Source organism: Mustela putorius, unplaced genomic scaffold, assembly GCF_011764305.1.
Source record: "Mustela putorius furo isolate JIRA1106 unplaced genomic scaffold, ASM1176430v1.1 tig00537227_pilon_pilon_pilon, whole genome shotgun sequence".
Taxonomy (NCBI): Eukaryota; Metazoa; Chordata; class Mammalia; order Carnivora; family Mustelidae; genus Mustela; species Mustela putorius.
In genome coordinates, this window is record NW_025422368.1 from 35025682 (window position 1) to 35097360 (window position 71679).

Sequence of the window (71679 nt, forward strand, 5' to 3'; positions counted from 1 at the left end):
GAAGCTAAACTTCTCTGAATATACTTTGTGGTATAGCTTCTTACTTAGAAACCAAGTAAATGGTTTATATAATTACTAAACAAAATTAAATCAAGATGGGAAAATATCAATCCTGGAAAATTAAAAGCCAAAATATTGAATATATCAAGTTGATACCTTAGCTATATAGAAAATATTTATTTTTTTTATTTTTTTAAAGATTTTATTTATTTACTTGACAGACAGAGATTACAAGTAGGCAGAGAGGCAGGCAGAGAGAGAGGGAGGAAGCAGGCTCCCTGCCAAGCAGAGAGCCTGATGTGGGAATCGATCCCAGGACCCCAGGATCACAACCTGAGCCGAAGGCAGAGGCTTTAACCCACTAGCCACCCAGGTGCCCCAGAGAATATTTAATCCAGTAATTTCAAAATACAGCAATTTGCCTGTATTTTCTCAGTGGGATGTATTCTAAAGGAAAATAAAGTTGCAAAGAAATCTTAAATTGTATTCAGGGGTCATACTGCTAATAACAATAGTATGAAACTATTATGCTCATGTTTATAATAGTAGAAAGCTAATATGTAATTTGCTAATGATGTTTGAAACTATTATACATACATATGGAATAAGCTAAAGTAAATTAAGTAATCATGTTAATGAGTAAGAGTAAAGAGGTACAAATATAAAATAAAATAAGTAAAAAAACTCATGTTTTATTCGAATTGGAAGTATGGATATTAACTGATGAGGTATTTTTCTCTTTGATACAAGAGTACGTTTCTAGTTCTGTCCAAGGAAAAGACGTGGAAGTGATGGCCAACCCAAGGAGGACCCCTAGTGCCCAGACTGAAAGCAAACAGGCTCCTGGGAAAAACAGTTGAGTTTCTATTGGGAGCAGGAATGAGCCTGGAATACCTAGTCTTGCTAGAAAACAAAGAACCTGTTAAAGTCCATTCCACTTATGTAAAGGTCACAGAAATCAATCTGAAGGACCTTCCAATGGTCAAAACTGAAACAATTTGAAGGACTCCCAGTAGCCAAAAATGGAACGTTACCGTTAAGAATTATGATTGTAATAGAGTGAAGCATAAAAAATATGTTGAAATCCATAAGTTTATAAGGACATTCTTTAAAAAATCCTTTATTGATCACTTTCAGAAAATACAAAAGGATGAAATAATTTTTCTAGAAATGCAAGAGAAGTTAATAACTCCTGGGGCAATCCTCATAGAAGGAGTCAGTGATCAATATTTCCTTTCTTCATGTTCAAACAGATGATTCTTACACACACTCTTCCCTAACAGGATTAACCTCTAATTCCTCACAGTGAATCAACTCAGTGAGGAGATCTTAGGTTATCTGTTCCTCCTTTCCTGTTTTGTTCTTCCTTCTTCTGTTCCTTGGAGGATCCTTTTCCAAAATAATGACCATGATGCAAGTCCTTGTCTCGGGCTCTGCATTTTTTTAAAAATATTTTTATTTTTATTTATTTGACAGACAGAGATCACAAGTAGGCAGACAGGCAGGCAGAGAGAGGGGCGGGGGAGAAGCAGACTCCCTGCTGAGCAGAGAGCCTGATGCGGGGCTCGACCCTGGGATCATGACCTGAGCCAAAGGCAGAGGCTTTAACCCACTGAGCCAACCAGGCGCCCCTCAGGCTCTGCATTTTTGAAGAACACAAGCTAAAACAATTGGTAGAAGAAGTAGCTGGAAAGCAGACTCTCAGAATGAGATTCTGGAATGGGGCTACTTACAGGTCAGCCCCTGGTAAGGACTCTGTTACTGATGATAAGTAAGAAGGAAATAATTATAAAGACTGTGGAGTTGCCTGGCTTTTGTTCATGGCCCAAGAAGTCTTGAAGAAAAAAAAAAAAAATGAAATGAAAATGAAATCCGGGGACGAGTGGGTGTCTCAGTTAAGCATCTGCCTTCAGCTCAGGTCATGATTCCAGGGTCCCACATCTGGCTCCTTGCTCAGCAGGGATCCTTCTTCTCCCTTTGCCTGCCACTCCTGCCCCCCCCCCGACAAATAAATAAATTTTTAAATTAAATTAAATTTAAATTTTAAAAAAGATGGTTTCAGGTTAACCAGACAACTCAAGATATCCTGTGAAAATGAGAATCCATGGCAGTGTTTAAAGTGGTGCTTACACTTTGTTGCCACAGGGGGCAGACTCTGCAGACAATCAAATCCAGAATGTCATTACAAGGCTAGCAGAGCTCCAAGGATTCTGAACAATAGCCTAAACAGGTCTCATAGGAAGGTCAAGGAGCTGATATGAGGAAGTGAGAATCAGAGGCCTAAGATGGGGGTATCTGGGTGCATGAGCCTAACAACCTTGAGCCCTCCTAGCTCTTAATCCTCCCGGTTGTATGAGCTCCCTCCACCTTGCTAAAAGACGACAGCCTCCATTCACTTGGAAGCTCCCAAAAGACCCCAGATGAGAGAGGTACTTCACAAAATGGGGCTTATCCCTCTCAGGAGCTGGCTCCATCTTTTCTAACTTCCTTCCAACCAATGACTAGGGGAAGTCACAGCACAGCCCAAAGGGGTAATTCCCTTCTGGAAACATGTTGTATACACACCCAGTGAATTTGAACTCCTGGCTAACATACTCTGACAGAACTGGGGCATGTATGGGAGTGGAGCTCAAAGATGTGAGATGGAGAGGGAAGAATTTAAGGCAGGATAAGAAGCAATTACAAGGGAGCACTCTTTTATGAACTGGGGCTTCTGCTCTGATAAGGACTCCTGAAGTCAGTCCTCAAATGCTGTTGGGATGACTCCTTGAAGCTTAGACACAATGTTGGCCTGATATGAGATAGAAATGCTGAAATTGTGCTGATGGAGTATTGAGGCAAGTGTTAGGAAGCTCAGGAAAGTATAGATATTGGAATGATTGGTATATGAATCTGAGAACCTGCTGCCTAATTAGGTTCCCCAGAAAAGCCCAGAGGGCACTGCCATTGCAAGAGCAGTAAGAGAGAACACTTGTGATGGGGCACTAGGATCTTTGAGAAGTTCAGCAGTAACCGTCCTCTGTACATCTCAGTTGACTACAGGAGATTCTGCCATGCAACTGGGCTCTCCATTATCAACTAGGGTGAGAGGATTCCAGAATAGCAAGGGCCAGATGGCGGCACCCAATCTTAAGACTCAAGGTGAAGATAATTATTGTCATACAGACCAAGGCTGGAATGATAGTCGAGGTCCCTTGATATGCCAGGACCTGCAGCAATGGTTAATAGACCATGATGTGACCAAGAACAATACAGATTAGTAATGGATCAGAATATTATTTGGTTTACAGAACCACACAGAAGTTGAAAGCTTGTGAGTAGAGCAGATATTACTCACCACAATGGGTCTTTGCAATCTCATTTTCCAGATCTAGGGCAATTCTGAGACCCAGAGCCTACTAATGAAGAGGAACCTAAGCAACCTGCAGCCATTCTCTAGAAATAGTAGGAAGAGGGGAATACCCAGATATTTTGAAGGCTACAAGACACACAGTCTGGCCTGATACTGATGCTAAGGCACCTGAAATGCCACCATAATGTCTAGGGCACAGGAGAAGCTTATGAAAGCCAGGAGACAATGGGGTCCCAGTCCAAGTCCATCTCACAGTGGTTACAATGGGTGCATGAACCTACCAGTGGCTGTCCGACCCCTAAGTACATCCTTGGCATGACTATACTTAAAAACTGGATATATCCTCAATTTTTTTCCTTAACCTGTTGAGTAAAAGTCGTTATGGTAGAAATAGCCAAGGGCGCCTGGGAGGCTCAGTGGGTTAAAGCCTCTGCCTTCGGCTCGGGTCATGATCCCAAGGTCCTGGGATCGAGCCCCGCATCGGGCTCTCTGCTTAGCAGGGAGCCTGCTTCCTCCTCTCTCTCTCTTTGTCTGCCTCTCTGCCTACTTGTGATCTCTGTCCGTCAAATAAATAAAATTTTAAAATCTTAAAAAAAAAGAAAAAAGAAATGGCCAAGAAGAAGCCTCTGAAATCACACGCCTCCTCTGTCAGCCATGACAGTATGTCATAAGAAGTACCACACACTATGAAGGATTACAGAAATCAGTACCACCCTCAAAGAATTAAAAAGAGGCAGTGATAGTGGTCCCTATCCTATCCCAGTTTAATTTACCTTTCTAAAACTGAAAAAAAAAGAAAGCAGTTATAAACACAGTTGATATTCATCTAAATATATTCATAAATACACCAGTTAAAAGACAGAGACTGTCAGAGTAGATAAAAAAACAAAACCCAACCATGTACTATTTACAAGACAAGAAACTCACTTTAGTTATAAAGACACAGTTAGATTAAAAGTAAAGTGATGGAGAAAGATTGATATAGATAATGCCAACATTAAGGAAAAGAATGTTTGAGGAGCCATATTAATTTTAGAGAAACAGACTTCAGAACAAGGAAAATTTTTAGGAAGAAAGAGGAGCACTATATGATGACCATGGGGCTGATTCTCTAGGAAGATATACTAATGCTAACCATGTTCACATCCAAGCTGAATGGAGAAACAAACAAATCCACTGTTACTGTTGGACACGTCAACACTTTCCTTTTAGTAATCGATAGATCAAGCAGGCAGGAGATACTTAAGGAGACAGTTGACTTGCGTAGCACTATCACTTGATCTAATTAGCATGTATAGATTATTTTATCCAACAGTAGCAGAATACATATTCTTCTCAAGCCCAAAGAACACTCATCAAAAAAGACCACATTCGGGGCCATAAGACCCACCTTAACAAATTTGAGAGAATAGAAATCATACAAACAAATTTCTCATACCACAGTGGAATTACACTAAAAATCAACAACAGAACAATAGCTGGACAATCCCCCAAATATTTGGAAATTAAATAATAGACTTCTAAATTACACATGGGCCAAAGAAGAAGTTTTAAGAGAAGTTTTTAAATATTTTCAACTAAACAAAAATGAAAATGCAACGTAACAAAATTTGGGATATGCAACAAAAACAGTATTTACAGAGAAATTTAATCCTATGTTGGAAAAGCAGAAAAATCTAAAGTTAATAACCTAAGCTTCTGCTTTAGGAAACTAGGGGAAAAAAAGTGATCTTAAAACAAGAAGAACAAAAGAATAATAAAAATTAGAACAGAAACTGATGACCTACAATAGAGCAAATTAACAAAACCAAAGACTGGTTCGTTGGAAAGATTAATAAAGTTAATAATCCTCTAGCCCAGCTAAGGAAACAAAGAAAGAAGATATAAATCACCAACATAAACTTAAAATGTCTATATCCTTTGGCCCAGGAATTTTTCTTTAGATATAATTGCACACGTGGGAAATGATATGTGTAGGGGGTTATTCAATGCAGTATTGTTTTCATTATCAAAAGGTGGAAAAAATGTAAATACCTATTGATTGGCTACTTTTTAAGTATGGCAAAATGGGGATGTTCCTGATATACCAAAATAGAGTAATTTCTAAGATACATCGGCACATAAAAGAAAACAGTGTACAGAAACCAGGAGTCTAGTATACTGCCATTTGTGTAATAAAGGTGGAGAAGCAGAATATATGCATGTACTTGTGTATGTACAAAAAGAAATCTGGAAAATATATCTGAAAATAATATAACAATATATACTTCTGAGAAGGGGAAGTGGGTAGCTGAGAAACAGGAGCTAGAAGGAAACCCTTGACTACATATCCTCCAGTATGTTTTGGGATTTTTTTTTCTTTAAGTAGGCTCCATGCCCAGTGTGGAGCCCAATTCAGGGCTTGAACTCACGGTCCTGAAATCAAGACTTGACCTGAGCTAAGAGTCAAATGTTTAACTGACTAAGCTGCCCAGGAGCCCCACATTTTGGATTTTTTATGTATACTTTAATCAAAAAAAAAAAAAAAAAAGAAAGAAAGAAATTTTTAAAAAGTGGACTATTTTCCATTTGTCCCCTCCCAGAGATTCTGATTTTTAGCCAAGAAATCTGCATTGATGCAGGAAATATAGATGAGGCAAAGAACACACTGTGAACAACTGAGATCCACATCAGAGGTCCACATATCAAAGTATTTGAAGAAAAGTGTCACCAGGAAGTGAAGCTAAAGAGAGCCAAAGGTGACATCCAAGTGTTGATACCATAGAATGCAGAAATGATAACACTGATCTAAACAGGGTAAGATGGAAGGGGAATTTTCCAAAATAAAGGACAAACCATTCCATGCTGATGTAACTAGGAACTAGATCCCTTTACTGTTCTAGCTGCAATCTTAGTATAGACTCTGCCATCGAAGAGAAATTGCTGACATTACAATTGAGTTATGGAAATGTCAATAGAGTTCCTTTCTTTTGATTCCTCTTTTTCTCCAAAATTGCTGATTATGATCAGCCTCTAAGTTTCAAACAAGCAAGTTTTATATAACTTTTTCCTTCTCCCTTCTAAAAAAATGTACTTGGTATAGGATGGAACATTAGACAGTAACACACGAGCACACACACAAGGTCTCTCCAATAATCGCGTTCATACTGCCAGCTTTCCTCCTAGAATCCTGTCCCTCTCACGCTACCCTACTCCATCCCACCATCATTTATTAAAAAAAACATACATTGAGAACTTATGTTTCTGACACTACGTACTAGAGACAGAGTCCTACTTAAGGTTCCTCCACTCATGATGTGTACATACTAGCGGAAAGAGGTAGAAAAAAGAAGGAAAAGCAGAGAAATCAACTAGTTAAATATTTTTACATAATGACAAGTGCTCTGGGGAAGAGGGAACGCTTAGGTTGAGTAGTCAAGTCAAGGAAAGTTTCTCTGAAGAGGTTATCTGAGACCTGAATGATGAAAAGAAGCCAGTCAAGTGAATTTCTGGAGCAAGGACATTCCAGGCAGGGGAATAGTGAGGGCAAAGGCCCTGATGCTTGAGGAATACAAAGACCAGTATGGCTGGGGCACAGTAAACTGGGAAGAAGGCACCAATGTATTGGGTGAACGCAGTAGGCTATGTGGGTGAGTGTGCATCCTACTATAATTTATCTCCATACCTTTTGATGATAGGCTGGAAATACAATGCCACTAGCCCCCTTAATACTTCAGGGTGTTTTTCCTAAGAACAAGGATATTCTCCTGCATAACCACAATACAGTTATCAATCCCAGAAACTTTAACATTATTAAATTTATCTAATCCGCAGTCCTTTTTCCAATTTATACAATTTTTTCCATGAATGTTCTTTATAGCCTTTCTAAGTACAGAGTCTTTACACCATTTCTTAGTACAGAGTCTGGTCCACAATCACAGACAGCATATAGCCGTCGTGTCTCCCTAGTTCCTTTAATCTGGATTAACTTTTTAGCCTTTTCTTGTCTTTTAAGGATTTGACATTCTAAAAGAACACAGGCCAGTAATGTTACAGAGTTTTCTTCCATTTGGGTTTTTCTGATAGCTTTACCATGAGATTCAGGTTACAGCTCTTTGGCTAGAGTTCCACATGGTGATTTTTCTGTCCTCAGAGTATCAATCCGGAAGTATGTCATGTCTTGTTGACAATATTAATTTTGATCATTTGGGGAAGGGATTTTCCAGGTTCTTCACTGTGTTGTTACTCTTTGTGGAGAGATATACATGAATTCATACCCAATACAATGGACAGTGACTCCTGGGTTCAATTTTCTGGATTATTTAGAAAAATTTTTCTTACCTTCAGTTCATTTAAATTAGGGTCCAAAGAAGGACCATGCAACGCATTTGATTGCTGTATCTCTTATGCCTCTTTCGATCTCTGACCAGGGATCATAATTCCTGACAGAGTCTTACAAGCATGGAATTCCATTATGGGAGAGAAGCATCACAGGCAAGGTCCTCGTTCTATTTCTGGCACCAAACCACAGAGAGTTTTGATTAACTGCTGGGTCCTCACTTTCCTGACATGTTTACGTGTGGTCTCCTTCTGCTGCCGGTAGTTGCTGGGCAGTGAGTGGGCTCTCCAGGCTCTAAGAGCTTGACACGGGGTGAGGAGAAGAGCTCGGGCAGGGCTCCAAAACATCAGCATAGCCAAAGTCCCCGTGGGGCCTGGGCTGAGACTGCTCTTGACACAGAAGCCTTTGTGAGTCACCTCAGGAGACCAAGGTGCATGATGGGAGAAGATAAGCCGCCTTCGTCATTACCTCAGGACTGACCTGGCAGGACCATGTGCTCCTTGCTATCCCAGCTAGCTGGTGAGCAGAAGAACTGAACTCCTGGCTGAAAATGGGCCATAAGATATTTAGACACCATTATTGGGAATGGTAGAAGCTGAAAAAACTCCCTTCAAATACTGCAAACTTGTTGGGAGGGCAGGCTACAGGACTCTGTGTGTGTGTGTGTGTGTGTGTGTTACAACAAAGGCTCGATTGCCCTCCTTGGTGCAGGCTATAACATTGGGGAAAACCGCTCAAACACCACATAGTTTAGTGAATGGGAAGCTAAGTTCCTGGGGAGAAATGGCAAGATTTGGGAAACTGAAGCTCCCAGGAACCAAAGAACTGGGAATACTGGCAGAATGGGTTGTCAGTGGCGTGAGCTGAGGTGGTCGGTGCACACCGCCTCCTTCAGGGAACAAAAACAATGTCCATTTTTAAGTATGAACTCTGGGCTATAGCAGAAAACTAGTGGTTGTTTGGGGGAGGATCTGTTTGTCCTTATTTGAGCAATTACAACCGAGAAACAAAGAAGTAGGCAGGACAGACTAAGTCTGACCCTCCTCGGCAGCTTCACTCCTGAGAAAGGGCCATAAAGCTAGTAACTGCTGCTGTCCTACATTTTTTCCCCTTTTTTAAGTAGGCTCCATGCCCAGCAGAAAGCCCAAAGCAGGGCTTGAGCCCATGACCCTGAGATCAAGTCCTGAGCTGACATCAAGAGTCGGACACTTAACCAACCTAGCCACCAAGGTGCTCCCTACATAACTGTATTTTTAACATTCCTCATTTTCCCAGTTGCTGGGGCCAAACACCTTCAAGTCATCCTCAATGCCTGGCACTCCATCACACCAGCAGAATCCTATTAGCTGTCCCTTCAAGTTCACCTAGAACCCAACCCTATCTCACCATCCCCGAAGCCCCAACTCCTGTCTGAGCCATCAACACCTGCGCCCACGTTAATTACATCAAGGGCCTGCTAGCTGGCTCCCTGTTTCCGCCCCTGCCCCTACCTCCACTGGCTTCCCATCCTCCTCAGAATAAACCTGACGTCCTTACAATGAACATGAGTGGCCTGTAAAGTCCTGTATGATCTGCTCAGCACCTCATCTATATCAGGCAGGGTTCTTATATAAATTTATGTCCTTATTTAAATATATCTAATATTTATTTAAATTTATATTTAGATATAATCTTAGCATATCTAATTTTATATATTGCATATATAGAGATTTATTATAAGGAATTGGCTCACATGGTTATGGAGGCTGAGAAGTCCCACGTTCTGCTGTCTGCAAGCTGGAGACCCAGGAGAGCCAGCGGTGTAAGCTCCAATCTCAGTGGAAAAGACCAGTGTTCCAGCTCAAAATCAGGCAAGATCTCAAATTCTCCCTTACCCCTCATTTTGTTCTATTCAGGTCTCTACTAGATTGGATGAGGCCCACCCACATAGGGGAGGGCAATCTGGTTTACTGGGCTACCGATTCAAATCTTGATCTCCTCCAGGAACACCCTTACATACACACACACAGAATAATGTTGAGGCAAACATCTGCGTAATCCCTTGACTCCATCAGGTTACCACATGAAATTAACCATCATGTCATCTCAAGTCATTTTTCTTCTTTCTTGGTTTAAGATTCATTATAGAGCACTTACTATCCATCAGGCACTGTTCTAAGGGCTTTCTAATTATTTATCCTTGTAACAAGCCTATGAGGTTGGTGTTACCATTATCATCATTTTACAGATGAAAATCTTGAGGCACAGAAAGGACAAATAACTTGCCTGAGGTCACCTAACTTGCATGTGGTAAAACTGGGGCTTGAACTGGTCAGCTTGGCTCTAGAAGACATTTTTGCAACTACTACCTCTTCCCCTTCTCAGTCACCTCCAGCCACACTGCCTTCCTAGCTTGCTTCAGCATACCAGCTACTTTCCTACCACAGGACCTTTGCATGTGTTCTTCTCAATGGCTTAAAAACTTCTCCCTAGCTATCTTCTCAATTATGCCCTCATTTCTTCGGGTCTCTGTTCAGATGTCACCACCTTATCCATATCTGCTTCAACATACACCCCCTGCCCTATTATATATTTATTGATGCATTTATTTACTGCCTGTCTCCCACATTGAAATGTCAACTCCAAAAAAGCAAGGGTTTTTGTCTGTCTTGCTCAGTGCTCCACTATAGAGCCTACCTGAGACCATAATAGGCATTAAATAAGCATGTGCCAAATGAATATAAGACTATACAAACTGGACCTTAAGAAGTGTTGAAAATCAGAGGAAATGACCTTTTGTTTTGTAATCTGGAAGCGATACTGCAAGGACACAATTCCCTGGTGAATAAATCCATGTGATACTGATTTTATGCTGTGTTCTAAGAGGAGGCAGAGGAAAAACTATCCAAAGAGGCATCCCCCCACACCTTGAGGTTGGAACATGTGCACAAACACCTGGTCAGTTGTCCTGCATGAGAAAGGCTGACTGGGGACGCAATCTACGCGCAGATGGGGGACGAAAGTAACGAGGAGGGAACTCCCTCCTCTCCGAGCCTCCGCTCTTGGGCTTGCCCTCAGAAGCATCTCAGTCACTCCAGATGACACTCTCCGCTAATGTGAGGCAGGAGCACTGATTACTTGGCCATCTTGGGTAAAAATCTCAGTGGGATAGATCCCCATTACCGGCTCCATACATGCTAGCCTTCTTAGTAGTGATACAACTGTGTTCTGATGCCCTATTACCAACTGTTGTTTGACTTGCCGAAGCCTTGCCTACAGGGAAAGAACAGTGCCTGCTCTGTCCCATACCTGTGCCATCATCATCCTTCTAACCTACTCACAGAGAAAAGAAACGCTTCCTGACATGAGGTCCCACAACTTCCTGCCTGCAACCCGACATATGCAATAGATACCTCCACTCATCTTTTCCTCCTTCCCTGTGTGTATGATGGAGGATACGTCCAACCTCCCCAGAATGGCCTGATTCACATCTGTTTTTAACTTCTCAGAAATAGGCAGTCAACCACCTCAGTCCTGAATCATCTTTAACATCTTCCTTCTTGCTAGCTCCTTCTTTTCAAAATTAAGACTTGCTTCAGACCCTCCCATGTTTAAAAAAAAAAAAAAATGGATCCAGACCCTCCCTCCTCGTTCAGCTGCTGTGTATTTCCCTCCTCTCTTTAATAACCAAACTGCAGCGTCCACTTCTTTACCACTCACACCCTCCTTGGATCACTCAGTCTGATTTCTGCAACTCTCAGCCTACATCTTAACTCTTCCTGCCAAGATCAGAGGCATTCTTTTTATTCCCCCAAGACTGATTGATTGATTGATTGATTGATCTATTTGAGAGAGAGAGAGAGCAAGCAGGGGAAGAGAAGAGGGGGAGGGACAGGCAGACTCCTCACTGAGTGTGAAGCCCATGTCCCTGAGATCATGACCTGAACTGAAATCACAAGTCCAAGACTTAACCGACTGCGCCACCTAGGCACCAAGATCAGAGGCATTCTTGTTGCTACACCCAATGGGTGCTTCCCAGTCCCTTTTACACTTGGTTCACTTCTTAGCAGCATCTGACACTATCCATTACTCCTTCTTGAGACATACACTTCTCTTGGCTTCTTGGCTCAGTGGCTCTATGGATTTCCCCTCTTTATGTCACGACTTGTTCTCACTCTCCTTAGTGCAGTTGTCCCCCGACTCTTGTCCCCTTGAATGTTGGCATTCCTCAGTGTCCTGTCTAGGCTCTCTTTTCTTATTCTACCTGTGCTACCTGGGCCATTTCATCACTTCCAAGGTGCCCATGAGCAGTGCTGATGACTTTCGTATCTATCTATCTCTCCAACCTACATCTCTCCCCAAGACACCAGAGTGCTAAGCCTAATTCTCAAGCTCAGCTTTTAAGGCTCAAAGCCTTGTTTACCTCCTTTTCAGAGAGGCTTTCTCTCAGAGGAAACAAAGTTGTAATTGCCATATAGTAAAGGTAACAAAGATGCTCAGAGTTGTCTTGATTGATTGCACTGATATTATTAGTGGTACTGTTAGCATAGCAATCATGGACATTTAAGTAAAAATTTTTTACTAATTTTTTAATGTGGAAGTAATTCTTAAAACAATAAATTAAAGCCCATGCTGAAAGGGGTGGGGGGGGCAAAAGCAAAAGGAATATTGTGCCTGATTGCAATAATGTGCAACAATGGAACGAGTTTCCATTATTCTGTCCAGTTTAGGGGGAAAGTTTGTGTATTGCACAGCCTCAGTGTAGAGCATGCTTTTGGGCTTCAATTCAGAGGAAGAATAAAAATAAAACTCAAGGGCAATCAAATGCCATTCAAAGTCACTGAACCTCATCTCTTTTTAATTAAGGCCAGGCTCAACTTTTGACTTCCCATGTGACCCACTGACCTGGGAAAGTAGGTTGGCTTAATGAGCATTTCCTGCAAAGACAGAAGAGGCAATTATCATATGTATCAGGAAAAAAACAAAACAACCTACCATTTCAAGTGGCTTTCCTCCAAATCTTCCTCTTTAAGAACTGAATTCTCTCTCCTTACCACGCTCCTTCCCCAGTCTCTGTTCCCAAAGCTCTTGGTTTTGCTTTCTTCTCCTTGTAAATGGTGAGTAGGCACTTTAACATGCATACAACTTTGGTCAGCAGAGCTCTGCTTTGTCCTGTCTTACACGTAAATACTACTACCTGCATTACTTCGCTCTAGGTCTCAGTAAACTCTGTTTCTGAGTGTGCCTCCCATCAAGCTCCATATTTTGAGTGGGTTCTTCTGCAGTAGATCTCAGCCTCCACATCCACCCCCAATCTCTTGAACTCATCTGTCTTCCTGGGTCTCATTTCCAGGGAAACAACAAGCAGCTGCAGCCATTGCCTTGATTAAGGGTCAAGTCCCCCAGTGCCTTCTTCCCTGCCCTCTTCAGCACTTGATGATTTGGAAGTTGGAAGTTGGGGGTCAAATTTCCTGCTTGACTGCCCTTGATGCTTAGAGAAGCTTTTTTTTTTTTTTTAAGATCTTATTTATTTATTTAACAGAGAGAGACAGCAAGAGAGGGAACACAAGCAAGGGGAGTGGGAGAGAGAGACGCAGGCTTCTTGCAGAGCAGAGAGCCCAACGTAGGACTCTTTTTTTTTTTTTAAAGATTTTATTTATTTATTTGACAGATAGAGATCACAAGTAGGCAGAGAGGCAGGCAGAGAGAGAGGGGGAAGCAGGCTCCCTGCTGAGCAGAGAGCCTGATGCGGGGCTTGATCCCAGGACCCTGAGGTCATGACCTGAGCCAAAGGCAGAGGCTTTAACCCACTGAGCCACCCAGGCGCCCCTGAAGGCAGACTCTTAATGACTGAGCCACCTAGGCACCCTTAGAGAAACTTTAAGAACACCATGGCTCTGGCCCTTCAGTACCTGTTTGACCTCTACTCTCATTGTTACTAGCTGCCTGCCCTTAGGTAGATTACCTAGCCTGTCTGTGCCCCAATTTCCTAATCTACACCAGTGGAGAAGTACTAGCACCTTCCTCCCAGGGTTACAGTCAAGATTAAATGAGATGAACCAAACAGAGCACTCATGATGCTTACTGGTCGTATCCTGCCCTCGAGGAGTGTAAGTTATCATTATCCCTTTCCTACCAAATTCTACTTTGTCATAATATTTTGCCCTCAAAACCACTGCATAAATAATACATACAATTTCTTTTGTCTGCAGTACACACACAGACAACATTATTCAACTATATACATAATAAATTGCAAAGGGGAGTATCTTGCAACATATCGAAGTCTCAGATAAAGGAAAACTCCTAATAATCTGTGCTTTAAAATGATACATCCATGGATGTTCTTGAAGCAGCTGTGTTCATTCTTGGTAATAGAAACAACTTGACCTGGGGGATGGGCGAGTCCCAACCTTAACAGTGCACATAGTAGTTTTAAGTGCCTGAGCAATTTCGATCCTGCCAATAGCACTCTGAGGGGGCACTACCGCCCCAACATTGCAGATGTAAGAACTGAGGCCTGCAAAAGTTCAGGAATTTGCAGAGAAGACACTAATCACACTAGTAGGACAGAGTCAAACTGGATGGAATCCAGATCATCTGTCGCTATGTCTTCTGATTCCCAAATGCTTCTGCTACTTGACCATGTTGAGTAATAGGCCCCACTTCACTGTAACTACTTCATTTTTTAAAAAAGATTTTATTTATTTATTTGACAGCAAGAGACAGCGAGAGAGGAAACACAAGCAGAGAGAGTGGGACAGGGAGAAGCAGGCTCCCCATTGAGCAGAGAGCCCGATGTGGGGCTCAATCCCAGGACCCAGGGATCATGACCTGACCTGAGGGCAGAAGCTTAAAGACTGAGCCACCCAGGCACCCCTCACTGTAACTACTTTAGTAACTAAAATAGATGATTTTATCTAATATTGAGAATAGTATTGGGGCAACTGGTGGCTCAGTTGGTTGAGCGTCCTACTCTGAGTTTCAGCACCCGTCCGTCATGATCTCAAAGTCTTGAGATGGAGCCCCATGTCAGGTTCTGAGCTCAGTGCAAGTCTGCTTGAGATTCTCTCCCCTCTCCCTCTCGCCCCTCCCTGCTCCCATGCTCACTCTCTAAAATAAATAAGTAAAATCTTTTTAAAAAAGAATAGTTTTGTTAATCATTGTACAGTTATTGAGTAACCCTCGGGCAGGGGTAAAGCTAAAGAAAAATAGATCTTTGCCCTTTAATAGATTATTTTGTAATAAAGGGGACATAGCTGTGAGGAAGAAAGACTCAGGAACTTTTACAAAGTAACATGCAATTTCTTATGAATCGTAAGCTGCAGGCTATTTCACATTTTAATGTTTCTGGATGACTTCAAATCAATTAGATGTCATAGCTTACTAGGTAGCATTTATTTTCTTGGTGGCACGTAAAATAACAGTGATGCATAATCGTCATCTTAGAGCCAAGAAGATATAAAATCATTAGCCATTTATTTTATAGCAATCAACAAACATTAGTCAAAAGTAAATCTTTTTTATTCATAGTTAATAAAGTTAATATCTGTTACCACAAAACTGAAGTCATCAGTATCACCATTATTGATTCCAACTATCTGGCTCAGGTTCAAGTTTGCCTCTGTCAAGAAGCAGGCACAGCAGAAGTCCCTCAGGGTTGGTTAAGACGGGAAGGCTGCACAAAGGAAGCTATCAATTAGACTAAACATTCCCCAGTGAAACATGCATATAAAATCCTCATGCAAGCAGAAACATTTGAATAAACAAAATAGTAGGTGAGTTCAGACGGAAGGGTTAAAGTTTCCGGAGACACAACTTTCAGAGAAGTCAAATGCCAAGGCTTGCCACAGAGGGGGACGTCCTAGGGGAGATGTCTTTGTGGCACAGGGACAGGAACAAAAAGAGGGTATGTGGCAAGTACTGTCACATGCAGGACATCTGTAGATCTCTAAGAGGACAGGGAGTGATAAAATTGTTATGGATACTATTTTTAAGATTTACTTATTTATTAGAGAGAGAAAGAGCACAGGTACAAGTTGGGGAGGAGCTGAGGGAAAGAATCTTCAAGAGGACTCCGCACTGAGCTGGGAGCATTCCTGCAGGGCTCAATCTCACCAGCAATGAGATCAGGACCTGAGCTGAAATTGAGTGCACAGAAGGAGCCACCCAGGAGCTCCATAAAGTATGGGTACGGATATGGACCTGGACACCACCTTCAGTATTCAAATCCTGGCTAAGCCGCATATTGGTTTTTGATCCTAAGAAAGTCACTTATATCAGTCGCTCACTTATATTCTGAGTATCAGGTTCCTCCTTTGTAAAAAGGCTATAAAATATGTAATGTTCAGTGGTGTGAGGAGTAGAGATGATATCTGCAAAATACTTGTTGGGAAACAGGCACTCAACAAATGCTAATGAAATTGGTTAGAAGGTTTTGATTGGAAGGACACAATGAGCCAAGCCATGCTGTGGGAAATTAACGTGGAATTTGTGATTAAAACCAATTAGAGGAAAGGAAGTGGTAAGGAGAAAACTAGTTAAGATGGCTTTTCAGTCGTCTTGATGAGAGGTAATGGGGTGGAGTGGGAGACAACCCAGGAAGTGTCGCTGGAGATGCAGCAATCAGGTGTCTCTAGGACGGGGCCCACAGATCCTATGAACCTTGTCTATGCAGTACGCGGGATGTAGAGCCTTAGGGTGGAGGGCAGAAAAAGCTCCAGAGGAATCCAGAGGCTTGGAAGTCTGGTGCCCAGGTACCTGAGAGGTGAAGCCGGGGTGGATGCGGGTGGGGGAAAGTCGGGGCTGGGAAGTAGAAAGTTTTCCATCACTACTGCCTAAATCCCATAGGCAGAATCTGTGTCCAAGCCCTGGCCTGCAGACGCCGTAGAGGAGGCGGGGCCGGCGGGGGCGGGGCCTCTCCGCCGCCCCGCCCCGTCCCGCCGCGTCGGCCTCCTAGCGCCTCTCCGCGGGGCGGAGTCCGAGTTGCCGCCAGCCCACCAGGCACGCTAGCCCCAGCCGCCCTTGGAGGCCTGAGTCCGCAGGTACCCCCGGAGCGCGGCAGCCACACCATGCTGGGCATGATCAAGAACTCGCTGTTCGGGAGCGTAGAGACGTGGCCTTTGGCAGTCCTGAGCAAAGGGGCTAAGGTAGGCCCGCTGGGCTGCCGAGCACCTGAAGCGGGGCTGCGCCCGCCCACCGCACCCTAACCGGGGCTGGAGTGGGTTCTGACGGGCATGTGGGGCAAGCGGTCTGCCCCAGAATGTGCGTTTTGGCTTCTGCCGGGGGAGGGGCACTGCCTTCCAGTGCCCAGCACGCGAACTGGGAAGGAGGAAGTGAAAGGGAAGTACAGAGCAGCAGGCTGAGGGCTCTGCTGGGAGGAGGGGTGACAAAGAGGAGAGATCGCTTTAAGAGAGGAGTCTAGGCGCGGCGACGGAACAGCGCCTGTTGATTGCATTAATTCATGTAAACACCCTAAGCATTCTGATCGTTTGTTTGCTGAGAGGCCTGCGGGTGCAAAAAGATCGAAAACGTGCTTGTCCTCAAGAAATTCCCAACTCCTGGAGGACATGAGTATAAAGGAGCAGGATCTGTGCTCCACCGAAGTAAACGTGCACGGGAGGGAGCACAGGGGAAGGACCCGATCCATTCTGCCAGGGGCTGATGAGGGGGACTTCCCGGAGGAAGTGTCTTCACCTGGGTTTCTGGTAGGTTAGGAGAGCGCAGAAAAGCAGAGACAGAGAGCATGCGCAAAGGCCCAGAGCGGTAACAAGGTATGCTGGCCCATGGAACTCCCAGAGTTGGGTCCTTGGATACAGGATGGGTGAAAAGGGCTTGACTGCAGTCTCCCCCACAAATTGACAGCAGTGCTAACACAAGCAAATTGGATTGCCCCCTGAAAACGAAGAGTCCGCAGCTAGATTACAGTCTCCTTGCAAACAGGTACTTTGTGCCTTGTGTATACTCAGCTCCCCGCTCAGCACCTCCTATGTTAAAGGACTGTGTTGTCTGAGGCCCCAGTTCTGGTACTGAGCGTGTTGATGGTCACACAAAAGCCTTCAACCAGACTATAGTCTGAGTTCTTCACGCAGCTATAACCAGAGCCCTGTCACTTCATCTGTCTCTGAGTTCCCTCTGCTGCACTTAGATTGACCAAGTTGAGCCCAGATCAGGGGTGACATTCAGATGCCTATAAGCATCCAGGCAGGCTATGGAAATGAGTGAAGCTGCCTGTGTTAGACTCTAAGGCAAGGTGGGGACTGAGGCAAATCCAAGGAAGAATTCAGGGTCCCCTCTACAAAGAGCAGCCATGTTGCTATGCAGGGATATAAACCAGAATTGCCAGATTTTTAAGGAAAACCAGAAATCCAGATTCTTCATGTGAACTCTTCTAAGTTACAATTAATGTTTTCAATAAGTAACTAAAATTTGTTGAGTACCATCTATGTACATCACTTTTACAGGCAGTGGGGATAAAGCAATGAATAAAACCAACAAGACCCCCATCCTCGTGGAGCTTACATTTTAGTGGGTAATGCAAAGTAAACAGGTCAAAAGGTCGTTATCAGCTGCCAATCAAGGCTATGAAGAAAAACAAGTAGGGAAGGGAGGAAGGAATAGGGAATTTGAGGAATGAGTCTGTGGTTTCGAGTGGGGAAATAATGTCAGTTTTACCTGTTTGCCTACCAATGTTCATAAACTGCAGGCCACAGAAACTGTCTGTGGTGAGACCCTGCCTGTGTGAGGTGTGTGTGCTCATCTGTGGACTCAGCCCAGGAATGTCTAGGATGCTTTTTGGCCCCAACGCTTACCAACACCTCCCAGAGAGTTCTCCCTTCTGTAGTGGAATCGAGCTCTCTTGGTCTTTTTGGGGTAACAGACAATTGCCAGTACAGGGTCTGGGCTGCTGTACCCCTGTCTGTCCTCAGATGCCTCCCCTGCCCATTCCCTGGGTCTCAGTCCCGAGTCTGGAATGGGGGTCGTGTCTCAGTCTGGAGTGAGGGCTGATTCCAGTTGCCTACTTCCCAGGCTCCAGTGTCAGATAACTCGCCGTGAGGTTCACCCAGGGGGAGGCACTGGTGGGAGATATAAGGGTGGAAGGAAAGAAAGAAGGTGTTTCTCCCTTTCTTTCTCTGAACTATCAGGTCTCTGGCACCAAGAGTTTCTCCGCAGCTCCAGCTCTTTCTAGACAGGCCACCGTGGTTCTAGCTTCTTCCAAGTAACCCTGGCCTCTGAGCTCAGGCAACAGTTCTCTGATAAGCATCTTCCCTCAACCTTTGATGGGAACATGGTACCGTATGGGATATTGCTACCAGGCTGATGCAGATCACTTAACCTGAATATTCTTGGTTTCTGCAGGTGTAGAATGGGTATAAAAATACCTCTTCCATCTACTCCCAGACCAACTATAAATATTACATTTTTTTAAAAAACATGAAAATGCTTTGTAAACTCATACACCCTACAAATGTGGTAATACCATTCAGTCAGACAGAACTCAGCTCTGCTCTTCCTAGCTGTGTGGTCAAAGGCAACTTGCTTAACTTCTCTGAAACCGATCACAAGAGGAAATAACAATTTGTATCTTATAAGAATGTTTGGGAATTTCAATGAGATAACCAGCTATAAGTTGTTCAGCAAAATACCTAGTACTTGGTAGGGTATGGTAACCATTGGCTTCCGCTTAGTTTCACAGGTAATTTCGGGTAAGTTACTTAACCTCCTAAGCACTGTGAACCCTGAAATCTCTCAGCTATGAGAATGACAGTGCCTTTGTGACAATTATGTAACTATTCAAAGATACTCATAAATATATGTATATAAATATACAGAGATACTAAAAAATATACAAATTCAGAGGATTAATACTTTGAAGACAGACTCTCCCTGGAATTATCTCTCTTGCCCCGGGTAGTGTCTGGGTCAGGAATTGTTGCCCATTTTCTTGGGCCAATAGATGGCAGACAGTGGACCCTGCGTAGCTCAGGTTCGGGCTCACCATATGTTCAGGACTGATTGTGATGGAGAGATCCGGGCTGCTGCGGAGCTTATCAGGTGCCTTCCACATTGCTTCAGGAAGGAGGTGGGCACACTGCTCACACTGTATTGAATTAGGTGGGTCTTGTGGATCCGCAGCGCAGGACTGATATTAATAACTGACATCTTAATTTTCCCAGCCTGTGCACATTGGTTAGGACCCGACCACCCAGGGGTTTGAATCCTGGCTCTACCACTTGCCCACTGTAACTCAGTCATGTTACTTAACCCCTTGTGCTCCAGTTTCACCTGAAAATAAAGATAAAAACACTCACTTCTTTACAGGGATTGCAGGAACAAATTCATGCAAAGTATTTAAAACAATACCTGACCCATAGAAAGTCCCGAGTTAGGTGGACTATATTATTTTTTCTTATGATGAGAAATTACTGTTTTATGATGAGAAAGCTGGCTTCGAGAATCAACATGTTATACCCACCCCAGCAGGTGGCTAGAAAAAAAATTGACCTCGCAGAGGACCTGGCAAATTCCATAGCAAGAGGCATTGTTTCAAGATCTCAGTCTGGGATTTGAATTTGACCAGGGTTCCTGGGGAATGTTGAAACTGGTGTTTGCGGCCTTGGGCCAAATCCATGTCTGATTGGGAGCATAAGTTAGCAGAATCTGGGACAGAGGTGGGCTGTTATTATGTTCCATATGACAAGGACACACACTAAACACACTAAATTGGAAGAATCGAATGTGTTAGTTGTGTTAACTTAGGTGCTTTATTTTCTGCAGAAATAGAACTCTATTTAAATTCTCCCTGGAGAACTGGGTAGTTTTGCAATGTCCCTCTCTCCAACCTAAATCTTCACAGTGATCCAGTGGTTCAAATGAGTTTATGGACATAGATGCTATCCAATCGGGTGGGACCTTCTGTAGTACCACCTTAAGACATTGTGAGTTTGCTTTTCTCCCGCATAGGTATAATTAGACTAACTGCTCATCTGTCTACCCAGCTATGTCTATTCTATTCCTTATCCTTCGAGTAAAACCAGGTTTTATGCCACAGCCTCCTTTCCCACAAATACTCCTATTACCTACTATATGCAAGACATGGTACTAGACGCTAAGACATACAGTGGTAAACACAGATAGCCCCTGACCACATGGGGCTTATGGTTACAGATGGAGGTTAAACGCATTATTATTCAGTTATAATTACAATAACTCTAGTGTTGTGAAAGTCCGGGGTCTATAAAAAATATCATGGGAACTTGTTTTAAATGAGGATCCTCTTTGAGGAAGTGACTTTGAGGTTGGGACTTTGGGGATAAGTAGGGGTCCATCAGGCAGGAAAGAGGATAGGAAAGAGGTACTCCAGGCAGAAGGGGCAGGTGCAGAGGCTCTGGGGCAGGCATGACCATGGCATTGAAGGAAATAGCAGAAGGCCAGTGAGGAAGTGCTCTGGGTGTGGCTGGCAAGGTAGGTAGAAGCTAGCTGGTACCTGGACCATATAGGAGAGGCTAAAAACTTGGTGAATGAGGGCTTTTAGGTAGGGCATTCATTAACATGATTAAGTGATGCAGAATGCTCTGTGTGTATTCCCCAGCAATTTCAATTTCATTCACAGCTTCAGTTTCCCCTTTTGCTGATGACTTCCAAATTTATCCCCCATGTCAGTCTCCTACTGAGCTCCACACCCACATGTCCAGCTGTGCAATGGAGAGTTTGTCTATCTGTCCTGGGAGGCAAATGAACTGATAGATATGAAAGGGCCCTTCTAGCCCTAGTGTTCTCAGCCTTTGGAGTTCATAAGAAGGACGGATCACTCAGGAAGAGATGGTGGAGGTGAGCCTTAAAGATTGGTAGATTTACGGGGTGCCTGGGTGACTCAGTTAAGTGTCTGCCTTCAGCTCAGGTCATGGTCCCAGGGTCCCGGGATCAAGTCCCTTGCTCAGGAGGAAATCCGCTTCTCCCTCTTTTTCTGTCCCAACCCCCAGCTCAGGCTTTCTGTCGTTCTCCCTCTTGCTTGCTTTCTCTCTAATAAATCAATAAAATCTTAAAAAAAAAAAAAAAAAGGACTGGTAGAATTATCATGGGGGCCTTGGCTCTCCGAATCAAACTGGATTCTTTCCTTGGCAGCCTTTCTTTTCTTGCCATGGACCTTCTGCCTGGAGAAGAGTCTGAGAGCACAGATCACCTATAGGATCTCCAGAATTCCTTTCTGTGCAAGGACCCCTCCCACTCAAAATCCCACATTTGGATCACAAAGTCAATTGAACGAATTTGGGGTAGATGAAACTGACTTGTACTCAGCTCACCGTCACTGGAACGAAGCTCACAGAATCCTCCCTATGGCAGCCTAGGAGTCCTCCAGGGGTCTGGCCCAGCCAAAATCTGCAACCCCCTCTCTCACTGTGTCCTGCTTGACAGCATTTGCTCCAGCCCCAGCGAACCAGCTGTGTTCTTCCCCTCTGCTCTTTTCTACCTGTGGTGCCTGATACCTGAAATTTCCCTCCCCAAACTTTCAGAACATTTGCTACATCGTATGATAATTTCATAATCATCTAGACTGCCCATATCGTCTTAATCTCCAAATCCATAGCACCTGGCAGAGGTCTTCAGTAATATTTCTCAATATTTTTATCTTTAAGAACCTCAAAGTTCGTAGGTCAGCCTGGACCTAGCCGAGCACATCAATACACACCTTGCCCCCCAGAATAACCAAAGTAGTCCTGTTCTGTGTTCCCACGCTGCCCTGCCTCTCCTCTTAAATATATCATCGGATTATAACCTGGTTTTTCTATTAGACCAGACCACCCCCCTCCCAATGTCAGAAACTGTATCATTTATCACTGCTGTATCTTAGCACAGGGCACAGTGCTCAGCACATAGGAGAAGCTCCACTGTCGTTGGTTGGATTAATAAGAGAAGGAAAGAAAGAATGAAGGAAAGAGCCAGCCAGGTCTTTTCTCCAGTGAGAGCTTGTCATCAGTTTGTGAGAGAAGAAGCTGCATCCAATGACTTTAGCTGCCCCTGTTCGGAGCTGGACACAGACATCCAAATGTCCAACAGGAAGAACTAACTCAGTAGCTAAAGGAAAATGCTTAAAAGCATTCCCATCATCCCCCATACAGTACCGAGCCCGGCAGTTAACATTAGACTAGGGTTTGGAGATTGGAACTCTGGTGCCAGTGTCACCACTTAGTAGCTGTGTGTTCCTGGGGAACTCAGTCCCTCTGGTGCTTCGTTTCTTCTTTGGGAAATTAGTTTGATTGGACGAACTTTAAAACGGCTTTCAGGCTGCAATTCTGTGATTCACAGAGTAGCGTTTCTGGAATTTTAAACACGAGTGGCAAGACTCAAAAGGACCTCAAATGAAGGCTGAGTCTAGTCTCTGCTGTGACAGAGCCAGAAAGAGCAAAATACCCCAGGTTTATACAGCACGGCTTGCTACTGAAGGCCCTTTGGAAATGCAACACTTTCCAAGGGGAGGACCTCATAGCCATCCCCCGAATGACACAGTAGATTTGATTTGGAGCCTCTTGATTCTTAGTCTGGTGCAATTTCCCCTACCCCATGTGAAGGGAAGTTGATGAAACTGGCATTCAGAAACCTTTCAGATTTCCTGGGTCCCTTTCTCACTATTCTTCTTTAATTTTGCATCACAAAGAAAATTTTTTTTTCCCATTCTAAACATAAAATTAGAATGTAAGTGTACTTTTTCAGACAATACAGACCTCTTAGCCCCACAGTCCTACCCACCTCCAAAGAGTCATTCTGTCCGCTTGGGAGTTGAAGACTTTCAGTCTAGGATGTCCCAGGAAGGCCCCTTTGCCCAGCCGGGGCAGCCACGTCTTCTGCTTATTTTTCACAATCATGAGTAAGAGAGGCAGCTCCTTAATCCATGACCAAACACCCGTTGAGCATCTAATTTACGATGCTCTATGGCATTGTTCTGGTCCACATAGTCCACATAGTTCTTGTCCACAAAGACTTTAGAGCACATTTTTCAAACTGCACAGTGTTCCATTACCAGACAGCAAAATCAATATAGAGTATGTCTTTCTTCTTTTGGTGGAATAGAATAAAATTCACTTGAGTAGAGTAAAAGTCAACAGGAAAGAAAGAAAAGGCTGGTATATTCACCCTCCTCCATAAGGGTGAAGTATCATTTTGTGAAACCCTGTTTCAATCACGTGTGTGTTCTTGATAAGGGCATGGGGTAAAAATACATTTCTTGTTTTGAATCGTGATTCTTTTCCAAGTTTGAAAAACACTGTCTTATAGCGTATGTTCAAGGAATACAAAATTACATCATATGAGATATCAAAGGACAAGGAAGAGGAGAGGGGATGGAGGAGGGCCACAAGCGTCCATAAGGCAAAGGATAATGACCTTAGGACAGAGACTCATGTGGAGAGTAGTCATGAGGAGCGGGGGTCCTCCCTGGCTTTGGGGGGATTGGCAGTGAAGCTGAGCATTCAGGGGCGTATGATTTAGTGAGATGAGTTGGAATGAGGAGTCGTGTCTGGGAATAGTACAAGTGAAGAGAATGACTCTGATTCTTCTTCTTTTTTTTTTTTAATTTGGTGAAAATTGCCATGGAAGCTTTTATTTTTATTTTTTAACTAAATGAATTAATTTATTAACATATACTATATTATTTTATATACACATAGTATATTATTTTATATAATTAACATATAGTATATTATTGGTTTCAGAGGTAGAGTTTAGTGATTCCTCAGTTGTGTATAACACCCAGTGCTCATTACATCACGTGCCCTCCTTAATGCCCATCCCCCAGTTACCCCATCTGCCCACCAACCTCCCCTCCAGGAACCCGAGTTCATTTCCTTGAGTAAGAGTCTCTTAATGGTTTGTCTCCCTCTCTGAGCGACTCTGATTCTTCTTGACCTGCAGCCCTGCTTCTAGAATGAGGCGGATCCTGGGGCCTTCGAGTTTGTGACATTGTTGCTGGATCTCTGTCACGGACAGGGCGACGAATCGACCAGGAAAACCATGAGGGCTAAGAGGATGGTGAAAAGATATTAAGAGACAAAGAGATGGGGGCGAGAGGGACACTGAAGATGATGTCCAACAGTGCCAATTTTATTCCACATCTTACAATCATTTATAAAGCAGACCAGAATAAAAGGAGCATTACATCAGTACATAGTCAGATGACCACAAGTTTCTATAACAAGTTTACATTTACTACAAGCAAACCTCGTGAGGCCAGGTAGTTTCAGCTAAAGCCATTAGCAAGACAATCAACCAGGGAGTGGGTTATGGGAGGTACAGAACAAGGACTAACTAAGAACTCAGGACCCTGGCCACATTGTTCCCTACTGTAGGGAGAGTGTGTGGGATGTCACGTAGGCAAGTGCACGACACATAGCACAGACCCTTTTCTCAGTGCACTCAACTTTCCCATCCTTAACCTTGTCGAGGTGTCCGGACTTTGAAGGAGACACAAGTCAGGGCCTGGTTTGATCCTCGACTCCAACTGTGCGGTGGCCTCCCACAGATCTTTCTTCTTTTCCAATTTTCATCTCTTTTTCCTGACGGTCCTGTCATTCAGATGTTGGATCTCCTGGCTTGATTCTCTGATTTCCAATTCTCTTCTGTTTTCTATGTCTTTGCCTCTTTACTTGACATTCTGAAAGATTTCCTTCAGCTTTATCTTCTGACTTCTCCCCTGAATTTTTCATTTCTGTTACATTTTTAATTTCTAAGAGCTCTGTGATCTCTGAACATCCTATTTTTATAGCATTCTGGTGATGTTCTGAGTGGCTTTGGATGCAATATCTTCTCTTATCTCTCTGAGAGTATTGATAATTTGAAGTTTTTTCTGCTGACTCTACATTTGTAAGAAATCCCAGAATCTTCTCATGGCCCTTCATATTCCTAACTGTCTCTTCTACCCTGTCACCATGCCCAGGTTCATTATGAAAAGTTCTTTAGCCGTTCTTATAACTGGACCATCACCGCTTCTAGAGTAATCACCAGCTGCCATTTTAATTCTTTTAAGTATGTAAATTCTATCTCTAGGAAGACGTCTCCTATGAGGAAAGGACCTGTGAAGGGGGGCGGTTTGCCACAGTGGAAGTGACAGACAAGCCTGTGGATGAGGGTCTCCGGGAAGCAATGCCCAAAGTCATGAAGTACGTGGGAGGCACCAATGACAAGGGTGAGTATCCCTGAACGATGTGGTTCTGGGCTCAGAGGGAAGCTTGCTAGGTCTCATGTCATCAGGGGAAAATACAGGGAGGGGCCACAGGGCACCTGTCACCACCTGCTTCAGTAGCACATGAACTTGGGCTCTGTGCACAAGAATGCTCTAAGGGGACCACACTGACCCCATCCGGCCTACCCCTCGATGTGTGGTCTCCCTGCTCCATATCACCTGGCATGCTTCTCTCCCAGGCATGAACATGCACTTGGGGTATCAACCCTGCAGTGCTTGTATATCTTTGGACTGGTTTACTGAGTGAGGAAAGCCAAGTCACAGAGCCAGGCCAGCCTCAGACTTGAGAGGCTGTGTCGCTCAGCCTGTGTCCTGAGAGTCCCTGTGTCGCTCAGAATCCACGGGGCTCTGAGGCTCAGTGAGTGGTGAGTATGCCAGGTCCTCAGCTCTGTTCTGGCAAATGAAGGGGCTGGGAGTTTTTAGGCTGTCCCAGTCTTAGACATGTCAGTCTGTGCTGGCCGTGCCCCTATTTTTAAAACAATGGGCCCGAAGTTTCAGTGTACCTGTCAGCGTGGAATCCATATTTAAATATGAGCTTAACTCTAAAGCTCTCTCATTTGGACTGCTCTTTAGAATCAGTGCGAACCCCAAATGGGTCAAAAGCAAGGCAAAAGAAGAAAGAAAGGTGATGTTTAATTTTTAGGATATTTCTCAGGCTGATAATTTAGAAAGTCAGAAACTGGTATTAACCTCAGTAGCATTTAGTAACACCAAAGTAATCAGGCTTTGGACAATAAGTCAACCAGTAGGAGGTCAAGAAGAAATCTTTTCCTTCTTAATGTTGTTGTAATGTTTTTTAGAAGAATATTTGTATAAAAATGATAAAATTTGGGGCGCCTGGGTGGCTCAGTTGGTTGAGCATCCAACCATTGGCTTCAGCTCAGTTCATGATCTCAGGGTGGTGAGATCAAGTCCCATGTTGGGCTCCATGTGCAACACAGAATCTGCTTGGGATTCTCTCTCCCTCTCCCTCCCTCTCTCTCTCTCTCCTTCTGTCCCTCCCCTCCCAAATAAATAAAATCTTTAAAAAATATTTTATGTGATTAAACATTAAAGAATATCTTGAAAATAACAAAACAGTACCCCAATCCATCTTTTTTATTGCAATCATTGTTGCCTTCTGAATGTATTTCTTTAGGGCTTTTTAATAAGCCTTTAAAATGTAATCATAGTGTTTGTGCAATTGTGTATCCTTCCGGTATTTATAGTTATAGCTATTTTCCACTAGTGTTAAGCAATCTTCTTAAGTGTGGTTGTTGACAGCTACATTATATTGCATTGTGTACCTGTAATTTAGACATATTCCTGTTTTGAACATTTACATGGCTCCCAGTCTCTGACAATTATAAATTCTGTGGTAATGAATATCCTATTACCTACAGCCTTTAAGATATTTTGGATTACTTCCTTAAAATTCACATTTAAACAGAAGGCAATTAGATACTGATAAATTGACAGTCTTGATATGTATTACCAAATAATTTTTTCCAAACGAGTTGAATCACTACATTCCTATTTCCAGTATATACAAATAAGAGCTGTTTTGTATATATCTTACTATATAGTTTTAACACCTGGAAGGTTTGTTATTAATTTCAAGAACCAAATATACTGTCTTGGAGGAAGAATGAGATTAGCTGATCTTCCATGGTCCTGAGCAAGTTCTGTCTGTAGCAAGCCCTCACTCTGTGGGGTTTTATGTTTTCAGGAATCGGAATGGGGATGACAGTTCCTATTTCCTTTGCTGTGTTTCCTGGTGATGATGGCTCCCTCCAGAAGAAATTAAAAGTCTGGTTCCGGATTCCAAACCAGTTTCAGAGCAACCCGCCAGTTCCCACCGATGACAGCATTAAGATCGAGGAGAGGGAAAGCATCACCGTCTATTCCCTGTAAGGAAATGATTCTCTAGTCATCCGAGGGTAACATCTGATCTCCATAACCACTCCTTGATCATCTGCAATGAGCATTTGCATTACATTTATATTTTATTCCAGTTTTATTGAGATATAATTAGCCTATAACATTGTATTGACTTCAGGTGTCCAACATATAATGCTTCGATATACAGAAATATTATGAAATGTTCACTACCATAAGTTTATTTAACATCCATCATAATTTCTTTTTCTTGAGATGAGAACTTCACACATCTGCTTTCTTTTTTTTTTTTTTAAAGATTTTATTTATTTATTTGTCATAGAGAGAGAAGCGAGAGCAAGCACAGGCAGACAGAGTGGCAGGCAGAGGCAGAGGGAGAAGCAGGCTCCCTGCCAAGCAAGGAGCCCGATGTGGGACTCGATCCCAGGACGCTGGGATCATGACCTGAGCCGAAGGCAGCCACTTAACCAACTTAGCCATCCAGGCATCCCCACACATCTGCTTTCTTAATAACTTTCAAATATACATGACAGGATTGTTAACTATCGTCACCTTGCTTTGTATCACATTCCCAGGACTAGTTTCTCTTATGGCTGGAAATCTGTACCTTTGGGCCACCTTCACCCTCTTCTCCCACTCCCCTCCCACATCCCGTCTCTGGCAACCAACAGTCTCTTCTCTGTCTCGATGAGCTCAGTTGTTGTTGTTATTTTTTTTTTTAATTGTACATATAAGTGAGATCATACAGCATTTTTCTTTCTCTGTCCAAATTATTATCACTTAGCATAATGTCCTTAAGGTCATCCACATTGTCACAAATGGCAGAGTTTCTTTCTTTATGGCTGAATAATACTGCTTTGTGTATAGACATACATTTTTATCCCTTCATTTCCTGATGGACCCTTAGCTTGTTTCCGTATCTTGGCTATTATAATAATGGGGCAGTGAACCTGGCAGTGCAGATAGCTCTTCAAGATAGGGATTTCATCTCTTTAAAAAAAAAAATTAAAAAAAGAAAAAAAAGACAGTGATTTCAATTCCTTTAGCTATCTATCCAGAAGTGGAATTGCTGAATCTGAGGATAGTTCTACTTTTAATTTTTTGAAGAACCTCCATATTGTCTTCCACAGTGGCGGCACCAATTCCCATGACAACAGTAATGACAGTTCCTTTTTCTCCATAGCCTTGCTAATACATTTTTCTTGTCTTTTTGATACCAGCCATTCTAATAGGTATGAAGTAATATCTCATTAGGGCTTCGATTTGTATTTCACTAATGGTGGGGGATGTTGAGCACCTTTCCGTGTACCTACTGGCCATGTGTATGTCTTCTTCAGAAAAATGTCTGTTCAGATCCCCTGCCCATTTTTTAATCAGAATGCGTGGCTTTTGTGCTGTTGAGTTATAGGAGTTCTTTATCTATTTTGGCTTTTAACTCCTTGTCAGATATATGACTTGCAAATATTTTCTCTCATTGAGTAGGTTGCCTTTCCGTTATGTGGATAGCTTCCTTTGCTATACAGAAGCTTTTCAGTTTGATGTAGTTGCATTTGTTTATTTTTGCTTTTATTGCCAAATACCAAAAATTGTTGCTAAGACTGATGCCAAGGAGTTTACTCCTTATGTTTTCTTCAAGGAATGTTACGGTTTCAGGTCTTATGTTCAAGTCTTTCTTCTATTTTGCATTGTTTTTTTGTGTGTGATGTAGGATAGAAGTCCAGTTTCAATTTTTTGCCTATTGCTATCCAATTTTCCAGACAATGTTTATTGAAGAAACTGTACTTGACTTCTTTGCTGTAAGTTGGTTGACCATAGATGAGTTTGTTTCTAAGCTCTCTATTCTGTTTCACTGATCTATATATCTTTTTATGCCAGTGCCATACTGTTTCGATTACAATAACTTTGTAATATAATTTGAAATCAGGAAATGTGCTTCAGCTTTATTCTTTTTTTTTTTTTCCTCCAGGTTGCATTGGCTATTTGGGGTCTTTTTTTTTATTTTTTTCCCAAGATTATTTATTTATTTATTTATTTGACAGACAGATCACAAGTAGGCAGTGAGGCAGGTAGAGAGAGAGGAAGGGAAGCAGGCTCCCTGCTGAGCAGAGAGCCCGAGGAGGGGCTCAATCCCAGGACCCTGGGATCATGACCTGAGCCAAAGGCAGAGGCTTTAACCCACTGAGTCAACCAGGCACCCCTATTTGGGGTCTTTTGTAGTTCCATATAAATGTTAGGGTTAGTTTTCTATTTCTGTGAAAAATTCCCTTGGAATCTTGATGGAGATTGTATTGAATCCATAGGTTGCTTTCAGTAGTATGTGCATCTTAACAACATTAATTCTTCCAATCCATGAGCATGGAATCTCTTTTCATTTATTTGTGTCTTCTTCAATTTTCTTCATTAATGTCTTACAGTTTTCAGTATACATATCTTTTTATCTCCTTGGTTAAATTTATTCCTAGGTGTTTTATTCTTTTTGATTCAAATAGTATTGTTTTCTTAATTTCTTTATATTATTGATGAATTAAGTTAAATACGGAGTCCTGATAATTTCTCATTTCATTTTCTTCAGCTTATGGCACACAAACATTTGCATTATGTCTGACTAAATACTTTGCCATTTGCCAAATTGGCCTGGTTGGAGTATCCCCACAGTTTAGGCTAAACACCTACATTAGCCACAGTAAGGTTCTGGGAGACTCAGGGAATAGCTAAGTCAAGCTGTTGTTTGGGGTCACAAATACATAAATGTATCGGACTTGGGAGCTGTCCTTTTTACCCCTTGAATGCCAGAAAGGCAGGGAGTATTTGCTAGAACTGGATGGCCACCCCCTCCATTGTTCATTGTCCATGGTCCTTGGAGTGTTCTCGTCCTGTTTCCAGAGCCTCATTCGGGGTCATGTTCTTTTTGACTATAGAGCATAACAGGTGCAGGTGGTTGCATGTCTTTATTCTTTGGGCCCCAACCCCCCTTCAGAAACTGAGTCTCTTGTAGAGAATCAGTGGCCTCCGCCACTTGTTAAAATCCTCCTGTATGACAGGCACAAAACCGTGTGCAGTCACAGGCCAGGAGCTTTACCAGCATTAACTATAGGTGTGGATTTGCTTCTACTCTAGAACCACCGGAGGGAAAATAAATACACAGATAATCTTGTCCTGGACAGGTTTTGTCCACTCCCCAGGGCTTCTGAACTTATTTATTGGGCTGCCTGGCTCCAACACTGCTACCTGAAGGCATAGCTTTCTCTGGAGCTAACACTGACGCTGGGAACTGGAGCTCGGCTGGTCTGGCAGTGGTAGGCCGTAGTCGTGCCCCCTAGAGGACAGTGCGTGTACTGCAGCCGGGCCTCTTCTCCAGTCATCATTCAGACCTTCCTGCCTTCGCCACAGAGGCAGCAGGAAAAGCAAACTTGGGGTAAGGAGTATCTTTCCCAAGGACAGAGACTAGAGTGGGGAAGTGAGGTGGCTGTGGTACACAACTTAAGGAGGCGCCCACTTTCACAGTGGTCTAAGTACAGGATTGGCCCTGAGAGTGAGGGTCTCCTTAAATCTTGGGTGCTGTGTCTCCAATGTCTCACCCTCATTCCTGCTCCCTCTTCTCTGTCTCTTCCCCACGTGTCTTGGGAGCAGGCTGGTGTACTCTAATGAACAAGTCTATTTTAGTTTGAATCCCACTCAGCCTCTCTAAGACAGTTTCTCCATCTGTTAAGTGCCCATAACAACCTCCCTCAGAGGACCTCTACTAAAGAGTATCTTTCAGTACTCACTAAGATGCTCCTGTTTTTACAAATGACTTAATGTGTATGAGCTATGGTAGGTTTCAGTAGTTAATTATTTTTTCCCTTTGCCCTTTTGATTTCATAAGGAATGAGGTTGACGTGATTAAATCAGTTCCATAAACCTTCAAGGTGGCTGGTCCGATGGTTTTCTTTTGTCCTTAACTTTTTAGTATGGAAATTTCCAAACGTATGAAAAGATAGAGTAAGATAATGGACACCCAGGTGGCTCAATCGGTTAAGCATCTGCATTCAGTTCAGGTCATGATTCCAGGGTCCTGGGATCATGTCGGGCTCATATCGGGCTCATATCAGGCTCCTTGCCCAGCAGGGAGCCTGCTTCTCCCTTCCCCCTCTGCCTGTTGCTTCCCCTGCTTGTGCTCTCTCTCTCTGTCTCTGGAAAATAAAAAAAAAATTAAAAAAAAACAAACCAGAATAAGATGATGGAACCCATCATTCACCTTCAATGATAATTAACTCAAGGTCAGACCTGTGTCATGTGTACCCTCACAACTGTCACCCCTCTGATGGGTCTTTTTGAAGCAAATTCCAGACATTTTATTAATTTCACCCATAAATACTTCAGTGTGACTACTAAAGACTTTTTAAAAATACAATCATAATGTCTTATTACTCCTAAAATTTAAACAGCATGTCATTAGTGCCATGATAATAGAAAATGTCCAGCGTTCAGATTTCCCCCACTATCGGATCATTTGTTTTTAAAGTTTGTTTGAACCTGGATCCAAATAAAATCCTTCTCGGGGCTTGATCCCAGGACCCTGAGATCATGACTTGAGCCAAAGGCAGATGCTTCACTGACTGAGCCACCCAGGCATCCCTGGTCAGTACACCTTTTAAGCTTTTACTAATCTGTGGTTTTTCTCATTACTATACCTTTCCATTTTTCATGGCTGCTTATGGATCATGTGTCCTTTTGTTTCCCATAGTCTGAATTTTGCAGACTGCCTTTCCGTGGTATTTCAACATGTTCCTCTGCCTCCGGCATTGCCTGTGAGTTAGCAGTTAGAACCAGAGGCACGGACGGATTCAGGCCAGCACCTTTGGCGAGCATGTTTCATAGGTAGTGCTGTAGACGCCACCGGGGAGTTCATCACATTCACATACTTCTGTTTTTGCAACACCCGCGACTGCAGATCACCCTTACCTAGATGCCTGGCTTCGTTCAAGTTTATAAAATGACAGTGTCCTCTATTTTTCCTTCACTTTTTAGCTGGTGTCCTTTGATAAAAAGAAACCTCCTCTTTTCTGCTATTTGACTTCTCTGAGATGGAGGCACAGATAAAAAGGCAAGATACCTTCTCTTTAGCACGTTGCCTTCTCCTTGCCTGTTTTCAGAAGATTGATTTCATTCCTGAACATCCTCCATGGGCAAGGCGGCATTGGTCTCTGTTTTTTGAGGTTCAGTATAAACATACTAATTTAAACACAATTGATGTATTTTCGTTCCTGGCAGCTGTTCTTACTGTTGTCCCATATTTGGCCTGGTCCTTTTGACAAGACTCTAGTACTCTAGGGTAGCTTCCTTGCTTTCTGGTGTGACTAGATGTTTCAAACACATCTAGGCATTTCTTGCCCTAGAGCTGGAGTTTGACATTTCTCCAAGGAAACCTGGTTCCTTACGAAGGGACAGGGTATCTTTTTAAAAGGTATTATTAAAGTCCAGTCTGTGAAAGTTTCCTATTAATTCTCTGAAACCTAAGCAGCTGAATGTGATAAATAGGGTGTCTGGCATGGCTCTGTGAATTTTTTGTTTTGTTTTGTTTTTGTTTTTTTTTTTAAAAAACCTAACCCAGGGTCTTAAATCAGCATGTTATTCCTCAACTAGCCACTTGGTGTCACTGCACAGCCAAATGTGCTTTAAGAGTACCTTAACCTGGAAGGCAGAGTGAAGTGGCAGAAGGCAAAAGTACTATTTCAAATACACGTAAGGGCATTAGATGGCAAAATTAATTCTAAAATGAAAGCCTTGCCCCCTTAATTCAGGCTTCCTTTCGTAGGACATCATGAAGGGATGTTCAAAAGGGATTATGCGTTTTTTAGCGGTATGTATTACCAGTCAATGGATAGAAGGCTAGGAAGGACTAACACTATCAGAATCTCCTTAGTGGTCACAAGAGGCAATACAGGTATCCTCACACTTGTATGAGTGGCCACATTCCAGCTCCCTCTGTGTTCACGGCCCTGAAGGCCACTTGGGTTACAACTCAGCCTCCTTTCCACAGTGCAGTGCTGGGTTCGACAGAGACCTGTGGCAGGAGAAGGTGATGGTTTTAGTGAAATGTCTGGGCATAAAGGAAAGAGCTGGAAACCAGGAGTCATTGTCGGGGTGACCTCTGATCTGATCCTAGTTCTCCTACTCGATGGCCATGGGACCTTTGGTGTGTCACCGAACGATCTCAATTTCCCCAAGTACAAGGTGGGAAAAGTGTACCTAATGCCCAGGGTTGTCATGAGGAGGAAACATGGTATCCGTAGATACCTCCAAGATGCTGGATGTTAGGTAGACCCTAGGTCAGTGTTAGCCCATTTTCCTGTTCTTGACTTCATTGCTCTCCAAGAATCAGATCAAGTTTTACTAGAATTAACAACAAAAAGTCAAGCAACTACAGATACACTTCAGTTCAAACCACAACTCTAATAATTATGAGTTTTACAGCTGGGCTGTCTGAGCTTCAGTTTTCTCATCTATAAAATAGAATGTATGACACACTGTTGTTAGGGTCCAACAAAGTGTGCGTGTGATACAACTTTGTCAGCCACAGGGCGCCCAGGGATGCTGCTGTTGTTTTCCTCGCTAAAGGACCAGGCCCTACTGAGGCCACTGGCCGCTTGGGAAGCTCAACCTGGAGAACAAGAACTTCGGAAAGAACTGCTAAGCCTCTAGGGTGTTCCATATTACCGCTCAGGAGAGCTGTAGACCAGTGTTAGTCACGTTCCTAGATAATTCCAGCGCCTACCTGTAATCACAGGAGGCTCTGGCCATGGGAGACATAATACAGTTTTGCCTCCTTGTTCTACTCAATGCCTAAACTCTGTCATTTTGATTTCAAGCAGCCTCACCCAACCATTCCTTTTTTTTTTTTTTTAAGATTTTTATTTATGTATTTGACAGAGATCACAAGTAGGCAGAGATGAGGGAGGGGAGGGAGAAGGAAGCAGGCTCCCTGCTGAGCAGAGAGCACAATGCAGGGCTGGATCCCAGGACCCTGAGATCATGACCTGAGCCAAAGGCAGAGGCTTTAACCCACTGAGCCACCGAGGCGCCCCTCACCTGACCATTCTATCAAAAGTAGCACCCCTTCTTTTTCTGTCCTCTTACCCCACTTGGTTTTTCTTCTCTTCACTTATTCTCATCTGCATTATATACCTATTTGTTCATGCATTTATTGTCATCTCCCTCACTAGAATATTCTTGAGGGTAGGGCCTTAGGCTGTCCTCTAGTAAGTGCTCAGTTAAAAGCTGAGGAATAATAAGCAAGTGAAAGTCTTGGTCCTTGCCTTCCCTGTACTTTTCTTTTCCTTTCCTTTCTTTTCTTTTTTTCCCTCGTCTCCCTAAAGATCTTGGTCCCTTCCCATATCTTCAACTGTCACCCTTCCATCAGTACATCTCCAACCTGACCATCTCTTCATCTCCCTCGAATGCCTTAACATTCATCAGACTCAACATGATGACCAAGATGAGGCCATTTACACATGTATTCATTCAGTCAAAAAACCATGTATTCATTATTCCCTTGTTCTGTGCCAAGAATTTTGTCAGTGCTCAAAATAAAGCAGGGAACAAACGACCTGTCCACTCTTTGAAGCAGGAAAAACTAGTTTTTCCTAGTGGGGAAAATAGATGAGAAACAAATGTCTCTGATATTTCAGGCCTGTGTTATTAATTTTTTAAAAGATTTTATTTATATATTTGTCAGAGAGCAAGTGAATGAGAACACAAGCAGAGGGAGCAGCAGGCAGAGGGAGAAGCAGGCTCCCCGTTGAGCAGGGAGCCCGATGTGGGACTCAGTCCCAGGACCCTCGGATCATGACTTGAGCTGAAGGCAGAGGCTTAACTGACGAGCCACCCAGGCGTCCCAGGCCTAAGCTATTTCAGAGATGAGAAGTGGTCTTTGTGGGTGGAAATTATAAGGAAGCATATTTCTTACTGAAAAGCCTTCCGGCATAAAGTTTCTACCAGTAGGATGGACAGGACACAGGGCGAGGAAGTCTTGGCCGGAGGAATTAAAACATCATCTGCACAGATGTGCAGCAGTTACACTGAGTAATGCGTGTGCTCGGCGGCAAGTGTGTCCCATTTTGCACATGTCTGTCGAGTACCTCTGACACTGAAGCCACCTCACTTCTAAGAGCCCTGCCAGTGACAAGATTCTGAATCTAAAACCTAGTTAAATCACCATTTCCCCCTACAACGGGTCAGGTATCCCACCGGTCCTTTACAAACGGGTCCTTGGAAGTGGCTTCAGTCCCCATTTCTGGGGGGATGAGCCCGAGTCCCCACGGCTGCTGCTGCCATGCTTCCCAAGCACCGGCCTCCCTTCCACCCTCTGGAGGCATCTCCACCTAAACCTCCCCAAGGTCTCCCAAATCAATAAGTCAAAAATGAAGCTCAGATCTCCTCCCCAGACCTGATGCCCTGTGTTCCGTCTTACAAAAGGTCCCCGTCCATCCTCCTACTCATCCCAATCAAATGGCATCCTGACTCCTTCACCTGCCACATCACCTGTTGGCCAAGTCCTAGTCACCTCCTAGCTGCGCCTTCCCTCCCTGCCTCGGTCTTTGGCATCTCCTGCCTCAACTATTGCTCTGTCCTCCTGATTTTTCCTAGTTCTTCCACCTCTGCCCCTTCTAAGGTGTCCTTTCATCACCGCCAGCCCTCAAGCATGGGACCATCCCACTACCTACCCCCACCTCTCACCTCTGCTCGGGCACTCGTTAGGGTTGGAACCAAAGCCCAAGCTGGTAATTAAATGAGATGGGGGATGGGTAAACTTTGGGCTGGGTCCCCAGATGTCTAGCCAGGCAGTGAAGCCTAGTAAAAACGCTTTGTCATGGCATCTGATCCACAACACACCCCCACTCCGTGTCCACCTGATCTCAGGCATGCCCCCCCGCAACACGTCCCGATGCAGTACCCACTTCCGCTCGCCCAGCTCCTCCTACAGCCCTTCTCCAGCTTCTGCTGAGTGGAAGCTGCTTGAGGCCAGGCATTTTTGTCATATTGTTCCTCGCTGACATCAAGAAGAGATGCTCAATAAACAACGGCTTATTATCAGGTCTTCCATAACACCTTCCCTTCATGTTCTAAGTCAGAACAAATCACTGCCTATTCCCCACCCCCCAGAGCATTCCATCTGTACCTTCTGCCTTCCTTCTAGTGCTTCCTTCTGTCCCATATAATCTTTATGTGTGTCGCTGGCCTGCCCACTGCAGTTAGACCTCACAAGGGTAGAAAGACGTCTTCATCATCTTTATAGCTCTGTGGTATCCAACTTGTGTTTTGAGCCTCGTCTTGCTTGAGTCAGTAAGCATGGTTCAGTCCGACTGAATGAAATGCCTCATGGGGTGAAGCTTCTTACCCGTTGACGTGAGATTGTCAGCTCCTCGTCTTACGCTTCCTTTGCCTAGCACAGAGCTCCGTGCATAGACTCTCCCCAAATCTGTGTTGACTTGTTGATTGTTAAAGTCTCAGACCATCCATTTTTCCATCTACCCCAATGCATGCCTCAACCATTGTGATTTCTAGCCCCCCTGGGACCAAAGCCTCCATCTTTCCCCCTGCCTCATTGATGCCTGCCTCATCCCCACCCCACAAACCTCTTCCAGACCTTTGTAGTCAGCTCCTTTTGTGTTTCTGGAATGGGGTGGGGGGAGTGTCTTTCCTCGGTTCCCATGGTAACCAAAAATCTTTGTTCCAAATACTGAACTCTGACGTAGGGGGAGATAAAATACAGTGCCCTGGAGGAGAGCTTCTTTGAAGATGGAGACAGAGACTAGTTAATAGGCTTACAAAAATAATGTGTAGACTTCATGTTTATGTCCTTTGAGGAGCTCAAAGGGCTTTATGAGAATTCTTGAAGTCACACGCAAACACGTTTATGAACGCGGGGAGCTGTGGGCACTGTGCTCCCCTCCGTGTTGGGCTTGCTTAGAAGCTGAGGCAGGGAGGAGCGGGGTGGCTTCTCCCCGAACGAGCCAAAGAGCTAGCACTGGGCCTCTGTCGGGCCACGTACCTGGTGCAGTTTGGTTTTCTGGCTCGTTTGTGCATTCTTGTGCTTGGGTGAGGGAGTGTTGGTTAGACTGGCCGTGAGGAGGACACACGTGTCTGCTGTTTCCTGGCCCATTCACTCTGCTTGTTTTCTAGTAGAAGTTTCCATGATGAAGCAAGAGGGAAATTTTTTTTTTAATATTGTATTTATTTATTTGACAGAGAGAGAGATCACAAGTAGGCAGAGAGGCAGGCAGAGAGAGAGGGGGAAGCAGGCTCCCCACTGAGCAGAGTGCCCAATGCGGGGCTCGATCCCAGGATCCTGAGATTGTGACCTGAGCCAAAGGCAGAGGCCTCGCCCACTGAGCCACCAGGCGCCCCAGAGGGAAATTTTTATCCTCATTATCGGCATTTCTGGAGGCCTGGGAATAAATATTTTCAAATTGCTTTTGTTTGGTTTGGGGAGCATTTTTAAGTGAATTTATGAATCCCCAGATGATGACATTCTCCATATCACTTGCTGGGTCTCTGTGTTTTTCTCAGACAGCTCCTTCTTCAGGGGCCCCTGCCAAGCCACTTCTTCCGCCCACCACCTGGGGACCAGGATGCCCAAGAGCAGCCCGCTGACCCTCTATGTCTGCTCACCATCTAGGCCTTGTCTCCTTCCTTCCCGTGATGATAGGCAGTACCTACTCACTGAGGACTCCCAGCATCTGTCACCAGGTTCACCTCTTCCCAACTCAGAATCTCTGGCTCTAGTTCTTTGCCAGGTCTTCTGAGGAGATTTGCAGTGCCTGACACACACTTGGGTACACAACAGCTGTTGCATGAATGTATTTCACAGACATACCTTCATATCAACATGGCCCCCAAACCATATTATCAGTCACCCCTCCTTTTCTTCACCCTAGCATCCCTAGCAGCAGCTTCTATCCAGAGACTGCCCTGGAAACCCTGGAGAATCCTCAACTTCCTGCTCTCCCCGCCTCCCCTCACCTCTAGTCACCTGTCAAGTTTGCCTTTATTCAGAGGCCTTTGTCATCTCACACATGGTCATTCCTGGCCTCCAACAATTCCAGCTCTTTCCCTCCACTGCCGCCAGAGGGATTTCTCCAAAACAAACCTGATCATGTCAGCCCCTTACTTTCAAAGCCTTCATAAGCCCACCTTTTCAAAGTCGTCAGCACAGCATTCAAGGCCCTTGAATGGCTCCAGTCAATCCAGTTTCCCGTTTGAATTCCCACCCTTAGTGTGTGCTTCAGATTTCATTATATGAGTGAGTGAATGTGGAGGCAAACAGTCTTAAGTGCGATCATCTTGAGGTCTATCAACCTGAAGACCTGAAGACTTTTACTGTTTACCCCAGAATTGTTGACTTGGCCAAGGGATCAAACATGTGTCAGGCACCTTTTAGGTACTCTGGCTACACCAGTGCACAGAAAGTGATAAAGATCCCTGCCTTCATGGGGCCTATACTCTACCGGAAAACTCAGACCATAAACAATGGACACAGTATGTTAGATGGTCATAAGTGCTGAGGAAGAAAGGAAGGAAGGAAGGAAGGAAGAAGAGGGAGGAGGGGGAAGAGAGTGAGAAAGAAAAGAAAGAGAAAAGGGGAAAAGAATGGGAATAGGGAGTGGGGTTAAAGATTAGGGTTTTGAGAGAAGGCCCAGGGGAGAAGGTGAGATAGTTCATCGAGCCAGCTGGTCATTCCTAGACTCTTTTCCTGGGTTCCTGATACTACTTGAGATTCCCATCGTGTCCCTCCCCCTGGAGGCAGGGAACCGGATGGCTGTCCTGAGCAATTGCAAAGTGACAGTAAATAGCTCCTGTTTGTCATGGGCCTACTATGAGCCAGCACTGCGCACAGCAGCCTCCATCTTGTGTCCCTCCGTCTTCACAGCAACCTTTTAAGACGGATTGGTTAGCCCTATTTAGCACATGAAGGACCTGAAGGTTAGAGAAGTTAAAGCCTTGCTCAAGACCATGAACAAGAGAGGGGCCGAGGTAGGACTGAGGTAGCCCTTTTGTCACCAACTGATGAGTTGAGGACCCCTCTTCCTTCGGACATTTCTAAAACCCAGTAGCCTAAAGAGCCAACATGGCTCATTTTCAAGGAAAAGAACTGAGTGTCACAGCCTGAATGCGGGGTACAGGGGACACTCAACACCCGCTTCTACCTTCAGCATCTGATTCATCTCAGGCAAGTGGTTCTCAACCTATAGACATTCTTTCAAAGTAATCCCATAGTCTTGCAGACTTTTACTGCCAGAACAGTCTTCCCTTAATGTTCACCCTGGGTCTACTAATCCACTTTCCTCTCATTTGAGCCTCAGTGAAGCTGGAGTTCAGTTTTCCTCATCTGCCTTATGATCTCTCTTCTATATACTTGAACCAAGCCTCCTCTATTCCAAAGTGGTCTCGTCTCTGTCTGTGTACTGTTAGCAACTGTCTAGACGTTGGAAGAACCAATCCCTTAAAGATGAAATCCTGGGTGTTTTTACATCAATAACCCTATAATCAACATGCGGAATGCTTGTCGAGCATGACTAACCACTTATAAAAGAGCAAAGCGTGACTCAGAGAACCCCACCAAAAATAATGCATTTGGCCTAATCTTGGCCTGGTGCAGATTCAGACTTTTGAGTCATAAAGCTCATTAGAAATGGGGACATATTTGACTCTAATAAAGATTTTAGTGCAACCCAGATTTAGACTGGTATATTTAGGGCAGGCCACAGGATGAATTTTGGAGCGTAGGCAGATGACGTAAGGAGGGAATAATCATCTCGAAAAGGCAAGCTTTATTCCTTCTCTGAACCCACCTTCTGCCATTAAGAGAGAAGCCTGATTTAGGAGTCTTTTTCCTTACTAGAAAAAGAAAGCTTTCATGATTTGAACAGGAAAAGGGATTTATTAGAAGTGATTTCTTTATTTGGGGCATGCTTCAAGCTTGCCACGGGGCCTCCCAAGACTTCCTTGGGGCCCTTAGGTCGCTCTGTTTTTTAAAAAAGCTGCTACTTGTCACCGCTGTGATGTGTTCACTCATCAGAAAGGATCTGCTGGGGGAGAAGCGTTAGCTACAGCTCTATCCTACCTAATGCTCCTGCATCTTCCTCCTTCCCCAGCTGGAAACAGAGAGGCCTGGAGGAGGGCTGCCAAGGCAAGAGGGAGCTAGAGAGAAAGGTGAAGCCATGGCCTAGGGGAAGGTCAGCCTACCATCCCTCAGGGACATTTCGGAAGGAAAGGCAAGCTCATGCTTAGTACTTCACTGCTGTGTTTCTGACTCTGTTCACATTCACTATTGTATTTAAAGCTCAAAACGACCCTGGAGGGAAAACACAGCCTATCCCAGGTGCATAAGTGAGGTTCTGAGGCTTGGAGGGATCAAATCCACCCTCAGGGAGTGGCAGCCCCTGCTCTAGCATGCTTGTCATAGTGAGATTGCCAAGTGACTTCTTTTTTTTTTTGTAAGATGCCCTGCTCTCAATAAAATTTAGAAAAAAAAAAAAAAAAGTCACCCAGTTGGCTTAGTCAGTTAAGCGTCTGCTTTCGGCTCAGGTCATGATCCTGGGGTCCTAGGATTGAGCCCCATGTCAGGGTCCCCACTCAGTGAGGAGCCTGCTTCTCCCTCTCCCTCTGCCTGCACCATTTACAAATAAATAAATAAATAAATAAATAAATAAATAAATAAATAAATAAAATCTTTAGAAAATGATAAATAATAAAAAATAAGAAAGACTCCCCCCGCCCCCTTGGGGATCATGTCTTCTCCTAATCAGCCCCTCTTTCGCTTCTACCTTAGGCAGTTTGGTGGTTACGCGAAGGAGGCCGACTACGTAGCTCATGCCACCCAGCTGCGTACAGCCTTGGAGGGCACGGCCACCTGCCGCAGTGACGTCTACTTCTGCACTGGGTATGACCCTCCCATGAAGCCCTATGGACGTCGCAATGAGGTCTGGCTGGTGAAAGCATGAGGAGCTCGCCGCCTTACAACTTCCCAGCCGTGTGCTTCTGGGTCCACTTCCCAAGGGGGGAAGGAGGGGACACAGCTGCCAACTGTGTCTCCAGCTTCGCCGACATCCCTTCAAAGCTGTGTACTGCCAATTTTATGAAATACGCCTATTCTGTCTATGCTCTTTCTCTCCTGGTAGGAACTAAGACAGCCAAAATAGGCAGCAACGTTTGAAAGTTCTGTGGTAGATCAGGAAAAAAAAAAAAATCCAGCAATGTTTTCCCAGCTATCTGGGTCACTCAAAACAGATCACAAAAAATTATTGAACCTGTCCTTTTGTGGTGGAGGAGAAAATGTGATTTGTGCACCATCTGTCATTTCTGATTCTTGCAAGACCTTTGTCTGAAAGAGGCCTGAAAATAAAGATCTTTGACTTAAACAGCTGAGACAAATCCAGAGTATAGTTATTTCCGAGACTGCACAGTCTTATAAATAATACGTTATGAGTACTAATGATGATGTTTACTGGGACAGGAATCCCATATTTAGTTCCAAAATCCTTCATAATTACAAAGCCAAAGACCCCGGGCTGGGGAGATATGTCCCAGATGCTAGACCGTCCCAACATCATAGACGTTTACCACGACCGTGTCATAGGGATTCTATGATTAGAAGTTGAGGATCCTCTTTGCGGCTGTGGCCCATGAAGGCTTCCAGGAGGGACAAAAGTAAACCAAGGGGGGAAAAAATCATCACATTCTGATACATATCCCTGGAGGCAAGAACTGCTTGGAGGATTTATCCGTGGGAATAAGATGAGGTGAGAAGAAGCTGAGGTCCAGTTTGATGAACTGAAGAAGAAGGTGCAGTTTGGCTTGTAGGGAAGGGAATGGCCACACACACCCCGCCCCCCCCGAGGCTGTGAGGGGCAGGTGGGAAAGTTGCTGAGCTGGAACAGAATGTGTGGGTCAGCAAGAGGACAGAAAAAGCTGGGCAGGTCACAGGGCATACGTGGAGAGTATGCTGATCCTCCCAGGGTGTGCCAAAGCCTGACCCTGTCAACAGGCACCCTGCCACCCCCCCAGCCTCCGGGGACCGCTGGACAGGTTTTCTGGAAGAAAACCACCTTGGCGCCCATCAGAAAGTTACGACACAAGCAGTGAGGAAAGAAACTAACATGAGCTTGAATCCTCACCAGGAAGGGTTCTCACTGGACATAAAACGGAATTTGCTAAGGAAAGGAGTGACAGCTATGCCATCACCTTTCCTGGCAACCATTCAGAATAGCAGTCCCTTCTGAGGGCCAGGCTAGGCCCCTCTCTGAAGATCAGTGGGAGAGCACACTGGCCCTGAGTCCTGGCCATCTGCCAGACCCCATGCTGGGTCCCTTGTGTCACCCCCACATGCCCCACGTACATCCCTGTGAAAAAGTTACTGTCGTGACTCTTGCACACGGCTGAGGGCCCACAGGCTCACGCACTGAACTCGGGATTGAGACAAAAGTGAGGCCACGGGGGGTGCCTGGGTGGCTCAGTGGGTTAAAGTCTCTGCCTTTAGCTTGGGTCATGATCCCAGGGTCCTGGGATCGAGCCCCGATCAGGCTTTCTGCTCAGCAGGGAGCCTGCTTCCTCCTCTCTCTCTGCCTGCTTCTCTGCCTGCTTGTGATCTCTGTCAAATAAATAAATAAAATCTTAAAAAAAAAAAAAAAAAAAAAAGTGAGGCCACAGGGGCCCTAGGTCATGTCAAAGGTTTTGAATTTTATGAAAAGGAACTGAATGACTTTGAGCCAGAACATGATACCATCATGTTTTAAAGGGAAACTTCTGTCCTCGATATGGAAAATGGAAGGGAATGCAGTTGGTGGTAGGAAAACCACTCGGGAAACTCAATGAGGGAGACCTAGAAGCCAGGATGATGGCATGGGGTTGGGGAGAAGGGGACAGTTTGAGAGAAACAGGATCAGTGGGGCTTGGAGGAGAAGAGATGGGTGAGACGAGGGAGAAGGAATCAGGACAATGCCCAGGAGGTTGGCTCAGGCTGGGTGGATGGGACCCGCCCCTCTCGGTGGGAGGGAGCACAGGCAAGAAACAGGTGATGGAGAGCACTATCCACAAGAGGGTTGGGCCCATGGAGCATCCAGGTGGGGCTGTTTCCTAGGCAGCTGGAAGGAGGGTCTGATGCTAAAGAAGAAATCTGAGCTGCGGGCTATGTGTGGAGGTCACGAAGATACTGATCGAGTGGATGAATTATGGCCGCTCCCAGGGAAAGCCTGTGGAGTGAGAAGAGAACGTAGGTAAGATCTCAGGGGAAACCCAATGTTCAGAGAAGAGCAGAGGAAAAGAACCTAACAGCGATCGAAAACACACAGCTTGTGGTACGGGAGGAAAGTGAGAAAATCGGCGAGGAGGAGGTGACCAGTGAGTGTTACTACATCAGTAAGTGCCATGGAGGCAAGTCTTTGTCCACTGGCCCATCCTAGGCCACGTCACCGTCTCTCTTCCCTGGATGCCTGCAGAGACCCCCCCCCCAATTGGTCTTACCTCCCTTCAATCCTTTTCTATGCAACATCAAGAGGAATTGGCTTTAAAACTCTCACTTAACCCTTAGAAATGTACGCTCTGTTTCACACCCTGCCAGGGCATGTGATTTGGCCCCTGACCACTCCTTCCCCTTCCTTTCTCTCAATCTCTGCCTTTGATCCTCCAGCATCGTGAACTTTCACCTCCGTGAACACTCTAAGCTCTTTATTGTGCTGGGGCCTTTGCATTAGCGGTTATGTCTGCCTGCAACCTTTTTTACTTTCTTTTTCAAGCTGCTGGCCCTTCTCATCCTGTAGGTCCTAACTTAACCCCCTCCTCAAAAAGGTCTTCAGTAGCCCCCCTGTCTAAGCCAGGGCCCCCCACAGCTCTCTATCATAATGTTGTGTTTTATGTTTTCCTTCTTAATACAAACCACCATTTACAGTTTGGAGACTTATTTGTTTTCTCTCTCTCTTGATAATGAGGAGGAGAACCAGACCTGTTTTGTTCCCCCTTACCCCGGGACCTAGTCCAGGGCCACATTTAGGGATGAATTAAGCTGTAAGTAACAGACAACTGAGCCAACAGCAGCTTAAAATAACACACTTTTATGTTCTCATGTAGCAAGATATCTAGCAGTAGGTGCAGCAGCTCCTTACTTACATCCACACTTGCCTTGCTCTTTCCCTCATGGCTGCAAGATGACTGCTGCTGCTCCGGCCATCATGTCCATGTTCAAGGCAGGAAAAAAGGGGGAGGAGGAAAGACCGTATCAGTAGTATCTGTCTAATTTTATGAGGAAACAAAAGCAGAAGCTCCCCCAGCAGATTTCCACTTCTCTCTACTGGGCCAGAACTGACAGATTCACCCACACCTGCAACAGAGATGGAGAAAGTGTGTGTTTGCCTTTCCAGTCTCTGTAGTGGGGAGCAGCAAAGGAGAATGATATTCAGAATGACTTTGGAATAGCAAATCTACAGGGGTTTCGGCAAGGGGTCAATGAGTAGGAGTGGATACCTGGAGCCAAGAATTTGGAAGACAAAAGAAATGGGAGACCTCTGGAGAGATGGGTTGAGGCCACATTGCAAAGGATCTTGAAGGTTTTAATTCTACTTCCTCACTTCCAAGCTCATGCAAATGGCTCAGGAGCACTTTGCCACCTCCCCTGGCAGTGTCTCCTGTTCCCCCATCTCTCTTCTCTCCCCCTTTGAAAGCCCAAAACAGTGGAGCATCAGTCAAGGTGAAGAAGGGGTTGGTTTTCAGTCTCCTACCCTGCAGGGAGGACATGGGGTGACTGGATGCTGGTGATATTGTGAATTCAGAGAAAAGAAGGACAGGAGCAATAAGGAATAAAATAAGGAATAAAATGTTTATCCTCAATCTGGATTTAATAATGAAAACCAGAACTACAGACCCCAGGGTTTCTAGTTTCTGATCTATGGACTAGTAAAACAATCTCCCTTCCTGACTCCCAAGTACTTTCTTGCCTGTGTCTTTCCTAAAACAGACCTTTATGAAAAGACCCTCTGGCCCCATCCCCATCTCACTCCTCTCCCTAGGGTCTGGAGTAGAGCAGATGGCTAATATGTTAGGTTATTGTGTAATGAAGTTGGAAAAGCAGAAACAGTAAAGTACAGATATTAACAAATATCTAAAGTAGGCTCAGGGTTGAATGCTCGGGATCACAGCCTGGAACTACACATATAAGGATACTCTGCTTTCAGCCCAAAGCCATCTTCCTGGGGCATTAATATCCTTGCATGTTTGGTAAGCACCACCCAGTAAACTCTGTCCTACACGACACAGCCCAATACCACACTCTCCTGCTTACACAAGTGCGTAAGGGTCATTGGGTGATGGTGGGTGTAAATACAGTGGAATATTGGACTAAGCTCAGGGAATTGGTCATCACTTGTTTAAGGAAGACTTCCTTCGTTTACATTTGGCTTCTCCACTCTTGAGTAATATCACTTTGATCTTGAGCACAATAATTAAAGCTTCATAGCATGCCACACGGATGGCTATTTATTTGGTTGAATGCCATGGATCTTGCCTTTGAATTTATATTCTTGACTAGCTCTAGGTTTTCTCTTTGGAAATACGGTGTGTCTACAGCAATGTTCATTTGGGGAGAGACCCAAGCAGTATGCACAAATGCAGACTCGAGAATCAACCCGTGTGAGGTGGAAATGCCAAAATGGACCGGCGGTGTGGCAGGAATCGGTATGGCTACGTGGGGCAATCTCATCATCAGACTTCGGGTAAAACTTGAATGAAGTTTTCCTTGGCAATGAACTCATCAGACCTTCATCGAAAAGTCTTGTGAGCTGTCTCAAACCCAGCTTCTCCTGTCATGACTCTTCTTCTCTCCTGGGCTCCTTATCCTGCAGGAGCATGAGCATAAATGTTAGTTCCCCCAAGAGGCCCCTCACTTCCTGGCTCCACGCCTTTGCTCACACAGCTCCCGCACCTAGAACCTCCCCATGCCTTCCCGTCCCTCTTCTGCCTGTTTCTCAAATCTCAGCTGCAGAGACTTCAAATTCTTCCCTGATTGCTCCCCGGATCACCCCCAGTGCGAGAGGATACATGCACAATAGATGCTCGGTCTTCCTAATGTCAATTCTTTTGAATTTTTAAATGAGAGCCTTTGGTAACTAATGTTCATGGAACATCCGGCATGTCTTGGGCACTATGCAAACTCCTTACATGAATTACCTTCTTTACCCTATACAACGACCCATGAGGTTTCCACGGGCTCCGCCGTCTCATTTATAGACAAACTGGGGCAGCTCAGGAAGGCTCACTGACACGTACCAGGCTGTACAGATGGCACCTGACTAAGCCAGGACGGGAGCTCAGGAAGTTGGACTCCAGGACCAAACACTCCTAAACACTCAGTTCACTGCCTGGTTTCCTCCTCTGGCAAGAAGGAAATGAGACTGGGAGGGGGTGTACGGGGCGAGGGGGGGGGTGCTCCCTCCTCCCTGTGTAATTTATTCTGAGGCTCAGCCAAAGTGGCAGTGATATCATCCCTATATCCCTAGGGTATATGCCGCTGCCTGAAATTTCAGTGAACAAACCCCAGGAACTTAGAACTGCAGAAACAGCACAGATACCCAGCAGCAATCTGTTTGCCACCTGTCCAACCAGCAGCCTCGTCTGTCTTGTCTCTTTCTACCTCTATAGATCAAAATCCAGTTAAGAGAAGGTGCCTGTGTGGCCCAGATGGTTAAGCATCTGCCTTCATTCTTGTTGTGATCCAACGGTCCTGGGATCAAGTCCTGTGTTGGGCTCCCAGCTCAGTGGGGAGCCTGCTTCTTCCTCTGCCTCTCTCTCTCTCTCTCAGGAATAAATAAATAAAATCTTCAAAAAAAAATCCAGCTAAGAGAAGGTCTTGGGTCACCCATGCAAACACAGGACCGTTGCCCTTTCATAAATGACATCTACAATATACTTTTGAGTATATAATGTGTGTCCATAATTATGTTGACTCCACTCTGATTTTAGAGTCCTCTTATGGGCCACCAAATGGGGGCATTCTCACGGGATGTTTGCTGGGTAAGCAGAGTGTGCTTCGTGAACAAAGAGGCTTACCCTAGGGGGAGAGCCCTGTCAAGCCTCGACCATTCTAGAAACTAAGAGGAACCTTCAGCACTTGGTTGTACCTGCAAAGGCCCCATGGAGGAAGTGGTCATGGGAGTCCATATAATTCCTAGGAGAAGGGCTTGGGGGTCGCTGGAGAACACCGACCTTGATTCCTTCCCTCTCCTGGACGATGAGTGGTCCCAAAGTCCATCCAGGCTGGCTGGGGTTGGAATTCTGGTCCATCGGACTCCATCCTTGTGATTTCTATCCTTCCCTCTCCCCTGGCTCCCTCTTCTCAACATGGAATTATCTCACACCCTCCAGCTAAAGCAAAGAAACGTCCCTCGGTCCTCTCCTGTTTCCAGTACCATCTCAGTTCTCTCATTTCCTCCACAGATTGCCTTACAAATTACTTGACACACAGACTGTGCATTTCCTTTCCTTTTGTTCACTCTATTGATAGACATTTACTTTCTCTGACCTTCTCTGATCTTCATTTGCAAAGTCCAGCAGGTGCATTTTCGTCTTTGTCAGGGTAGATGGCTCCTCTGTACCATGTGACAGAGAGCCCCCCCCCTTCTCCCTGGCATTCCTCCTTTGGCACCTGTGATCTGTCATTCTCGGGTGCACCTACCTCCGATTATCCCCTACCACTTTCGTGGGCTTCTCTCTTCCTGCTCTGCCCTTAAGCCGCTGGTGTTTCCGAGGGTGGGGCGGGCATCTTCTACCCCACTCCTGCCGCATCATGCCACTCTGCATACCCTCCCCAGGTAAGCCCATCCACGATGCCACAGATCATGCCTGTGGCTTCTGCGATCAGCCAACTGATGGTCACTCCCGAGTATTCAATCCCAGCCCATACTCTGACTTAACTTCTTTATTTTTTTTTTAGATTTATTTATTTATTTATTTGACAGACAGGGATCACAAGTAGGCAGAGAAGCAGGCAGAGAGAGGAGGAAGCAGGCTCCCTGCTGAGCAGAGAGCCTGATGTGGAACTCCATCCTACGACCCTGGGATCATGACCTTACCCGAAGGCAGAGCCTTTAACCCACTGAGCCACCCAGGCACCCCTGACTTAACTTCTGTATGCATCCCATCTCCTTCCAGAATGTGTCCCCGCAGGCATGTGGAAGTAAGAAATGGATCCATTGCTGAGACAAACACTGAACAGCATTCCCCGCTCCGTGACACAAAGACATAACAAAACCTTTGAAATAATCACTCATGGGGATTAATATAGGTCATTAATAAGATGCTCCCTCATTGGGGGGTCTTTCTCCTGGTAAGAAATAAAATGGATGTATTCATTTATTCTTCAAGTGACACACGCCACAGAAAGCATAAATCTCAATATTGTCAGCATATCTCACCAAGGAGATGTGATTTCTTGAGTGCCGATATTTAGTGTTATTCGTTCTTGTCCTCCGAGCTCCCAGAAGAACGGTAACTCTTAACGAAAGCACGCTGTCTGATTGTGCGATGAAGAAATGCAAGAATGTGCTTCCTAATTCATACAGTTGCTGAGAGACAGCTGGAAACTGAGGGTGGAGGGGCACCCTGGCCACCTGTCTCCCTGTCTGCCACCCAGCTTGGTGCCAACAGGAAGCTGGCACATAAAGAAAAGGATGAAAAAGCAAAAAGAAAGCTATAAGCTCCAGATTGCATTTATCCAACAAACTACTTGACATTCACACATGCGATTCCCAGGTACCTCGGACTTGACGTGTCCAAAACTGAACTCTTGGTCCCCCAACCTTTTCCTCCCTCCGTCCTCCTCATCTCTCTAAATAGCACAACATCTGCCTACTAGCTCCAGGCAAAGACCTGGAAATCACCCTGGGGAGAGACAAGTCTTCCCTGGTTGCTGGGCAGTCCTCAAGCAGCTGCTTCCTATCCCACATGGCTATCATCTGAGATCAGAATGCTCCTCTTGCCAACAAGGCCACTCTCCTTCTTAGAAAGACCCTGTTTTATTTATTTATTTTTTAAGATTTTATTTATTTATTTGACAGACAGAGATCGCAAGTAGGCAGAGAGGCAGGCAGAGAGAGAGGAGGAAGCAGGCTCCCTGCTGAGCAGAGAGCCCGATGTGGGGCTCGATCCCAGCACCCTGGGATTATGATCTGAGCCAAAGGCAGAGGCTTTAACCCCCTGAGCCACCCAGGCGCCCCTAAAGCCCCTGTTTTAACTTGATCAGTTACCCAGTTGTTTCCCAACTTCTCTTACAGAGAACGGAGGGCTGGGTGGGGAAGGATGGAGATCCTCTCCCGGAGCACAGACCCACAGTGCCTCCATCCAAGCCTGGCTAAGAGCAACGGTCTGGGGGACGGCATGTGTTTGGCTGACCCCCTGCATCTGAGTCTTCCCTGTGAACCATGGCTATGAACCATGAACCTGTAAGCACAGGCTTTAGTCTGTGTTTATCGCATTAGGTTCTACTCTCCGGCGTAAGGCATTCCCCATCCTTCTCGCATTCATTCATTTCACAGATAGTTACCAAACCCCCAGTAGACGCCAAGCACCGTTGTGGGTGATGAGATTCATCGGTGACCCAAAGAAAGATCCTTGTCCTTGGGGAGCTGGGGATATAGGGAGTACACAGTAGACATAATAAATCACTTACTACCTTATATTTTAGAAAGTAATAAATGCTATGGCAAAATTAGAAGGTAGAGCAGGATGAGAAAACAGGCATTGTCAGAGGACGGTGTGAGATTTTCACTAGTGTGGAAAGGCACCCCAGAGAACAAACACGAAAGACAGCGAGCGTGTTAGCCGTGTGGGTCTCTGGGGGGAGGCACCTTCTAGGCTAAGAGCCTGGAGGAAAGAGCCAGCGCAAAGCCCTGAGACAAGGTGAGCCGGTGTGACTGAGGAACCTGGCCGGTGAGGAGGGCTGGAGCAGTGAAGGCGAGTGCACAGAAGGTGAGGTCAGAGAGGTGACGAGAAGGGCAGGTCATCTGAGGCCTTGAGGCCACTTGAAAGCCTTGGCTTTTCCTCTGTACAAAAGGGGGAAGCCCATCACAGGCTGCTGGACTGACTATGTCCCGTGAGAGGCACAGGCCGGGGGGGCAGGAAAGGGACGGCCAGCTAGGTGTCTTCTACAGCCTTGCAGGCAGCGATGACGGTGACTGCAGCCGGCCCGCGACACTGAAGTGGTGAGAAGTGATTAGAGTCCGTATATATTTTCATGGTAGAACTAACAGGATCTTCCATTAAACTGTGTGCGACGCAGAAAAAGAGGCAAGGGGACGCCAAGCTGAGCAACTGGAAAGAGGACTGGCTGCAAATTGCGAGGTGGAAAGGGCTGGTGAAGCAGGTTCGGGGCTTCGGGGGTCCAGTCTTCCTTCATTCTCTGTCTCTCAACCACCAGCAAGACCGAGATCCCACTGCCAGTCTGTCCCTTGAATCTCACGGGCTCTCTCCCCCAGCCCCCCACCCCCAGACCTAGGAAACTAAGAGCCGCCATCACATTCCCCTCGCCTCCTGCTTCCCACCCCGATCCTCTCCAGTTCACTCTCCCATGCCCCCAGTTCCTCGGCCAGTTACAGGGTCAACAGCCCAGCCGCATGGCATCCTGGGGTCCCAAGACGTGCACATCTGAGGCTCCCTTCCTGTTCCACTCTCATCCGTTGCTGCAGACATGGTGGCCTTCTTTCCAGTCCTCAGACACTCCACGTTTGGCATCTTCGGGCTTCTGCTCACTGTCCCCTCCCTCCTGGGATGGCTCTTCCTCCCGTTCTGCATGGCTGTGGCCGTGGCCAGCTCTTTCCTGTCCCCACCCAGGTCTGGGCTTCAGGGTTGTCTTCTCGGAGGACCTCTCCTAACCCGCCCTAACAGAGGCACCCCACTCCCTTACTCCCTCTTATGGCATCTTTTGTAGGTCTTGCCACAATCAGTAACTATAGATACTTTGTATTTGCCATTTTACTGTCTGCTCTCCCACCAAACTGTTAGCTTGACAAGATGAGAAACGTATTTGTTTTCTTCACCGCTATACCCACAGCATTCGACACGGGAACCACTCACAGATGCTTTGTGATGATGTGTTGGGTAGAGGAATAAAGGAATTCTATTCAGTGTAATGCAACATAAAGCTTAAATGCAGTAAATAAAATTACCCTCAGAATAACATCTATACCCTTCAAAATACGAGACCCTGGGCCCCTCCTCCTCTCTCACCGGCTCATGTCCCGCACCCCCCTCTGACCTACTTGCCATTTCTGACCTTGGCCACTGCTCGGGCAGGCTGTTTCCTCCATCTGGAGAGCTCGGACCCTCGTTTCACATAGCTTAGCTCGGCTTAGACATCTCCTCCTCTGACAGGTCTTCTCTGATCCTCCCCTCTGGCATACCCGCAGATTATTTACTGAGTACCCGATGTTTCCATTATCCATTCACTCTCCACCCACCCCCATCTGTAAGCAACCTGAGTACGGACAACGGGTCCTAGTTCTCATGAGCTGTGGCAGCTCGGGCACAGACACGGTAGTGGCACAAAACAGACACTCAAAAAGAGTCATTAGAAGAGCGAATACACGAATGAATGAATGAATGAATGTCATAATACATTTCGAGAGAGAGGCTCTAGAAGTAAATAAATAGGCTACGTTATTCCATAGACCTAACATTTGAATTAAACATAGTAGTTTGCACGTTGATAATTAAGGTATGAAAGTCCTTGAAAAATATTATCTGTACTTCCACTACAGAAAAAAAAAAGCTCACCTGTCACTAAGACATCTTTATCAGTGGGTTTTACAGAGCCTTCTATTAAAATCCAACAGTTTGTTAAAGTGATATTTATCAGGTAGGCCTGATGTGCACAAATTTTCCACAAATATTGCTGTCCACAAATTTTCCAGAGATATTCATTACTTCTAATATTAACTAAGCCAATATTTGCTCTCCTGCTAAGTACCATGCACTCTTCCAGATGCTAATTTTTGGTCATTTGACCATTCAGTGGGTAAGAACGTAGGTATTCACCTCTAGAAATGAAAAACAGGAGAACAGCACATTGGCAAGTCAGTTAAAAAGAAAAAAAAAAAAAAAGACCAACCCAAATTTACTAGTGTAGATCTTTCTAGACTTTTGAAGTCATATTCCCTTCTGCAAATCCACTCAGTAGTGATTGCTAATGTCACCTCTGCCTTCAAAGTGGCTTTCCTCACCCACTATTGACTTGGCTCTTTTAGAACTCTGTAGAAATAAACACGAACTTGGAGAAAACTCATAGTAATGCGAATAATTCTTGCGTATAGACATGTGCATAAAATCTGTTCAGTGAACTTTCAGTTGAACACCTGGAACAGAGGATTTATTTCCCAAATGGCTTTTCCATTCCCATGTCTGGTTCTTTGGCGTGGATGGCGGGAAGACCAGACTCGACTGGTGCTGTTGACCAGCGAACCTACATGTGGTCTCTTACGTGGCTTGGGAGCCTCAGAGCTTCACAGCTGTGTCTCAGGGAAATCATCAGGATACCAGGTATTCCAAGGGACCAAAGAAGAAGCTGCCAAGGTTCATTTTGACCCAGCCTCAGAATTCATACATCCTCACTTCCACCATATTTTATTAGTTACAAGAAAGTCAGCCAAGATTCAAGTGGAGGGGAGTTCCGTTCCATTTCTTGATGGGAGGAATGTCACATAATGACAGCAATCTTTTAAAACTGCTGTGTCTTTTGGAATCCTTGAATGCACTTGACATGTTAAAATATAGTTTTCTTCCAAAATTGTAGTGAAGAATGTTCCGAAATCAGCCAAATATGCACTTTTACTATCCAAGTATCAAGTCCCCTGGTATTTGCCAAATGAGATATTTTCCCAATTCAAGAAATCTAAATCTTGGGACACCTGGGTGCTCAGTCATCAGGCATCTGCCTTTGGCTCAGGTCATGATCCCAGGGTCCTGGGATCGAGTCCCGCATTGGGCTCCCTGCTCAGTGGAGAGCCTGCTTCTCCCTCTGCCTGTGCTCTCTCTCTTTTTCTCTCTCTGACAAATAAATAAATAAAATATTTTTTTAATGAATTCAAAAAAATTAAAAAATAAATTAAAAAATAAAATGAATTCACCTTCTTTAAAAAAAAAGTCTAAATCTTATTTCTGAGTTTATGTATCACGCTTTCCTAAATATTTTATCTTACAGCAACCAGGAATTCTATCATTTCTAATAAGTAGATATGGTCAGCTCCAACATCTGAACAAAATATTTAAGTTTTTTTAAATGTCATCTCGATTTCAATAAATCCATGAGGTTCAAGAGAAATTTCTCTAGGCGTCAAAGATTCATGATGAATGAACCATGGTTGTTAATGAGTTTTTAATAATTCTGACATAGTTCCTGGTCATATTTGTTGTCCAAGCCTATAATCCCTTTACAATTTCTCCAGTCTAAACAATACTGAATCAATGACATATTTTTTCAACTCAGACATTATAGCTTATCCAGTTGTAAGTAAAATTAAATCTATATAACACAAAAAAGTCCTCGACCAAAATTGTCTTGTCATTCAGACCTGATCTAACTGGAAGTGTTGACAACTTACATCAGTACTTTTATCAAATCAATTCACAGAATTTATCTGAGACTATAATTATGATAAAACATAGCTTCTCTATGTTCTGCAATAGTACAGATTTGATGAGACATTATAGTACAAAGATCTTCCTCAATTTACCATTGAGTCACATCCCAATAAACCCACCGCAAGCTGAACATCTGGTAAGTTGAAAATGCATTTACTACACCTAACCTGGGATGCCTGGGTGGCTCAGTGGGCTAAGCGTCTGCCTTTGACTGAGGTCATGATCACGCTCCCTGCCGGGTGGAGAGTCTACCTGTCCCTCTCTCTCTGCCCCTCTCTTTCGCTTGCTCGCTCACTCTGTCTCTCAAATAAATAAATAAAATTCAAAAAAAAAAAAATACACCTAACCTACCCAGCATCCTAGCTTAGACTTGCTTATCTTAAATGTGCTCAGAACACTTACATTAGCATAAAGGGGGGCAAAAATCCTCTAACAATCTAACGCAAAGCCTATTTTATAATAAAGTGTTGAATATCTCAGTTAACTTACTGAACACTCTACTGTAAATGAAAAACAGAATGGCTGTATGGGTACAGGCTGGTTGTAAGTGTACAGGTTGTGGACCCTTGTGAGCATGTGACTGGCCGGGGGCTGGGGCTGCCACTGCCCAACATCATGAGAGATGTTCATTCAGCCCATCATTAGCCTGGGAAAGGATCAAATTCAAATTCGAAGTTCAGTTGCTACTGAATGGGTGTCTCTTTCATGTCATCATAGTCAGTCAAAAATTAGAAGTTAAACCATGGTAAGTCAGGAGGCTGTTGTACTAAAGGGTATAATTTTTAATTTGTCAGCTGATTTATCATTTTATTTTCAAAAATTATAACTTTGTGGGCCTATTTTCTTTTTTGCCACCTAATATATTACTGAATAGATGACTAGAAGGCTCCTTCATGAATAATAGTTGACAACCTAGAAACTATTGATCAGTGTATGAATTTTTCTTTGGAAACATGTGAGGGTCTTATTGACAGGATGTCCTGCTGTGTTCCAGGTGTGTTTTTAATTTTGAGGATTGTAGGTTTTCATTTGTAAATATTTCATTATAAATGATATGTGGACGCCATCATTTTTGTTCACCTTTCCTGGTTAATTAAACCCCATTTAAATCATCTTCATATTTAAGGTCCTCCATCTACTTTTTCCTTTTTATAACGCATCTCAAATAAAATCAAAGTTTTTATTAGTCAGCATTGTTCTCAATCTTGGTGTGTTTACATTCTCATCCAGCAGTTAAACTTGACATGCCTCTATATTTCTCACATCATCTGCTTTCTTCTAATGCTGATAAAACATCCCAATATGAGAGCAATGTATACTAGTTCAATTAAAATGTTATAATAGTTACGAAGTGGAAAAAACTGTCAGATCATTTATTTTCCAAAACACACCCTGTGCATTCATAAATGACATTCAGTTGAGTCTTGACAATTTGCTCAGTCAGATAAAACATTGCATTTCTTCACAACTAACTATGCTTTCTATGCTTTCTATTACCCTGTTAACATCCCAATATAATGTTCATCAAATTAACCATCTTATACCAGAAAGTTTAATGAGATCCCCAAAGAAGCTACATAATTTGCAGGACTCAGTGCAGAATGAAAACATGGCACCTCCCTCAATGTAGGTGGGTCAATTCCCAGTTTCCAAGAACTCACCACCTCAACCGTGAGGACAGGTGACCACACAGGTGGAGTGTGGCAGCAATCACGGGACAGGGGCAGAAATGGAGAAGCCAAGTGACCCAGGGCACCAAGGGGCAATAGGGAGAGGAAAGCAGGAAAGGAAAGGGAGGCAGAATCATCCCCGAGCCCCGGCTCCAAGTCCCCAGTGCATGCTCCATTGTCGCATCTGACTTCACGTTGAAAACACAAATTCACAAAGACAAAATTAGGAATTTCAAGATAGCGACCACAAAGCCTTAAGTTTCCAACATGGGCTCCTTCTGAGTGGGAGTTCCTGAACAACCCTACTGGTTGAACACCTATGAAGCCAGCCCAGGAGCTGACAGAGAGTAAAATGAGCAAATAACCCCTCCTTGGCCAGCAACTCCCGCCATCACACAGCCAGTCACGACCGCGATAGTGTTTCTCACAGGAGGCAGAACATCTGATGCTCTCTCATAGCCTAGGCTTTTTCCTTCCTCCTGGTCCTGACCCACATGTCATGTCTAAGTGCTTGTCTCTTTCAAGGCTTGTCCTCCTGAGATGGGAAGCGTCAGGAAGGCAGCCGAGGATGGCAGCAAGAACGTGCCAGCAGCCAGACAACCCTGGCTGGCCCCTCTCACATTCCCTACCTTGGGTACCTCGCTTCCTCCCTCTGGGCCTCTGCCTCTGTATTATGAAATTCCTCGTGCCATAATTTTGGTTTCCTTAGTGTTAATTATCAGTGGAAGGGTTAGACCAGGTTACCTTCCAGCTCTGCTTCTGGAAGAGAGAGACAACACAAATGGGTGTTTGGCAAAAGGAATTTGACCTCTTGACTGTTTTGTCTTCGTCTTTATTGGACTTGTTGTAATCAATATACTTGGATTCATCAAAGCCGTACCTGAGCTGTCTGGTGTGATGTTGTTGCGGCATAAAAGTCAAAAGAAAGGAAACGTGAGTGATGTGGATTTGTGTAGGCAAAGGGAGACCTCGTTTCCTGAAGGCCTAGCAGCATATGGGTTAATTCCGTGACCCCAGGTTTTAGAATAGCAGTAATTAGTACCTGAGACGAGCTCTTTTATCTAAGGTGCTCAAAGGGCTTTGTGGTTATTAATCCATTAATTCACCAGCCTCAAGCCATCAGGTCAGGAAGAATCTCCTTAGAAGACAAGCAGGCCAGAAATGGAAACAGTCACCAGTGAGGAGTGGCCATGAGTAACTAGATGGAAGGAGGGGGAGGGGAAGGGGACACCAGCATAGTTCTCTTGGAAGAATTAAAGGGAAGACCCTCTGCCTTTCTAAAGAGAGTAGTTTAACCACTCACCGAGCTCTTTGAGTGAATTCTCATGGATGTCTCATCTCCTCATCTATCAGGAGAATCTCTTTACCCTCATGTAAACTTTAGATCTACTTTTACAGATTCTGACAGACAACAATTGTGCCTAAAATAAAGAAGAGGACTCTCCTCCATAAAATATTCTTCTCTCAAAGGGGGAAAAAATGGCTCTTTAAAGTTGAGGTGTCCCTAAAGATAAAATGCCACCTCAGTATGAATTTGTCTGGAGTTTGTTAAGGTCCTGACTTATTTGCAGGTGGTTTCCATTAAAAAGCTTCTGTTGGAAAACCACACTGTTAAAACATACCTTCACAAGGCCTAGAATTCTGTCGTTAGACTCCATCCTTCAGCTGAACAGTCTACCCATCACCTGGGAGGTAATCGCCTCGGGGCCAGGTGCTATGAGGGTGTAAAATGTGGAACTTGACCCCCCCCAAGCAGCTATAAATCAAATCAAGGGGATGAGGCTAGTACAAATAAAATAAATTAATAAATTTATTATCTACTGCTATTTTTAATTTATTGTTTTATTTATTAAAATTAATTGATGCAGATAAAATGGGCAGAAAATATGGTTTTCATAATCATGAACAGCACAGCCTCAACAGGCTGTGGAATTGGTGGTAGGAGGTAGGAGTTGCTGGTAGGAGGTAAGTGGTGAGGGCTCCAGAGATTAGGGAAGGCAGGAGAGTTCTCCGAGGAGATAAGAGCTATATCTTAGAGGTAGGGGAAGTACTTGGTTAGGAAACGGAATTGGTGGGAATAAAACAAAAGGCAACTCAGACCACAGACAACATCCAAGAGAAGGCAAGCAGATGGGAGCTTTGTTTCTTTATGATGCAGTGGGGAAACTGACCTGGGGAAAACATAGGGCCAGAAGACCTGAAAAAAATACGTTGGATGAGAAAGATAAGGTCAGATCACAGGGGTGACTTGAAACCAGACCAGCAGGTACTGATTTGGAGAATCTGGAAGTCTTCGGTCAAAATGCAAATATCCAAGGAAAAGAAACAAGGAGTCAGTTGCAGTGGGGAGTGTGGGGGTGCAGTCAGTATAGGCTGAACACTGCTATGTGCTCCACTGTATGTTGTAGCAGGAGGAACAGAATTTTTATACCAATAGCAGCTGGTAGATTCAACTGAGTTCTGTCCTGGGCCATGGGAGGGATGCCCCAATGGAATGAAACCCAGAACAAGTGTGTTCTGATGGGGATGAGGAGAGGAATGATAAAGGGAAATTATACCAAAGCCTTCAGTATTACCAGGAAGAGCTGATCCAGGTAGGGGCCCGCACTTGATGGACAGCCAAAGCCTGAGAAAAGACTTCCAATGGAGAGGAAAGGGGAGTAGGAGAGAATACAAATGTCCCCTAATTCACAATTTTGCCAACTACTGGCCCTTCTAATGCCCATGGCCCGCCCCTCTTTATGGCCCAGTAAAACTCGTATTCCTTTGTTGAACGGATGCTCTTTTGGCTCTCACAATCAAAACTCGAGTTGTAAGGAGGACTTCAGAGAGGGCTTTTTAGGGAGCAGGTAAGAAGACGAATGAAGTGTCCTGATGTACTGCCAACCGAGGGCCACTGGGGCTTCCTAAACACAGAGCAGTCTACGGAGAGGAAGAAGTCTTCCCTAAAGTCACCTCCAGCACCCCCTATGGCCAAGGTGCCTCTGGTTAGCAATAGAATAGAAAATAATTGTTCTCACCAAAGAAACTTCTGTAGAAAAGTTGCTGGGAAACTGGAATAGGCGTGTCTTTCTGACCTTCCGGTTCTTTTTATAGGCCATGCAGGAACCTGAGTGAGGGCCTCTACTCCTTCCGCCCATTTGGGGAGAGATTAAAGAAGCTGAGATTGTCTCCTTCTTACTCATTGGCAGTTACAACCTTGCAGCCAGTAGAGCCTCAACTTCCAGCGTGGACACAGAGAAGGTAGGTCGGGATGAAGGGGCCATGCCCGTAGCTATAAACCCTGATGGCTGTAGCCGTCTGGCTTGGCAATAACTGAAGAGGAATTGAGAGCTAGAAGTATTCAATTGCAAGGTACTATTTTTCCTCATGAATAGGTGAATTTTTTTTTCCTAGGCAACCTCAGGAAAGACATAGATTTTGGTGCTCAACTGTTGAAAGAGTTATCTGATGGCAGGGACCATTCTGTATAATTCTTTGATGAAGAAAGAACAGATTTTTAGCAGTAACATGTTGCGTTGGAATGGCTTAGATTAAAAGAAGGAACAGCCACTAGAACTACGAAGAAAAATGATCTGCCTGTCTCTTTCAGGCAATGCAGCAGTATCTTGAATGATCCAGTGATCCACTGATGTTGACAACCTTTGTTCTGGAGCCTGATATAACTGTAATCTCGCCCATCAGGCAAACGTTGTCACACACCCTATTTTATGAAAAGGGTTCTGCCTCGAATTTCAAAAAGCCTTGGTACAGACTTCGACATGAAAATGGATGACGTATCTGGAACCTCCGAGTGAAGAGTGTTCTGTTTTTCCCGGCAAGACAGAGCTAGGAGAGTTTTAAGGGTCTGATGGTTTGGGGCTCTTGCATATTTGGGAAGGAGAGACGTTACAGTGCCCAAACAGGACTAGCTGACAAGTGCTTCTGCGTGAGGATGTGGTCCTAAGTCTGCCCCTCTTTCTTTTGCAGGGAGACAGAAGTCCGTTCTCGTGAGGTCCACCCACAAGTCACCATGTATGAGGACTGCGTCAAGTCCACTGAGGACTATTATTTTGTCTGTGAAAACGAGGGCGCATGGGGCATTGTGCTTGAGTCCTTGGCAATAATCGGCATAGTGGTCACAATTATACTACTCTTGGCGTTTCTCTTCCTCCTGCGAAGGGTTCAAGACTGCTGCCTGTGGAATACCCTCCCCACTCAGATCCTCTTCCTCCTGGGTGTGCTGGGACTCTTCAGCCTTGCCTTTGCCTTCATCGCTCAGTTCAATCAGCAAACTGCCCCTGTGCGCTACTTTCTCTTTGGGGTTCTCTTTGCTATCTGTTTCTCATGCCTCTTGGCTCATGCCTCCAACCTGGTGAAGCTGGTCCGAGGTAGAGTCTCCCTCTGTTGGACAACAATTCTGTGCATTGCTATTGGTGTCAGCTTGTTGCAGGTGATCATTGCCATTGAGTACGTGACTCTCATGATGACCAGGGGCATGATGTTCATGCATATGACCCCTTGTGAGCTCAACATGGACTTTGTGGTCCTCCTGGTCTATGTCCTCTTCCTGATGGCCCTCACCTTCTTCGTCTCCAAAGCCACTTTCTGTGGCCCATGTGAGAACTGGAAGCAGCACGGAAGGCTCATCTTTGTCACTGTGCTCATCTCCATCATTATCTGGGTGGTGTGGATCTCCATGCTCCTGAGAGGCAACCCACAGCTCCAGCGGCAGCCCCAGTGGGATGACCCTGTCATCTGTATTGCCCTGGTCACCAATGCATGGGTTTTCCTGCTGCTGTACATCATACCGGAGCTCTGCATTCTCTACAGATCCACCAAGCAGAACTGCCCTTTACCGGGCAACACCTGCCCTGCCCCAGCCTATCAATGCAGCTTCAGAGTGGAGAACCAGGAACTCTCAAGAGGTACTTTCCCAGGGGATTTGGGGAGCAGGGAGGCTTTCCCGAGGGAGAAACAGGAGAGAAACTGAGAAACCGGGTGAACCAAGAGGGAACAATAAGGAAATGGCCACAATTTAGGTGGGTGACTTCAGAGTTCCTGCATGGAGATAGAAACACCCAGAATTGATGTTAAACTTTTATGAGAAATCGGTGCTTCCAAAATACCGAGATTTATGGGGAAGAGGCCAAGACAGAAATGAATCAAAGGCCCTAAATAAAGAGGGTGTGGCTCTAAGTGCTCACGCTGGGTAAAGAAAGGCACCCCCTATAAAGTGAGTTAACCAGCCCCAAATTAGGCTTGGACCAAGCAATTGCATGATGTATGATGCTAAGTCCAGATGTTTTGGCTATCAAGGGCACAAGTCAATCCCAGCAACAGGGATTGATTTTTTTTTTTTTTAATTTAAGTCTTGAAGTTAGTTTGCCCAAACATCATAATAAACTGATTCATAGGACTCATCACCTCATTAATAGCACAAAGCTCAATAACTCCTGGATTTCTACTTTTCATACCAATCACTGCATGAGAGCCTTCAAGGTTTGCAAAAAAGTGACAGGAAGAGCCACTGAATCAGAATTCTAATAAAGGCTCAGATGTGTCATCACTAATAGAAAAAAAGCAACTTGCTTATGTGACATTTTCATAAAAATTTCTGGTCAGATTTTTATCGTTCTCGAAGACCAAGCCACCTGACTATACTTTTTGCTAATGAATAAAGTAGATTAACTTTGACAACAAAAATGCTCAGACCCTAACAACCTGGGGGAAATAGTGGCTAATTCTGGTTATCTAGAAATATGTCAAAACACATTCGTTCCTTTCTGAAACATCTGGCCTATTATTCATAACCCAATATCATAGTTTTACATCAATTTTTATGTCTTAATAGGCATCTGATTCCTTACAATTTATTTCTAATGTGCAAAAATTACATTATTTTCTATATTGTAGAGCACACATAATGTTCACCAGGCTCAAAAAAATTAATAGAAGCCTTCCCTTTAAGTGCATACACGTTTTTAAAGCTATAATCTATGGCTAATTACACATTCAAATTAAATGCTGCTCAGATAGATGCATCCATTAATTCTTTTCAGTGCAGTTGACAGAGTCGGAAATTGACACTATACATCCTTCCTATAAGAGTTTTTCTTTCCTTGTTGATGGTGCATCATCAGATCACTAAGGTTTGTGGCAGAATTGCAGAGTCAATCCCCAAAACTACTTCTCAAAGTCCTCATCAGCAGATAGCATAAAGCTTCTGTGTCTGTTTTATTGTTGTCGTATTTTTCCAGGAAACAAAAGTCAGAGAGAAAGAGAGAGGAGTTCTCAGAGTTTTATAATACCCCAAACATACTTGGATTTATAACAACCAATATTCTATACCCCAAAACACAGATGTTTCAAGTGTTCTCGGGATGTCTTGGTGGCAGAACAAGGGCGTGCAAAAAACACGTTTCCTGGTAATATCCTCATTACTCATGCATGGTTAGAAAATTCGTTTCTGAGCAGGAAATGGCCTGCCAGAGACAGTCATTATCAATGTAGTTTGATATCGTTGTTTTTTTTTAATTTGACAGAGATCGCAAGTAGGCAGAGAGGCAGGCAGAGAGAGAGGAAGGGAAGCAGGTTCCCTGCTGAACAGAGAGCCTGACTCGACTCGGGGCTTGATCCCAGGACCCTGGGATCATGACCTGAGCCGAAGGCAGAGGCTTTAACCTACTGAGCCACCCAGGTACCCCTTGATGTTTTATTTATTTATTTTTTAAATGCATTTTTTTATAAAGATTTTATTTATTTATTTGAGAGAGAGATAGTGAGAGAGAGCATGAGAGGCGAGAAGGTCAGAGAGAGCAGCAGACTCCCCATGGAGTTGGGAGCCTGATGCGGGACTCGATCCCAGGACTCTGGGACCGTGACCTGAGCCGAAGGCAGTTGCTTAACCAACTGAGCCACCCAGGCGCCCAATGTTTTATTTTTTTATAAAAAAAATTAATAATGTAGTAAAGAATATACAGATTGCTCTCAAAATTGGGCAGAATAACCAGAAACTTAAAGTTGGACAACAGAATCAGATTTTAGGTCACCTGGGAAAAATACAAATATCAAAAATTAGAAGAATGATTAAAACTTAGTACAAAATACAGGATTACACCAAGCTGGGAAAAACATACAACACAAGATAGATAAGAGCTAGACAAGTTGAGTCTGATAACAGGAACTTGAAAAACCCTAAGTATGCCCTGTAGGTCACAACTGGTGAGAGGAAAGCAGCTTACCACTGTCTTTGTTTTCACTGGCTAAAAAAACAGTCACGGTACCGTATCAACAGACGTGTGGTCAGCCAGAACAATCAGGCTATTGTACTTGGCACTGGTCAGTCTCCAAGGAGAATACCCATACCAGTTCTGGGGTCCACCAATGAGAAATATGGGGGAACTTGGGAGGCTAAGGGAGAACCACAAAGATAATTAAAGGGTTATAACATGCGACCAAAGTGGAAAGGTTAAGACAATGAAACATGTTCCCAGTGTGCCTTCATCATAGACTATTCAAATTATCTCTCTAAATTCTGTACCGAAACATGACATTTTGTTCAAGTCCATGAGACATGCCTTTGTCATGTGATTCTTCTGATGACTACTGCTTGTTGCTGTGACTCTGGTCACATAACTATTTTATTTACCACTGGGTTGTGGGACCAGAGTTATTTATCAGAAAGAAGAGGAAGACCAGAGGAGATAAGCAGGGAATTTCACAACTATGAAGATCTCTCTTGAAGAAGCTGCTGTCCTGCTGCTTTGTCTCCAACAAAAGACAAGGTGTAGAAATGAACTCAAACCAAACATGAAGGATTTAGATTAAAAGTGAAAATAAGAGTTGGTAAACACTGAAATAGATTGGTAAAGGGGATTAAGACTCCATTTACCTGAGAGAGTCTTTCAAAAGAAGATTAGGCTTTATGTTCCTGAAGTGGTTATGAACTTAATTCCAAGATCGAAAAACATCTGGTTAGAGAACGAAAATGCATTCAGGAATGTTACTACAGACCCCCAAACAAATGGGCAGAAATATTTTTTGCCCTCTATTATAAATGCGTTCCTAGAAAGCTGTATATTGATTGCACTTAAAAAAAAAAATCAGTTGCCCTTTTAACTGAGAATTTTAAATGCTGTATAATTTGTGGAGATCTTAAATATTGACTATCAGCCACGATTCTCTCTCTCTCTCTTTTGTTTTTGGAGGGAAAACTCATGTTAAGATTATCACTACTTTATCTGCTTTAGCATACTTAAGATATTGTTATGTCAAGTTTGCTAGAAGCAAGACCCATGAATATTTTAAATGATCACATTGCTATGGGCATTTTTTTTCTGTTCATTGCTTGAAGGTATACAGACAAACCCCAGTATGATTCTTTTTTAAGGTATTAAGACAAAAATAATGAGTCTATGCAGTGTAAAAGGGGGTCAATAACTATAAAATGATGTGAAACAAGAGAATGTTCTTGCAAACTTAAGTCCATCAGGTTGTTTTCCTTATAGCAAATACCAGCTTCATATACATATACATATATGTATATATATATATATATATATATATGTATATACATATATGTATATGTATATGAAGCTGGTATTTGCTATAAGGAAATTATACACACACACACATATATATAAAATCCTTAATATAAGGGATTTAAAAAATTTATTTATTTGAAAGAGAGACCATGAGCAAGGGGAGGGACAGAGGGAGAAGCAGACTCCCCGCTGAGCAGGGAACCCAACAAGGAACTCAGTCCCAGAACCCTGAGATCATGACCCGAGCCAAGGGCAGATGCTTAACTGACTGAGCCTCCCAGGTGCCCTGCAAATATCAGCTTTCTCTGGACAACCCTTTTGGGCAATTTTCAGCGTTTTGTTTTGTTTTTTTCCTTCAAGACATCCCCCCACTCCTTCCTAGAACAAACCCAATTTCAACGGTCCCAAGCAGTGCAATTTTTGGTTTTTTGCAGGAACAAATCACAAAACTGTTTTCTCACCCTCAGGAGCTACAAGTGACAGAGAGACAAGTGGCATAAAGTAGGGAAGAAGACAGCGAGTCTGGGCAGGACTTGTTTGGTCTGAGGACAGATACGGCAAGCATTCGACGTTCCTGAAGAGGCAGGGAGCGTGAGAAAATTGGGCAGTGTGGAGCAGGAGAAAGAATGCAGAATCTGGGTGCCCTGGCATTGAGGCTCAGCTCTGCTTCCTGCCAATTTTGAGGCAAAACCAAGCGCCTCAACCTCTAAGAGTTCAGGCTCCTAGTCTTTAAATGATGGTTATAGTGTCCCCACCTCTTCCCCATGTAAACAGAAGGTCTTCCTTACTCAACTCAGATTTCATACCACGGAATGGTTGCAGGTTTAATAGAGAGAAACACTCAGCCTTTTGGTAAATTCATGAGCGACAACTAGCGCTGGAAACTTCGGGAGAAAGCAGCTTCTCCAATTAATGATCTAGTCTGATGAGAATGTTGGATGAATGTTGATCACCAAGGAGCTGAGTGTCAGAAAGTCTCAAGGAACTCAAGGAATTATGCCTCAAGGAGCAAAGTTAAACCAAGAATTCAGTTTACTCTGCCCCCAAGGAATGAAGGGCATTCCAAATTTCACAGGATCCAACCCTCTAAAAAATATCAGTAGGATGATGATGTCAGAGCACCAGTTATGACCACACCACTGGATATTAACTCTCAAAGCACAGCAGTATTGTGTTTTCTTTTTCTTTTCTTTTAAGATTTTATTTATTGATTGATAGACAGAGACCCAGAAAGAAAGGGGACACAAGCAGGGGGAGTGGGAGAGGGAGAGCAGGCTTCCCGCTGAGCAGGGAGCCCAATGTGGGGCTCAATCCCAGGATCCTGGGATCACGACCTGAGCCGAAAGCAGACACTCAAGGACTGAGCCACCCAGGTGTCCCAGCAGCATGTGTTTTCCATATGTCATGCCCTATTTGAAGGGCTTTATATGTATTGATGAGCTTAATTTTCAAGACAAGCCTGTGAAGTAGATTTACTGTTATGATCATCATTGTCCCCCTATTATTCCCATCAGGAAACAGAGGCAACCAAAGGTTAAAGAATGGGGCCCTAGGTTAGCCCACAGCTAGCGAGTGAGAGAGCTGACAAGCGTGAACATTCAGGGTGAGGCCACGCCTGTGACCGTCAAACAACGAGTATGTACGGAGCGAGGCCCTGGTGTTAGGGCAGACACGGCCCCTGTCCTCACAGAGCCTACAGTCTTGTCGAGGAGCCTGACATTAAACAAATAACCATGCGTGTGGTTATTCTATGACAGGAGAAAATGATCTCTAGGGATCTTGTTTTATTACATCTGGTTTTTTATAAAGCTGAACCAAAGCTTGCAGAGTATCAAGCCTGAAGGGACGTTAGAGATGATCTAGGTAAGGCCTTGTATTTTCCTGTGGAGGACAGTGAGGTACACAAGGTCACACAGGAGCAAAGACCTTGACCCACCGCGAGCAGCGCTCTTTCTCTAGGTGATGATCAACGTTCGGTATCTTCAGTCACGAAACACAGATGAATACGCAGATACTACCCATAGCCAACCTTCCTCATAAGCTTTAAAAACACTCTTTTAAAAAATCATAGATTTAAAAAACAAACCAAAACCAAAACCAAAGACAACAAAAAACAGCCTCAACTGAGAATTCCTTCTCAAAGGGTCAAGAACCTCTTCGCAAGCCGCCAGGTCTTCTCATAGTCCTCGTGTGCTGTTTCCAGGTGAATCTGACACTAACCTAGCCCTTCCCATCTTTGGCTTTCAGCCCGAGACAGTGATGGAGCTGAGGAGGATGTAGCATTAACTTCATATGGTACCCTCATTCAGCCGCAGGTAAATGTGCTCATCTACTGTCCCCGAGGGACAGAGCAAGGACTCCTTCCTTAGGAGAGTTGTCAGGCTTCATTTCCAATGTCTGTACCGACCTGAGAGAGGAGAGGTAGGGTAGGCTCGTCTCCACAAGCACGCGGAGCTTGAGCTATCCAGATAAAACCTGTCCTGGGGCAGGGCAATAAAGGCGAGGGAAGCCATCGCCTCTGCCCAAGCCCCTCCCGATCCCCACCGCCATGCATCAACAAGGTACTCGGCTATAGGCGAATGCCGCTGGCAAGGAAAAGCAGCTCGAAAGGTTGGTGAGAGTGTGAGGAGGAAGAGGCTCACTGCTTCTCGCCTTGGGGACCGCAGGGAATTGTGAATATGTATGAGGTCAGATCTGTTTTTACTGTCTATCGGTGGTCTAAATGGATCCCCTGAGCCCTGCTAGCCAACTCTCTGTGTCACTGTGTAGCTCCTACAGCCCAAGCTGCCCCCGAGAACTGGGTTAGTGCTGTCACCCTCCCTCATCACCAGATGGGCGTAACCCATTTTAATCCTTTCAGGCAAAAGCGGAAGGAGCCTGACTGAGTAGAACTGGAGGTGACTTGTGTTTGTGTCGGATGACTTGAGGGCGTACAGAGGCAGGCAGCCAAAAATACCACGCTGTGACACAGTTCTTATATTCTGGTCCCCATAACTAAAATCTGAGGGTGGAAGTCATGCTCACAATGGTTGTTCGAGGAACTGTACGAGGCTGCTCTAACTAGCTAATGCCTCGGGTCTGTTACCTGAGGCTTGGCCTTTTCCTGGAAGAAGGGCACACAGACCAGGACACAGAGAGAGCATTTGCTGTAATTAACCCTCTAGAGGGCATTAATAGGATGAGAAAATATTTATCATCCTCTCCAAGAATTTCTTGGATTACTTCAATTTCCAGTGATCAGCTGTTCAAGAATCTTGCAGAAATATCTTTGTTACTGGTTAAAAGGGAAGAGGGTTTTTTTAAAAAAAGTTTTTATGTGCATAGCCTCCATGGCTGGTTTTTTTTTCCCCCCCTTAACAAAGGATTAAGTGATGCTGAAATGATATTTCAAACATAGCTCTGGAAAGTATCACCCCTTGCATTAATTCGGAAAATTGACAATGGCCTTTCTTCTTTTCCAGACTGTTGATCCCACACAGGAGTGCTTCATCCCACCAACTAAACCAAGCCCCCAGCAAGATGCAGAAATATAAAGTCCACAGGAAACATGCATAGTGGAAACTCAGAAGACCATCCTAATGTAGCCCTGATGGGTCACTGGGGAGCCCAGAGTCATGTTCCAGCCAAGTACCGGCTCATCCTTCCTTCCCCGCTTCCCAGCCCTTTCCATCCATCCGGACCCTTCATCAGAAGACTACTATCTCAAGCATAATTACAATCTTGCTGACCACCCTACCTTGACTATGTGTCTCTTTCTTCTTTCCTGAAACTGAAGGACTTCTTTCCTTAGCAGTGCAAGAACAAATTGGCACCTCTTACTAATGGGGCCAAAGACCTTGGCCTGAAAAAATTAGGGTCATGTTACTTTGATAAAATATAGAGGTTAGTAGCAACTTACTCCTGCATTACTTCTATAGTCATTTTTTATAAAGGGCCCCTTTATAAATATGATTGAACCAGAATTTGTGATAAAAGTTATAGCAAAATCCTCAGGATCCCCATGATTGGGCATTTTATTTTATTTTTTTAAAGATTTTATTTATTTATTTATTTGAAAGAGAGGGAAAGAGCACACGCAGGGGGAGCGGCAGCAGCACCCCGCTGAGCAAAGAGCCTGATGCAGGACTCAATCCCAGGACCCTGAGATCATGACCAGAGCTGAAGGCAGACCCTTAATGGACTGAGCCCCCCAGGTACCCCTCAATTGGACGTTTTAAATAACACAGACTTCAAGGCTTGGATTCTGGCAGGGCTTCTCCCATGGTTTTAGCACCCCATGCCAGCAGACGTGGCAGAGGTCAGTAACCTGCTTTGATGAACCAACAACAGCAAAGAAAGAGCCACCCTAGTTGATGCTCATAAATGATTTTAGGTGGTGCATATAAAAAGCACTCTTCCTGTCTTGATGTTTCCAGTGAGCTGAGGCCTCTGCACTAATTACTCTGCCTTCGTTCCTCCTGCAGTCCCACATCCTTCCCAACGGACCCATCTGTTCTCACAACCCACGTGCTGTCCATAACAGGTGCAACAGGACCAGAGTTAGAAGTGTGCCACCAGAGGGCTTCTTAGGGTCTGATTTAACCCTCTCACCTTCCAGATAAGAAAACAGAACTCTAGAGCGATGAAATGACTTGCCGAGAGCCTCACACAGTATTAGTGGTAGCCCAGGTCTTCCAACTCATAGGCCACTCCTCTTCCCTTTCAATAAGGCTTCTCCATGCCTGTATTTCTGTATTGACAAGTACAGTGTGGATCCGCTGAGAACCAAATGTGATAGTTCAGAACAGTGAGTGTTGAGTGCCTCCTATGTGAAAGCAATCTGAAAAATAGCTGAGACTCCACACATGGGGGAAAAAAACAGCCTTTTTTTTGTGAGAAATATACAGCCTGAATTGTTCAATGCCACCAAGCATTTCCTGAGCACCTGTGAGGTACCAGGAGCTGTTCTTGGTTTGAGCCCTAATCAGATAAGGCAGACAATGCTGCTCTGGTAGAGCCTGTGTTTTTCCTGGGGGAGATAACACAATGCAGAGAATTTCAGGAACCCAGCTCCCTCCTTTTCCAGATGAGGAAAGAGATTTGGCCCGAATAATATGGCTTGCTAGTGGCAGAATCAGCTAGAATCCAGATCTCGAGCTACTGTTCAAAGGCTCCCTCACCCTCTACACAATGTTCCCACACTTCATGTGACTTTCTGCTACCCTCAGATAGCAACTCCTTGTTAAAATCTGCGTCCTGAGCAATGTTCTCAGAACAAACCAGTATGTAGGTAAATGCGCAAAGAGTTTGACTTTCTGCCCTTATTGGTAATACCAAATTGAGGGAAAAGGTTTAAACATTAAGACTCTGACCTGTCTATTAGGTGGCACACTATTTAACAAACCACATAAAGAACCCAACCTGAGAGGGAAAACAACCCATGGAAACTTAGATCAGCTCTGGACGAAAATCATCATCACTGATGCTCCTAGTTTTTAATCCTAAAAATGGTGACAATGACACCTTCAACATAATTCTGTTGTGGTGTGGAGTGGTATGGTGTGTTGCAGGCAGGAAATGTTTCTGTTGAGTTGGCTGTCACATTTTAATAAACCCATTAAAACCATAGATGATGGCCCATTTTGTTTCCCAAAATGTTTTTCTTAGTATTAGTAAAAGTAAAATTGAACCTTTGTGTGCCAAAATTTGGACTATGTATTAGTTAGATTTGGGGGGATTGTAAGGTGACAATGGAGTTGTGGCAGCGGGGAGACAAAACTCTTCTCTGCGAACCAGAACAGCCACTCAGCCAGCCTCATGGCCATGGAATACCGTCAAGTGTTGGTAGGAGCATGTTGTCCTCACCCCAGCCCTGCAATCCCCCTCAACCATTTTGACACTTTCCTCACTGTCTCAATTTCCTTTTGAGGTATTTTCACGTACCCACCCTCTACCGGCTGACTGGTTCTCTCCCCATGTGTCGTATTCAGATTCCTGAGAGGGAGCCTGAATGGTCCAGCTGACCATCATTGCTTCTGACTGGAAGCTCTCTGGAAGTGGCCCTCTTAATTTACAATCAGCCTGTGGACCAAGTGTCTGTGGTTCCCGTCCCCACCTTTGGTCCATTCAGCTATGCCTGGGTTGGTCATGCGGTACAGACTTGGTCACATATATCTGCTCCCTCAGTGGGAAGCTGTGGGCAGGAAATTATCCTCCACCCAGCATGGCATAGCATGCACCGTGAGTGGCCAACACAGGAGAGTTTGGTCCAGAAAAATGTGATTTTGTGAAGTTAAAGAATATTTTAATGAAAATTAAAATTTGAAGTTTATGCAGCAATTTCCATAAAGCTAAAAACCCCAATAGTCCTCTAAGTCAAGAGCCATGAAAAACCACTTAATAAATAGGTAAAACTATTTGTGATGGGCATGTTGTACTCAATTACTCAATTCAATGAGTATTATTTGAAGATTTAAACTCATTTACTGGGGCACCTGGGTGGCTCAGTCTGTTAAGCTGCTGCCTTCGGCTCAGGTCATGATCACAGGGTCCTGGGATCGAGTCCTGAATCAGGCTCCCTGCTCAGTGGAGAGCCTGCTTCTCCCTCTCCCTCTGCCTACTTGTGCTCTCTCTATATATATAAAATAAAGAAATAAAATCTTTAAAAAAAATAAAAACAAACTCATTTACTTATATGTCCTGGGTTGTATAATTGGAAAGTGTTAATTCTCTTAAGTATTTTAGATAATCCTCTCCTGATTTTTATTTATTTATTCAAAAGGAAGTATATCGGTGAAAACCGTTATTACAAAATCTCTTCCTTGTGGGGCACCTGGGTGGCTCAGTCGGCTGTCTGCCTTCAGCTCAGGTCACAATCTCAGGGTCCTGGGATCAGGACACAGGTCAAGCTCCCTGCTCAGCAGGGAATCTTATTCTCCCTCGGTTCCTCCTCCTGCTCATCCTCTCTTTCTTTCTTTCTTCCTCTCCCTCCCTACCCAATAAGGAAAAAAATCTTTAAAAAAAATGAAGTATCTCCCTGGTGTAATGCAGCTGGTTAGCTCAGTTAGAGCATGATGCTAATGAAA

At 44.4% G+C, this 71679-nt stretch overlaps 2 protein-coding genes across 2 annotated transcripts; both read left to right on the forward strand.

Annotated features, from left to right (window-relative positions):
- The first annotated feature begins 16590 nt into the window (after positions 1-16590).
- On the forward strand, positions 16591-42164 carry HEBP1 (heme binding protein 1). The gene is made up of 4 exons (XM_004755805.3): positions 16591-16798; positions 25689-25827; positions 27593-27773; positions 41576-42164. The coding sequence occupies exons 1-4, from the start codon at positions 16721-16723 to the stop codon at positions 41745-41747; spliced, it is 570 nt and encodes a 189-aa protein (XP_004755862.2). The 5' UTR covers positions 16591-16720; the 3' UTR covers positions 41748-42164.
- Positions 42165-60102: 17938 nt separating this feature from the next.
- Positions 60103-68340, forward strand: GPRC5D (G protein-coupled receptor class C group 5 member D). Its single transcript, XM_004755806.2, has 3 exons — positions 60103-60997; positions 66863-66930; positions 68077-68340. The coding sequence occupies exons 1-3, from the start codon at positions 60103-60105 to the stop codon at positions 68146-68148; spliced, it is 1035 nt and encodes a 344-aa protein (XP_004755863.1). The 3' UTR covers positions 68149-68340.
- The last annotated feature ends 3339 nt before the right edge of the window (positions 68341-71679 follow it).

What these genes read in the sequence shown, in the direction of transcription:
- HEBP1 (XM_004755805.3), top strand. Translation starts at nt 16,721, where the DNA reads ATGCTGGGCATGATCAAGAACTCGCTGTTCGGGAGCGTAGAGACGTGG. An exon ending in GGGAGGCACCAATGACAAGG is followed by an intron (nt 25,828 to 27,592) that starts GTGAGTATCCCT and finishes TTATGTTTTCAG; the next exon opens with GAATCGGAATGGGGATGACA. An exon ending in AGCATCACCGTCTATTCCCT is followed by an intron (nt 27,774 to 41,575) that starts GTAAGGAAATGA and finishes CTTCTACCTTAG; the next exon opens with GCAGTTTGGTGGTTACGCGA.
- GPRC5D (XM_004755806.2), top strand. Translation starts at nt 60,103, where the DNA reads ATGTATGAGGACTGCGTCAAGTCCACTGAGGACTATTATTTTGTCTGT. An exon ending in GAACCAGGAACTCTCAAGAG is followed by an intron (nt 60,998 to 66,862) that starts GTACTTTCCCAG and finishes TTTGGCTTTCAG; the next exon opens with CCCGAGACAGTGATGGAGCT. An exon ending in GTACCCTCATTCAGCCGCAG is followed by an intron (nt 66,931 to 68,076) that starts GTAAATGTGCTC and finishes CTTCTTTTCCAG; the next exon opens with ACTGTTGATCCCACACAGGA.